A 72,089-nucleotide genomic window follows, 5' to 3' on the forward strand; every position below is an offset into this window, starting at 1 on the left:
ACAAACTGGAATTAGCAAAGCTAATCTTGGGAGTTAGTCCCTTGCTAACCTAGGTAAGAATTTTTAATTATTTCTCAATTTTGATCTGTCTGCCTAAAGGCAGAGTCTTACTGCCAATGGTACTAATGACAGCTCTTTACTGAGAATGAGTGGCATTCCCTTTTTACATGGCATTTCGCTTCATTCCCCAACTCTAAGAGGTAGATGGTGACTCCAGGCTTCCAGAGAATTAAACAGATTCATGGAGGTTAAGCAGTCTGCTCAAATGCACACAGTTAGAAGGGGGAATCAGGTTTCACTTCCAGTCTATCTAACACTACCCCCAGGCTCTTCTGTTTGACTCCCACTGAAGTGACTTCTTCCCCCACCAGAATATCACTTAGAATTGTTCCTCATTTTCTGATGCTTGCTGGCACTGCTGCTGCCCACCAGGCTTAGCTATCTTGATTAATTTTTCTTTTCAGCCCCTTTGATGTGGATTCCAATTTCAAATCTGTGAAACCTACAGTAAGCATCTTTGCTTCCTTCCTTGATTGGGTTTGTAGCACACATCTCTAAATACTCATCTACTTTCTTGTACAAAAATATAACCCTTCCAGGAAGTAAGATAAACCATGTGGAAACTGATCATTGTACCTTTGAAATGAGTCATCTAAGCCCTACCATCATCTCAAACCCTACAGAGAAACAGCCATTTTCTTTCAGCATCAGTCAGCTTTTTAAAAAACTATAAAGTAGGTTTGGACTGAAGCTTTCTCATCTTTCAGCCTCTAAACATTCCTTTGCATACAGAACCCTGAGGACCAAGTTATCATGGCACAAGTTATTATATTCAGTGACTTTTCATGAACATGTGTAATTTTACCAGTTCCTCCTAAATTATGCCAACAGCTGTTTATTCCCACCTTAGATCTGCCACCTTTGACAAATATTCAAATATCTTATCTAAAATTTATGCCTTCTCATTTTTTTTCATAGCCCTAAGCATCAAACAAGCATTCAGACCAGACAGTCTTTCCATGGGAAGTTTCAAAGAGTCTTTTTTTAACATTAAAAAACAAAATCTCTGTAAGCACAAGACAGAAAATTAGAATCCCTCTCTGCTTCCTTTTGTTAAGATAGAAGACCTCATAAACACAGGTCAAGTGACTCTAAAAGCCAACTGAACTGGCCCAGCTCGGGCACTGTTCATGGTGCCAGCTCTGCTGTACAGCAGCTATTGTTCTACTTGGTCTGCAATAGGGCTGCACATTTAGTGGAATGGTCTTCATCTGTCATCACGTAGTGGGGAGAACACTGAAAGACATCATCTCACTCTGTTGGGATTCTTGCCGCCCAACTCTCAAATGTCCCCCGAAGTCTTTTACAAGACTTTCCCAGTAAGTGATGAATGCTGTAAAAAGGGAAAATCCAGAACAATGAGGAGGAGAAATTGGTAAGACTTTGGAGTCAGAATTAAGGGCTGAAAAAAAGAGTAGATAAAGGTGAGAGATAGGCAGGTAGTAGAGAAAACCAAAGAGATGGAGTGAGTTTACCTGGATTCTGCTATTTAAGTGAAGAAATAGGAAGCCCTAATGCTATTCTTATGAAAGGGATGGTTGGCCCAGCAGAAAGGACTGTGTGGCATGCTTGAAACCTGTGGCTCTGCTGTTCTTGGTCAAATGGAGAGAATCCAGCAACATGTCTCCTCCACAGTCCTCCTCCGAGCCTCTCTTCCTGATCCACTTCCCATCCATAAGCACAGTTAGATAAAGAAGACGTTCCACTCAGATAACACTTTTTCCCTTCTTACAGGTCTAAACAGAGAACAATTGACTATTTAAGCATACTCTCTGGGGTTGCTTATTTTAACACTCTCTGGAGAGGAGATTAGTTCTAGATCAGGGCAAGAAGAAGGGTCATCCCATTAACAATTCCTTCTGAGCTCCTCCCTTAAGAGATTGCTCAATGCCTCAACTATTAGATCCTTGTAGACTGGAAAAGAATAAGGACTAATGAAGAAAACCCACTGAACAACCACACTAAATTTCCCTCTCTACTTGCCTTATCCATCCCTATTTCTTCCTCTTTTATGTAAGTAATGGAGATAGTTCTTTAAAAAGACTGAATTTGAAGGATGACTAAAGTTGAAATTATATTCTGTTCTCTTTTACATTCATCACATAATTTATTATAACAATATTAATGTAATCAAACCAAAAATAAAACACAAAAAACAAAAGAAAAGTTACCATAGAACCATAAATGACACCAGTGTTTATGATCCAAAGTTTGGTTAAATAATCTGGGGTTCCATTTGAAGCTATCCCTAACAAAGTTTGAAGAACCTTTTTTGATGAAAGACACTCAAAGTCCTAACCACCAACTGGAATTTTCTCAATGCCACCTGCTTCACCTAAATTACTGTGGCTAGTTTTATTTAAACAAGCTGCATGTGCTCAGAACCATTATGGGAAAACAAAATAATTTACAGAGCTGTGAAGTCAGTATTTGGTTTGGTTCAAAAATAATTTGAAGTCTGTAGTTGATAATATACATGAGAAAACAAGAAATTAACAAATACACATCCCTTTTTAAAAACAACCTTACAAAATCTAACCAGTCAGTTGCTATGTAAGTGGAGAACGATCAAAAAACCAAACAGAAAGTTGAAAATGGGAAAATACCCTAAAAATTCTTATAAAAAATGAGTCAGCCTCACCCAGAATGACTCTTTCGGACAAACTCTTCATCTTGGAATAACAGGCCTGGAGTTATATCAAAGGACAACTGGTAAGCAAACACTGTCTTTTTTTTTTTTTTAATAAAACTAAAATTCATCAAAGGATCATTTGGCAATCCATGGGAACCATTTAAAAATAACACACACCAAAAGAAATATTTATAGTCTTTGTTTTATTAATGATTTGAAACATATGTGGTAATACCAAAATACCAAACTCGAATGTGTCAGCTCCAGATGCATTTCTATCAAGATTAGCTTCGTGAAATTAGACTGTGGATCACGCATGACTTTAGCAGGACAGAAATAGGTACAGAGTAATCTGCTTAAGTCAAATCTATGCAAGTATTAAAAATCAACAATTCATGGTGTTTTGGTAGCCTCTGAACCCCTCTGAAAATCTGAATCTTCTGGAAAAAAATCGGCCTTCACATGCACTACTGCACACAACTCTGAGGGCTGTGGACTCCTGAAGTTACTGTATAAAACGCATGTTAAGAACCCTGAGGCTTAAGGTAAACTTCTAATGGAAAGAAACAGAGGTTAATTAAGTATTTAGATAATATTGCAAAGTGTGAAATTCATCAGCCCAGAACCAACTGAGGGCTTGGTGGCTCCTCTTCTGCACTAGGATTCCAAGAGAGCTGCAGGAAGTCATGATCTAATGGCCCCTGCAAGACTGAGGGTGGCCTGGGTTACTGGTGAGAGTCAAAGGAATGAGATATTTTTTCAGGTGTTCAGAAAACTGACTGATTTAGAGGTTATAGGCAGGTAGTGAAAATTGTCCACTGAGTAGTGACAGTAGGGTGATGGTCATTTTCCCTCCACCTCCCAGCCTCATCCAGGTCTCTTAGAAATAGGTGGCTTACAGTAGTTTATTTTGGACTTGGACAGATGTGGGGCCAGCTTTTTCCAGTTACACATTTGAGAAAGAAGGCAGGAGTAAAATCCCAACTGTGGGAAAGAGAAGTTCTTCATTTTACGTACCTCTTCCATTAATATACTTGGGGTGGATTTTGCCCTCTGCAATAGGCAGGAAGAAATCAAAGAACCTAACCTCCCTCCTCCAGCAGGTGAGAGACAAGACCAGAGATTTCACATAAGGAAGAAGCAACAGCCAGTGGCAGTATTCCCCAGTGTGAGTCTGACCACAGCACACCAGGGGACACGGTGGCAATGTAGCTTCTAGCAGTGTGGCAGGCAGGCAGGCAGGCATCGAAAACAAACAGACACTGCTCTAATTCCTAGGAGAGGGTTGGCACAAAGTAGGTGCATGGCTGGAAGGAAGAGAGGGAAGGAGGGAGTCAGGAAGAGGGGTGGAGGTAGGGAGAAACTGATGAAGTAACAGAGTGAACTACACAGGGAATGAGATCAGAGTGTGTATTCATCGACTAGGGCTGCCATAACAAAGTACCACCGTCTGGGTGGCTTAAACAACAGAAACTTATTTTCTCACAGTTCTGAAGGCTAGAAGGCCAAGATCAAGGTGTCAGCAGGTTTGAGTTCCTCTGAGGCCTCTCTCCTTGGCTGGCCTTCTTGCTGTACCCTCACATGGTCTTTCCTGTGTGTGCACACCTCTGCTGTCTCCCTGTGTCCAAATTTCCTCTTCTTATAAGGGTAACAGTCGGATTGGATTAGGAACAACACTAATGGACTCGTTTTAATCTAATCATCTCTTGACAGCCCCATCTCCATATACAGTTACATTCTGAGGCACTGGGGGTTAGGACTTCAACATATTGATTTAGGGAGAGGCAGAATTCAGCCCACAACAGAGGGGAACATCAGTTTTTCTGAACTCTAGACCCACCCAAAATCTTGACTGGGAGAAGAGATTCCCAGAGATGAGGGACAGAGAACTCAAGCCCTTGGGTGACATGAGCACTGATGGCATGAAGGCCCTCCAGCACTCCCTACAGGATGCCCTACTGACTCAGCGGACAGTCACAACTACCAGGAATGACCATGGGCAATCACAACAAAGAACAGAGAACCAACTTCAGAAGTTCCCCAAGATTTTTTTCTAACACAGGAGTCCCTCCGTGGAAGGGTCAAATGGTTTATTGGTGGCTGAGAATCTCAATATCTTTGGGAGTGTCATTATTCCCCAACCGGAGGAGACAAAATGAGGTAAATTTAATCTCCATTCCGGGATAAAATGAGGAAATTTGTCAGGACCTTGATAATGTGATTGTCTAGACACGCTGGGAAACAAAGCATCTCACACTGCTAGGTGGAGCCTGACTGATGCCATTCTAAAGGCAATGGGAATATGAGACCCTTAAAAAATTCCGCCTTTCTCCCAGAGTTCTTACAGAATATTCGTTTTCATTGTGCTTTTCTACATGAAGACATCTAGTAGGAAATCCCCTATCTTGTGGATTTCAGGGCTTCCTATTTTGGGTTGTGATCTGGCACAGTGTGAAGGGGGTCAGAGTCATGAGTTCCAGCGATGACCCCACCACACTGATGATATTTGTGACCACTGCCAGTCCCTTGACCTTTCGCAGCTTTCATTTCCACATCCATAATTGTGGGCAGTTAATAATCCCCATCCAGAAGATGCCACGCCTTTAATGCAAACAGCAAAAATCTTCCAAAGTGAAGTCATGTAACACAGAACTCAGCAGTCCCCACTTTCCCCACACCCTGGAACGTATTTCTCTCTGGAAATCTTTGACCCTTAGGGACTGTTTGGTATAGTATTTATTTGAAAACTTGCTCACTTCATTTTATGAAAAATTAGTTGAGATTATTACTGTGACTAAAGGATTACTCGTACTTTAGAAGTTTCAGACGAAAAACAAAAAAGGTTTTGTTCTTTATGGTCAACCAGAGACTGCTGCTAGTGAAGACAGAAACAGCAGAAGATAAGAAGGTTCTATTCTGCTACCTCTATTTCTTTCCCAGCTTCCATTCAAAATTTGTAAGGTCTGCTTTACTGTGATAGTTATAGTGGCAATAGTAGTAGTAGTAGTAGTAGTAGTAGTAGTAGTAGTAGTAGTAGTAGTAGTAGTAGTAGTAGTAGTAGTAGTAGTAGTAATAATAATAATAATAATAATAATAATAATAATAATAATAATAATAATAGAAACATATTTCTGGAACTTTACTGGTCTTCTACTTCTTGTAATGCTATTCTTTTCCAGATGAAATTATACTGCCATTAAAGATTTTTAAAATAATCAATTTTTATATCAATATCCAAATATCAACAATGTAGTAAAGAAAGAAAATTATTCCACTAGTTACAGAAAAAAAATTGATAAAATTTTACATCCACTAACGATTTTTTAAAAAATTAAACTATTAGCAAACAAGAAATAGAGAAGTTTATTAATCTGGTACAGAGTGTTGCAAAAAAATCTAAAGCTAACATCATAATTAGTGATGAAATACTAATTTAAATGCTTTTCTTCTAAAATTGGGGAGTTCATAATGATGTACTGGAGTTTATAATTAGTGCAAAAAGGAAATGAATATTAACTAACAAAAAGCATAAATAATGGAAAACAATAAATAAAACTGTCAAAATCCAAAGATAGCATGGTTGTATATGTAGAAAAATTGAAAAATATACAGTAAATCTTATCAATTAATAATCAAAACTTTGAAGGCCAACAGATACAAAGTAAGTCAACTATAATACTACATACCAGCAACAAACACAAAATAATAATTTAAAATAGCATGAAATTATTATGTACCAGGTAATATGTTTAACAAAATAGGTGTAAATCCTTGACCAAATACTAAGTATGTAATTGCCAAATCAAACTCATATAAATCAGAAATTTTTCCCTTTATTAAGCTTTATTAAAAATGTCAAGCATACAAACAATCAAGAGGCACCAGCAAAACTGAAAGAGGTCTGAAATAGTCTATGTAGCTCCCTAAGTCCTTCCTTCCCACATCAGATAAGAGTTCCCCTGTCATAAATAATAGCTTGAGATCTCTAATGAGATCTGTAGGTCATCTCATCCAGTAGGGACATTTTAAGTCATGAAGCATCTCATTTTATAACCTGGGGAGTTTTATAGCTTAGGTGACATTCTCTTAGGAGTCATGCCTCATAAATCCATAAATTATAAGTTTGTTTACAAGAAGCACTCCTAAGCCAGAGACATCCTGCTCAAATCATTCCACAGATAAGGACTCTTCTCCTGGCAATTGCCATTGCTCTGTTTGTCTGGAGATGTAGTTATCATGTCTATAAGAATAGAGCAAGTCGGTAATCAGAGAGAAGTCTGCTTTAAATCTCTCCTTACTAGATTTCTAATCAGAAAACTATAGAACAGTTAAAGACATCAAATAAACAGAGATATGCATTATTTTATGAATAGAATTACTCAAAATTCAAAAATATTGATTATTTTAATTGAATTTATAGGTTGATTGCAATGTTAATCAAATTTCAAACAGTTCTTTTCCACAAAACCTGACAAGCAGATTCTAAAGTTTATATGGAAATGCAGTAACCAAAAATAGCCCAGTCATTCCTGAAGAAGACTAAGGTGGGTGGCTTGGTCTACCAGATATCAGTCTAATTATAAAGCTACAGTCATTAAGACTGTGTGCTCTTGGCCAAAGCCAGGTAATAAGTCTTAGGAAACAGAATACAATATCCACAAATAGCAGTCACACATTTTTGATACTTGATTTATAATAAAGATATTTTTCAGAGTATTAGGGGAAAGGCCATCTTTTCAATAACTACATAAACTGAATATCCATTGGGAAAAAATTAAATTTTGACCCCTTTCTCACACCATACACAAAAATCAGCTTTAAGTGGAATAAATATGGAAAGTTGTACATGTGAATAAAGCCTCTAAAAATCACTATAAGAAAATATCTTTGTGACTTTGGAATAGACAAGTATTTCTGAAATAGGATACAGCACCGTTCCTAAAGGAGACAATTGGTAATATAACTACATTAAATTTTAGAACTTCTGTTCCTGGAAAAACAGCATAAAGAGACTAAAAAGGCAAACTACAGAGTGGGAAGTGATATTTCAATTCAGTAAGTGACAAAGATCTTGTAGCCAGAATATACAAAGGACTATTTCAGTAAGAAAAATAAAGTCATTAAGAAAAATGGGGAAGTGATTCCAATAAGCCTTTCAAAATAAGAGAAATCCAAATGGGTAATAAATACATGAAAATATACTCAAAGAAATGCAAATAATAACCACTTTCAGATACCAAGACATACCTTCCTAAATGATTAAAAACAAAAAGAGCATCAACATCAAATTTTGGCAATGACAAGGAGAAACAGAAATGTCGCTTTTATAGAAGGTGAGAGTGTAAATTGGTACAATCATTTTGAAAAACTGTATGTAACTTTCAGATATTCATTTAAAAATCAATAAATACATAAAACAACATTTTGAAATACAGTAGTTCTCCCTTATCCAAGGGGATATGTTCCAAGACCCCCAGTGGATGCCTGAATCCATAGAGTGTACCAAACCCTATACGTACTGTGTTTTTTCCTATACGATCACGTGGGTAACATGGACAAGCTAGACAAAGGAATGATTTATGTCCTGGGCAGGACGGTGTGGGATTGTACAAGATTTCATCTTGCTACTCAGGTTGATGTGCAATTTAAAACTTAGTTTATTTCTGGAATTTTCCATTTAATATTTTTGGACCACAGCTGACTAGGTAACTGAAACCAAAGAAGACAAACTAAGGGCAAGGGGGGACTATTATATTGTATCTTCAAGATGTAAGAGGAAGAAATGTGACATTTGGTTTTGGTATTCAATATAAAGCAAAATGTAAGAGTCACTGTATTATTATTAAGTTGTGTGACAGCATTTTAATGAATACATTCTTTGTATTAGACCAGAAAGCTGAGATCCTGCATTTTTCACATATTTGTTCAATTTCTATTTTTTGAGGACATACAGAGCAAGCCCAATGTCTCTTTTACATGACAATCTCTCAGAAATTAGAAATGTCCCCCTGAGTCTTCTCTTCCCTGAGTGGTTCCTTCACCTATTTTTATCTCCACCAATCTGATCACTCTCCTATGAATGCAATCCAATTTGGTTCATATTTCTTGAAGTGTTGGGGTCCAGAATTAAGTACATCATTGTATGTATGTTTTGACAAAGCAGATTAGAGTGGGACAAACTGTCCTCTTTACAAGATACTATATTTCCAGTAATGCTAAATCCCGCTGACTTTTTTTTACACTTTAAATATGTGCAATTTATTTTTCAATTGAAGTATAGTTGATTTACAATGTTGTGTTAAGTTTCAGGTGTACAGCAAAGCGATTCATTTATACATACATATTTATATATTCTTTTTCAGATTCTTTTCCATTTTAGGTTATTACAAGATATTCAGTACAGTTACCTGTGCTATAGAGTAGGTCCTTGTTGTTCATTTATTTTGTATATAGTAGTGTGTATATGTTAATCCCAAACTTCTAATGTATCCCTTCTTGTCCCTTTCCCCTTTGGTAACCATAGTTTGTTTTCTATATGAGTCTATTTCTGGTTTGTAAATAAGTTCATTTGTATTCATTTTTTTAGATTCCACATACAAGTGATATCATATATTTTCCTTTAATTCATTCTATGAGACTACTATCACCCTGATATCAAAACCAGACAAAGATATCACAAAAAGAGAAAACCACAGGCCAGTATCACTGATGAACACAGACGCAAAAACCCTCAATAAAATACTAGCAAACCAACTCCTACAATGCATTAAAAAGATCACACACCATGATCAAATGGGATTTATCCTACAGATGCAAGGATTTTTCAATATCCACAAATCAATCAGTGTGATACTCCACATTAACAAATTGAAGAATAAAAACCATACAATCACCTCAATAGATGCAGAAAACCTTCTGATAAAATTCAGCATCCATTTATGACAAAAAAACTCGACAGAAAGTGGGCATAGAGGGAACATACCTCAACAGAATAAAGGCTATATATGACAAGCTCATAGCTAACATCATTGTTAATAGTGAAAAGCTGAAAGGATTTCCTCTAAGATCAGGAACAAGGCAAGGAGGCCACTCGCCACTTTCACTCAACATGGCTTTGGAAATTCTAGCCACAGAAATCGTAGAAGAAAAACAAATAAATGGAATCCAAATTGGAAAAGAAGAAGTAAAACCATCACTGTTTGCAGATGACATGACACTATACACAGAAAATTCTAAAGACTTTACCAGAAAACTACTAGAACTCATCAATGAATTCGGTAAAGTTGCAGGTTATAATGGCCATACTACCATGAAGTCACTTGGTAGTCACTTAAAGTTTTTATACTTTTGAATATACACTGCTTCCAATGAACAGTCTTTCAGTCTTTTCTGCACATACTGTTTGCTATAAAGCCACCCTCTGTTGTGTGTTTAATCCATTTGCATTTAATATTTATGAAGTTTTAAATACATTTGTAAAATTCAGTATAATACTTCAGTCTCTCTCTGGGATTCTATTTTTGCCTTAGAAAATATTCATCAACTGACAAAACAGCATTGCATGATCTCCATGCATTTGGGGGTAGGGTTGGGGAGGGGATTGTAGTGTGTGTGTGTTGTGTGTATGTGTATAGATGGATATAAATAGATAAAGATAAACATAGACATAGACAAGGGCATTGATATTTATTACCATAAAGATATATGTCAAGTATTATCTACAGTCATTTTGAGGTGCTTGGATTATATGTGACTTACATTTTATCATACTTGGTTTTGATATCCTTTTGTAATGTGTATCTAGTGAGGTAGAATTCTCAAAATTAATGACATCTTCAATGCTTGGAGGTGGAGAAGGCACGTCACACTGGTACAAGTTAGCCCCATTTAATACCTGGGTTACAAATGCTTCTGATGAATCTTAAAAATGAACAGGTTGCTCCAGATAAATGAATTACCATCATCAAAGAATACAGATTTGTGGAGGGATTAAATGGAAAGTGTGTCATGGCTTGATCATCAATGACTTTGACATCACATGAAAGAGTTTATTATACAGGTAATTTATTTTGGAGACATTAGGGGAAACTGAATGGTTTTCAGGATGAAAGTAACATAATCTTACCTATACACTGGAAAGAGACTAGAGTTAATAGTGAAAAAGCCAATGTTAGAGAAAAGAGATTGGAGAAGACAGATGTTAAAACATCCACCACAGCAATCTTGAGCAAGATGATTGCATCTGAATAGAAAAATGAACATCTGAAATGCACACAAATATACTAAAGACCTAAGAGGCCTTGCCTTAAAGAAACATGTCAACTTTTTTTAATACATCGTTTTCTGAACTCACTTGATCCCACAGAAAGCCTGTCAAATCTAACAGCATACTAGTATTCCATGCACTCAATTAGGGAAATACAGCATTAGAGGAAGACTGAAAGGCAGAAACAACAAAACACAGTATTTGGTTACCTAAGGAGGAAGCAAGATGAGGAGAATTAAAAGATGTTAAGTTTTTAGTCCCCTGACTCAGAAAACAGTGCTATATGATTACCAGGTTTATGAGAGCTAGTTTGGTTGGGAATTATCAGTGCAATTTTAGATTATTTAGTTACCAGGTATCAGTGTACCAACATTTGAAGAAATTCATGTTAGAATCTATATATCTGGGAATGATATGTCAAAAACAGCATTATAAATTCTGATAACCTATTCATAAAACTTTGCTACCCATCAAAATGCATTGTCTCACAGTGTTCCAGCACAATGACTGCTAAAGAAGTCACAGCAAATGGTTCTCATAAACATGGAAGCAAAAATTACTTCCATGGGATATTCATTTCCTAGATACCGTAACTAATGGATTCAGAGCCTCTTGCCCACTGGCTCGTGAGACTTTGGGAAATACCTTTAATCTGTATTGCCATTTCCTTGAGTTTCCTGTTATTTAAGAGTTTAATTGGTGTGACTGTGCTAAGATAAACTCAAGAAAGTAAAACAAGATGTGAACTGCTGGAGGCCAAAAAATCACAGAGCGTGAAGCAAAGTCTCAGAAAGAGTATTAACATTTAGTAGCTGTCAATATACTTCACACCTGGGAGAGGCAAGATTTACCACCCTTGGCATGCTCAGTCAGACTGAGCTCTGAAATGTGTAAGAAATCAACTTCCTTTCCAAAAGGAGAAAGTGAAAAGGCAAGGACAGTTTGTTCCAATTCCAGGTGTTTTGCTGACCTGCTTTGTGAGCTGAAGCAATTCCAGGAATTCATCTCCTTCAATCCCACATCTGCAGAAGGAAAAGAACAGCAATAGCAATGTACCTTGGCTGTCTGCTCTGCAGGTTTGCTAAAAATTACAGAATGTTTAACAACTATAAGCATGGTGGCTGGAAAAGGCTTTGGGGTTAGAAGGTTTAAATTCCACAACTCTTTTACCAAGTTAAAAAATGGGACTTGGGGCAAATGTTAGCTTTTTGGTCCTCTACTTTTCTCATGTGGAAAATGAGAATAATAATTCTAAAATTATGGGAAATTATAGAATTAAATAATATTTATACATACATTTTTAAATCATCCAATTATAAAAAGCAAAACATAAAACCATAAAAATCAAACTGTGTGCTGAATAAATAACTGTGGTGACTATTGTTATTTATATTATCTATTCTATATATGTAATTGTAATGAAAATACACTTGAGGTTTCTCTGTTCCAGAGTTACCAATACTAAATGTTAAGCCACTTAGTTCCAAGGGTGAATGCCTTTCCTCATGCTTCACTCATAATTTTCAAAAGTAAATTTCATAAATAAAGTACTTATCTATGTTTCCTTAACCCACTTTCTCTGCTTCTAGGTGATATTTTACCATTTTTATTTTCAACCTGTCTTTAGGTCTCATTCATCCAAAGAAGAAATATTTATTCCCTTAAAATGGGTATTTCTTCAGCACTTTCTATTAGATGCAAAGTTGCTCCTAAGGGAAGAGTTCTTTCAAAGACCACTTTGTCCTTTTATAGATCTGGTTAACGAATCTTTAACAAGAACCCTCGGTGTGCAGACTTTTCTTGTTAATCGAATTTTCTAGTTAATAAGAGAATAAATCAGAAACTACTTTGTGCCATCCATTCATGTTTATAATAAGTTGATCTCTCCCTCTTGTAAACATAATTGAATCAGTCTTTACTATGTGAAGCTTTTACCTGAGTCAGGGCTATCATTTCAAATAAAGAGATTTTATCTCCCAGGAGTCAGGGAAGAGCTATAAACTCAGTACATTTTACAGTATTAACCATGTAGATGCAAATTCTTCAAAGCCATAGCAGTGAAAATAGACAAGCTCCAAGATAAAGTGAGAAATTGGTATTTTTTTAATTGAACAAATTTTTTTTTTGAACAAATTTCTTAATAGTTGGTTTTGCTACTATTTTTCACTTCTTTCTAAAAGTGACATACCCAAAGAACTATGTTGCATAGTTAAGGGTTAGTTAGTGCCTTCTCAGATCCAAAATATCTCACAAAAGGATTTTAATTCATCAAATTTTTATTCCCTACCCATGGTGAACAATGCTGTCATGGGGGTCTAATTCCAAGTAAAAAGACTTTCCAAAGTATCTTGTATCTTTTGTAAATTTCTGCCTCTTCCTCACTTCTAGCCTTTCCTAAACTCCTAGCACTATATGCCAACAAAAGTACCTGTGATGCATATTCCCATTTGCTAAGAACAATAAATGGGCAAGAGAAATGGAAGCTTAGGAAGTGCAACTTTTTTTGAAATATAGTTTATTTATAATGTTGTGTTAGTTGTGGATATAAAGCGTAGTAATTCAGTCACCTGGACATATATCTGGAGAAAACTCTAATTCGAAAAGATACATGCACCCCCAATGGTCACCGAGGCACTATTTACAATAGCCAAGATGTGGAAGATACCTAAATGTCCATCAACAGATGACTGGATGAAGAATATGTGATATATATATATATATACACACACACACACACACACACACACACACACACACACGTATATATATACACACACAATGGAATACTACTCAGCCTAAAGAAGAATAAAATAATGTCATTTGCAGCAACATTGATGGACCTTCATTTACATACTAAATGAAGTAGGTCAAAAAAAAGAAGTGCAATTTTAACCCTCTGTCTAGAACCACTAATCAAAACATCCAAGTGACAGGGACAGAAAACCTGGCCACAGATCAACTTCACACTTGTACCACCTACTTCCCTAATGACAAACTGGAACAAAATTGCAGAAATTACTTCCATTCATACATATTTAGAGTCTGTTGCCCCTCAAGTGAGCCTGTAACCAGCTTCAGCCCGGTCAAGACACCCTCTCCCCCAACTAGTGTAGTGGGGATACCTGCTTTAATAAAATATAGAGGTATCATTCTTCCTGCTTCTGTACTACTTTCCATTCTCCTAAAAAAAAAAAAAAGAGGTTGACTTTTTAAACATATTTTTCAATGTACAGTATTGCCCAAAAATAGATGATGATATTGAACAATACATTTCAGCTAATAGGAAAAAGGCAGATATTTATATTCCAGGTTGAGTTTCCAGGAAAGCAGACTGAGATAAAGTTTTGCATGCAAGATGTTTATTTAGGAGTGCCCTTGGGAATCACTATTTGGGGAAGGGAGAAAGTGGTAGCAAAAATGGACAAAACAGAAAGTTGAACTACAGGGACAGCCTGAAAAAGGCTTGGCCAATGCCATAGGGAACTCTGGAGACAGAATGGACCTTCAGAGTTGTTCTGAATTCGATCAAGATAATCAGACTTTAATGCTCCAGCAGACATTGGACATGGGTTATCTGTGAAAGGGTCTGACCTTGGACAAGACAGCTATCTATAACTGAGGTAATCTCTGGATGGTTGACACTGAAGGATGTCTGCTGACAGCACTCCCAACAAGCTCTTCATGAAAGGGGGATTGGAGCTGTGAAGGACAACATCCACTACAAACTGACAGTGCTTATTTAAATGTGGTAAGAGACAGCCCTTTTCAAGTTCATCAGAGCATGACACTATGGGAATGCTGCTAGCTCTGGCCATGGTATCCACATAATAAAATTGAACGTGCTAAAGTTTCTGAAGTACCTATTTTGTGGACTATTTCACGAAGTCTACTGAGCTGCAAAGAACTATCAGGCATCTGAAAGCATGTTTTAATGCCTCCTTCATGGTTTCTGGTGCATCTTTGAAGAAGACTGCAGGAGTACACTGAATTAAGCTGGACATATCAGACAGTTCTCCATAATCCCACAAAGAGGGCCACAGAGAAGACTGGGCACCACCATTTATAACAGTGGTTTAAAAATAGCAGACTCAGCTCAGAAATCTAAACTAGGAAATGTTACTAATCTTGGTCAAAATATACAATTAGTCAAAAATAATTCTCATAAACTAAATAAAGTTAATGCTATTTCAGCAGTTTGCTTTACTTCATAAACTTTCAAGAGCCAGGATGATACTGTGCAGCTGTTACATAGTGTTTACAAAGAACAAGGTCTCTTTAGCTGCTGTGAACTATGTTCAAATCCCAATTATGAAACACATGATCACAAGAAGTATTAATCACATTATTTATGTGAACCCCCACTTAACCTTATAGCTTGAAACCTTTAATAATAAAGCCAATCTAGTTATCTTAAGTCAGAGTCTGGTTGTTTCCCCTTTGATGTTGAAGGGATAATCCCGGACCAGTGTAGCAAGGTGAGAATGTTTCTGGGCTGAGAAATCGTACAAGTTCCTGATATGCCTCCAACCGAGTGACCTTGGGCAATTCAGCTTCACCTGTAAAGGGAGAGGATTAAAATTTTAGGTAGTCTCTAAGGGTCCTTCCAATCTAAAAAAGGGACCATCCTCTTCACCTTTCAGTTAGTAGCTGAGTGGAAACAGATTAAGATTCAATAATACAAGAAACAAAATTTTTTAACTATGTATAGTGACTGATATCAATGAGAACTGTGGTGATCATTTCACAATATATACACAAGATGTCCAATCACTATGTTCTACACATGAAAATAATATAATGTTATATGTCAATTATACCTCAATTAAAAAGATGCAGTAAGAGTAACTGCAAGACTTTCCCTTAGAGAAATGAATTATAAAAGTCCCACACGTGAAATATTCAGGATATGGGCTGATATCATCCCTCTGATCATCCATCAGGAATAAAGATATTTTCTTTCATTATCAAAGGTGGTTAATGAGACAGTCTGAAATTGAGAGACTGTCCTGTGAATTGCATATCGTAATTTTGCATGAGGACCGACCCTCGATTTTCATTGCAACTGAAAAAGATGGTTAATGAACCAGCTTTTCTTTTTCCTATTACAACAGTCTCATTTCAAAGGATTAATACTGCTGTAATATATCTCTCTTACAAATAGTGTCCCAGACAATAGAATCACCCAAGTCAATATTATTCATGTACTGCATATTTAAGAATATCTTTAACAGGAGAATAGTCAGATAAGAGAAGCAGGAAAAAAGAATGAAGTTGAGATGACACGAAGATTTCTGATTTGAATGGTAAAGTAGATTTGGGGGTCTCCAAGACTACTGCCTTCTCTAAAAAAGAGTAATGAGAGATAGTAGCATCATCTCTCACCTAGACCACCGAAATCTCTCCATTGGTTTCCCTGAATCTACTCTCTCCCCCTCCAATTCAGTCTTCAAAAAGTAGCCAGAGTAGTTTTTGAGCATAAATTTTATTATTTCACTACAGTGATTAACAGCTTTTTCATTGATCATAAGAGAGGAAAATACCCAGTACATCTTAGAAGACCCTACGTGGTCATGTCCTTACTTGCCTAGCCTACACCTGCAACTTCTATCACTCCCTCGGATATACCAATCTTCTTTGCAGTCTCTCTGCTATGTTAGGTTCCCCCCATTACCTCACCTCAGAGCCTTTGCAGATGTTGTAATTTCTGCCTGGAAGTCATTCTCTGCCTAGTGAACCACTATTCATTCTTCTGATCCCAGCTGGTTAGCAGTCTGTCAGGGAAACCTTTCTTGCCCTCTCTCTGCCCCTCAAAGAAGGCATCTCTCCTGTTAGATGCTTTCACAGTATACTGTACTTGCTGCTCTTAGCATTTATCCCAGATTGGAATTAATTCTCTACTTGCATAATAATATGATTACTGAGAATATCCCCCCTCTAAATAATAAACTCTATAAATATAGGGATCATGACTGTTCAGTTCAACATTTGATCTTTAGTGCACAGGCAGCGGTCCGGCTCTCAGTGATGCTTGATAAATTCCTTATTGGTTGAATGCATGAATTAATTGCCAAAAGGGAAACAGATTTGTATATTGGCTTTGAGAGGTCTGTGAGATTCAAGGGAAGATGCTCAGCATGTGGTTAAAAGGCAGGTCTCTGTGGTTGAAAAGCACTCACTTTAGGATCAAACTGTCAGGGTTTAAAACCCAGCTAAGTCATTTACTACTTGTGTAACCACAGGCAAATTGTGTTATATGACTAAACTGTAGTTTCCTCCCCTGTAAAATGGAGATGGTGATAGCATCTACCCTACTCGTGGTGGGTTGTAAGACTTAAATGAAATCATGCATGTGAACTTGTTAACCCAGTACGTTGCACATAGTAGGGACACACTGAGTATCACCATCTTTGCTGTTATTTTGGAGGTCTGGACCACAAGGTAATTTGGGGACTAGTTATAGTTTTCAAATTACTCAGGATGGTTGAAGTAATAAGAGTGGTTGAGATTGCCCAGAGAGAGAACACAGAGTGAAAAAAAAAGGCCAAAAGAGAGATTGAAAGAACACCAAAAGATTTAGAGGGAAAGAAAAAAATCTACAATGGGTTAATCAGAGAATCAGAAAAAAGGCCAGGAAATTTGGCATGAAAGACAAGAGATCTGATTCTTTCCTATTCATTGATTGTTTTAAAATAAATCTATTCTGTAGCAGTTAGACCTTAAAATGTCTGGGAGGCAACATCACCATGAGAAGTCACAGCACTTATTGAGTTCTCCAGAAATTATGTACTTTGACTTAACAACATTCTTACCATTTAGAAACCAGGAAGCCAATGTTCTTTTCTCATTATTATATCAGAGAATAGCTTCCTCAGTCCTTAGTTGATCTAAAAAAGACTATATTGAAACAACACATTGACTGAAGAGGGAAATGGCTTAAAGAATTTTCCAACAAGCAATGCACAGCCCTACATCAACCCCGGAGTACTCTGTGAATCAAAGAATTTGCTGCAGGAAACCAAATGACTCTGAGTATATGTTATTTTCTTATGACTGAAATAATGACAAAAAAACAGCAGCATGTTGACATGTTTCATATCCAATTTAATGTATCATATTTTCATTCCAAACTACTTTCGATTATCTCCGACATTTCCAGATTCGGTGGAAAACTAGAAATTGCAAATTTTGATCATGGTATTGTTTACTTTTAGTTCAAGAAAATAAATGACTGTTCAAAAAGATTTCATGAGAAATTCATTTCAAGGGCTGCTACTCTACCAAGTGACCATGCCCTGTTGTAACCACAGTATAACAAGGATGATCTGGCAATCAAGAACACACACACACACAAATCCCATGATTCTTCACAGTGCTTGCTTCCAGAAGATAAACAAAATAATCACATCTCAGAAATAGAATACACTTTTAATTAGATTTTAAAATGGCCCTTCGGTTATGTTATGGCATTTTCTACAAATAAATAACAGTTCTTACAATTTTACAAATAGTAGGTATGACAAAAGCAAAACCAGAGTGGTTCCAATTATCTTACCAGATTGAAAGTGCTGAATCAAACTTCCAAAGTGTGCCTGGCCATCTATTTCCCATGAATAATTCAGAGAACTATGGTTCTATATTAGTCTGATTCAATTATGGCTCAAAATTTAGAGTTGCTAGACAGGACTTCTATGGACTGTTCTCTTGCCTAGCTATTTCTGGAATTTGTATCTTTGTGTATGCAAATTCCAGGAAGAATGTAAGCAATGAGATAAGAAATTTGCACCTATTCATGGAAACTTTCAGGTTCATTAGAGAGACCACATCAACAAACACAGCCTGTATGGCATAGAACATAAAGGTCATGCTCTGTTAATATTCACTGTACTAACTTAAAAGAATTTATCATTCTCCCTCATACCATACACAAAATAAACTCAAAATGGCTCAAAGACTTAAACATAAGACAAGACACTATAAACCTCTTAAAAGAAAACATAGGTAAAACATTTTCTGACATAAATCTTAGCAAATGTTCTCCTAGGGCAGACTACCCAGACAACAGAAATAAAACCAAAAATTAACAAATAGGATCTAATTAAACTTATAAGCTTTTGCACAGCAAAGGAAGCCATAAGCAAAACAAAAAGACAATCTATGGAATGTGAGAAAATATTTACAAAAGATGAGACTGACAAAGGCTTAATTTCCAGAATATATAAACAGCTCATACAACTTAATAATAAAAAAACAAACAAAAAAACCCAATCCAAAAATGGGCAGAAGACCTAAACAAGCAATTCTCCAATAAAGACATACAAATGGCCAAAAGGCACATAAAAAAGAAGGTTCAGTATCACTATCAGAGAAATGCAAATCAAAACTACAATGAGGTATCACCTCACACCAGTCAGAATGGCTGTCATTCAAAAGTCCACATATGATAAATGCTGAAGATGGTGTGGAAAAAAGGGAACCCTCCTACACTGTTGGTAGGAATGTAATTTGGTGTAGCCATTATGAAAAATAGTATAGAGATTCCTCAAAAAACTAAAAATAGATTTACCATATGATCTAGCAATCCCACTCCTGGGCATATATTAAGAGGGAACTTTAATTCAAAAGATACATGCATCCCAATGTTCACAGCAGCACTATTTACAATAGCCAAGATGTGGAACAACCCAAATGTCCATTGACAGATGACTGGATAAAGAAGCTGTGGTGTATTTATAAAATGGAATACTACTCAGCCATAAAAAATAATAAAATAATGCCATTTGCAGCAACATGGTTGGACCTGGAGATTGTCGTTCTAAGTGAAGTAAGCCAGAAGGAGAAAGAAAAATACCATATGATATCATTCGTATGTGGAACCTAAAAAAAAAAAAAAAGACAAACAAACTTATTTATAAAACAGAAACAGACTCACAGACATAGAAAACAAATTTATAGTTACTGAGGAGAAGGGGGTAGGAAGGGATAAACTGGGAGTTTGAGATTTTCAGATACTACTATATATAAAATACACAAACAAGAAGTTTATATGTATAGCACAAAGAAGTATATTCAACATCTTGTAGTAACTATAATTAAAAAAATATGAAAATGAATATGTATGTATATATATGACTGAACTATTATGCTGTACACTAGAAATTGATACATTGCAAACTGACCATATTTTAATTTTTTAAATGTGGAAATTATTATAAAAAAGAATTAATCATTGATATGAATGTCAAAACAATGTCATCAGTCAAAAGTTATTAATTATGTCCAGTGGAAAAGAATCTCCTTTTTGAGCTGGCTTGCATTTTATGGAGTTATTGCAAGAGTCACAGTTGCTCTAGAATATATTTTGAAGTCACCATGGCCAGAAGTACTGGCTCTGATTTGGAAGTTACAACTATTATTTCTCTGGGTTCTCATTTACCTCAGTCACAAGTAGTTTTATTGCTGGAATCAGTTTTATTCATTAGAGTCGCATATATAGCTCAGAATATGAGTGTCAAATACCTTACTTCAGCGTTCAGCAAGCGTATCTATTATACTGTGACCAATGGCTTTAAAATCCTCTGAATGATGGATGGTAGATTAGGAATCTATCTCCAGAGTTACAACATCTCACTTGGGCATATCCAGTGCATCTCACTTTCCACTTAGGAAACATATTCTGGGAAGCAGTAAATGAATTCAGAGAGGACAGAGAGTGGAAAAAAATATAATTCATTTCAGAAATTGCTTATCTTTGATACAGGCTCTTTGTAAGAGCCTGCTACAGACAAGGTGCTGAAGACAGCACTAGAAGTATGCTCTCTGTCTTCCAGAAGCTTAGAGTCTAGACTAGTTAAACTCACGGACTACACTCTCCATATAAATCTGTATCTTACATGATCTCTTATTTCATCATCAGGTAAACTTTTGTTCCTGTGCAGCTTCCTGGAACTATAATCTGAGGACCAATTTATTCCTTCTTAGTATTTTTCTGTTCTCCTCCTTTGAATTCTCAGCAATAATAATCTGATTAGCATGTAGGCCAGGACCAAATATTGATAATTATGATATTTTCTTACACTAGGCAACCAGGGAGTTCTGGCAAAATCCAGTAGAATGGGAAGCAAGAAGACAAGGGTAAAATGCTGGTTTCTAGAAACGACTTAAGCTCTCTGATATCTTCACTGAAGAAGCAAAATCTAATAATAAACATCACAAAGAAAATAGCATAAAGCACTGAGAAGAAGAACAATGAGTATAAGGCCTTAAGAAGAAAAAGTACTTGTTCAAAGTTTACCTGTGGCATGGGGCCTAGTTTATGGAACTTTTCTATACATACTCTTGCAAATATATCTCCTATAACTAAAGCATATTTTCTAAAACAATTTTTTTTCTTCCAGGCATGTAGCAAGTTCACAAAATTTAATTCATGCTACCACTTAGATAAACATAGAAAATTTAATTTCTTAATTTTTCTTTAAATAATGCCTTTCTCTTGAGCCTCATACCTTGGTTAACAGAAAAAAAAGACAGAATGTCTAATTTAACTTAATGCTTAGTTAGATCCAATCATTTACACATCTTTCCCTAAAATGGTGAGCAGATGTTAGTGAAAGAAGTATGTGGCTTACACTTCTTTACTGTGCGAGTTCCCAGGGACGCTCTAGAGCCCATTGGTACCCAAAGGATGCCTCTTGTTCTCCTAGTCAATAGGCAATGCTAAAGTCAGCACCTGGCTATTCATGGTCTACTTTTTGCCTAGAAATTGCTCCCCAGGAGCATCTGCAATTCCCCCTCTTTCTGACTCAGCTCTAAGCTTTTCAGACCCATATAGATCTCTTCCTCATTCCTCACAGCCCTGAGATCCAGCAGATAACTCAGAACTTTGGCTATGGGATCACTCATGCCACTACCATGGCCCTGTGTGAGTGAGTGAGTGAGTGAGTGAGTGAGTGAGTGAGTGAGTGAGTGTGAGTGTGTGTGTGTGTGTGTGTGTGTGTGTGTGTGTGTGTGTGAGTGTGAGTGTGTGTGTTTAATCTGTCCTTCAACAGAGGCTTTTCTGAGAACTCTCCATACAGTTAGCCAAAAAATTAAAAAACACATAACACAGCAGACAGTGTCTTGTACACTAGACATCAACATAACAAGAGTCCCTTCTCATTATTGTAAAAACAAAACAAAACCTAAAAACTTAGTTTTGGTGGTAGACAGGACCTCTGGTTCCTCACCAAATGAACTAAAATAACCCAGGAGAGAATTAAAGCCAAGATATATGGGAGGGAGGAGATGAGATTTTAAAATAACTGCAAAAAACACACACACAAAAAAACAGAGTTATAAAAGACACACAAAAAAACAGAGTTATGAAAGACAGCCAGTGTCTCTGATGATAACTATCACTCTATGTTCTTCCTTTACTTTCCCTGGTCTCCTTAGCACTGATTGGAGGTACCACCATGAAAAGTAGTAGGACAGGGATGCATACAGTATGCTTGTGATTTGTTCCCCCGCCTTGGACCCACCCACTGGCAGGACGATCACCCCTATAGCCTGCTTCTGTTTCAAATAGGAAATCAAGTTCCTGAGGTAGGCCTGGCTCCACAATGGGTATCCACTCATTGCCAGGCCCACCAGGGTCACCTGGTGATTGGGAGCACCACCTGGTGATTGGGAGCACCACCTGGCCCTTGGGGTTTCCCTGCCTGATGCACTGCATGACTTTGCCAAGCCTGGGTTGATCCAGTTGAAGGCACTGAAAAATCTTCAGCTGGGTCAGCTTACTCCCCAGAGTGTGGTCTCTCAGGAGATCATTAATAACTCCCTGGTCTTCCTCTAGGATGTGCACAGATGTCTCAGCAGCAGCTATTTTTCAACACAAGAAGCCCATTTCCGCCCTATGATGGCACTGAGCTCTCAACTCTGTGCCCATGACATGCAGCAACTGAAGAGGTTTAGGAGAGTTCTCTAGACCCAGTGGCACTGCCTTCTCTTCACACTCCACTGGAAGGAAGTGCATACAGTGATCTGCTCCCAAAGCCCCAAGCTGAGGAAACTAACCCAACATGAGGAGCACAAGAGCAGATCACCTAAGCTTAATTTTGAAAGATAAGGATGAGTTAGGCAAAATTGGGTGGCAATGCAGAAACCTGTTCCAGGTGAAGATGGAGACAAGTAAAAGAGCATAGGAGCATACCTGTGACATTTTCAAGGGAGCTGCACATGGTTCAGTAGAAATAGATAACAGAAGTTTATATGAGAATGTCAAACCACCTGGGTGTGTAAGTAAAGCCTGGGTCATTCAGAGTCTTGTATCCATGCTCCGTGTTTAAGATTTGAGGTAGGTATTGAAGGGTTGTAAGTAGAGGACAAAACTGGTATTTTAGAAAGATCACCCTAGAATCATATGAAAATATTAACTGGAGGTGATTTAGAAGACTGCTATAATAATCCAGTTGAGAAATAATAAACAAATAGAAATGCAGTGACATAGAGATAGACTGAGGAGACATTTGAAAATTGTCAACGTGGCAGAATGAAGGTGTTGATACCTAAAGGATTGTGTGCAAGTAAGAGGGAGGGAAAAAAATGAGACATTTCTAGCTTGAGGGAAGAAATATAAGAAGATGAGCATTTGGAGAAGAAGACGATTATTTGTAATTTGTTATTATTTTTTTAATGTGACCAGGGCTTGATTAAAACCAGTCTCAATGAGACAGAGCTTTGACAGGAAGAAAAAGAAGAAAAGAGAAAGTATATTGAAAGGGAGCCAAGAGGGGACAATGCATTTCAAGAGACCCTTAAATCCTCAATTTTACACTCTTATATTACGCATACTCACCGAATCCTATTGATCTTCTCCCAATCAGAACCTCAGAATGCTTTTCAGTCCTCTACATTCCAACTGAGCAGTTTATTCATATCTATTAATATTATAGGCAATAAGTCTTATTCTGTACCCAGAGAAGCTACAGAGCAGCAAAGCATCTTGAACATATTACTCAATTTCCACTCCAAGCTTTCATAAATGTCTTTACAAAATTTACCTTTAAAGAGTTTTATTTTCATCAAGGGCCAGTATGAAAAACCACTGGAAGTGGAATCCATGTGAATTTTTAGTTTAAAAAAAATGCTATCTACTGCATAATTTTGTATTTTAATGAATTTACAGACTTGATGTCCAGCCTGTAGGTTGAGATTCATAATTTTGTTCAATGCTTTCTGTATAAGAACCTCATGATACATTCACCTCAGATGAAAGGGACAGGAAAAAGCTATTTTAAAAAGCTAATATATGGTACATTCTATTGTCAGACAAGAAGAACTACATTATCATCTGGTTTTCCTCTTGCCTGGGCTACTGAGAATCTGAGCATAAAGTTTGGGTTTAATTATTAATAATATTCTCAATCTGAGATTTGTTTTATCTTTGCTTCTCTTCTTCATGCCCCTGTTCCCCAATTTTATTATTTAAAATTTGGCTTTCATTCTGTGTTACTGGTCTCATCCATGTGTACCTTGTTCTCATGATGAGCCAAATTACACCCTTTCAGGAACTCCTGATACTCTTCTACTGGGGATCCCAGAATCCCGCCTGCTACTGAGGGCTTCCCAGGGTTTTCTAGCTATATAAATATTTTGGTGGGATCCTTCTTTTTTCTCTTCAAAAGCAACATCAAATCTCCAGCTGCTGGGAAATGGTGCTTTTCCGTACTGTTGGAATCAATGAGTCAAGGCATATGTCTTTAATGGAGGTTTTGGCAAGCACGGTATTAGAGTTATTACTAGACAGAAGTAAACTGAATGGTTTGTTTTCTGTGCTGCACATACAAATCTATGGTTTAAATCAAACACTACAGTTTATAATATAGAAACATTTACATGGAAAAAAGCACTAATCAATGTACAGCATGAAGAAAATGTGTTTTACACATCCCAGAAGCCAAAATGTTTCACAGAGCACAAGAAAAGTAAAAACAAAGAAAACCCAAAGAAAGTATATAAACCCATGTTAGGAAATGGGCTCTACTCTCAGAGTTTGGCTCAGTTAGCATCTTCTGGTTACAAGGAAAAGGAGGCTCACTTTAGTTATCCCAAGTAATAAAGTGATGTTGGCAACAGTGAGGACGTTGTATGAATACAAATGCACAGGAATGTAGGAGAAGTCACGCAACTAGAGTGGGATCCACAGTAGAGACAGGCTACAGAATCTCCACCGATAGCCTGGACACCAAGTCTATAAATATAGCCAAACACATAATAAATAGTTTATTGGTATTGTGTTTCAATGCGTGATGAGATAATTTTATCTGTTTTCAGAGTTTATGGCTGCCCTGTAGTGATATGTCACTAATATCTCCGCTTGCCCTTTTCTAAACCATCACTGATTTCTTGGTTTCCTCTTTTTATCTTCATACATTTTCTTATGTCTCTCCTTTAATATTTTTTCTTCTAACTCCAGCTTGGCCCTGATTTATGATCTCAACCACATAGCTTAATTCTATGTGTCCTTTGATATGCCTTCCACTCCTCTCTACATTTCCTAATTTGGTCCAAACAAGAAAAAAATCAGATTGGCCTATACATCCTTTTACCCAGGATACAAAACAGGTCATTGTCCAGACTGAATTTGGGTAGGGAAGACTTTATGTGGTCTCCTGGTACTCCTAGACCTTCCGTATGAGCCATGAGCAAAGAAGATTCAGTTAGGAAGGACAAGAGACTCTAGTAGGGAAAAAAAGGTATTTAATTAACTCTTAGCATAGATGATTGATAGATAGATAGATAGATAGATAGATAGATAGATAGATAGATAGATAGATAGATAGGCAGGCAGACAGATAGACAGACAGACAGATCAATTGATCTATATATATCTGTATTCCTGAATGTAGCTTCTGCTAGCCAAAGTTTGATGTTTACTATTTGGTGTTCTCAGATAAAGAGTCCCTGGAGATAGGATCCCTTGCTTCTTTCTGATAATGTAAGATTCTTAAAAAACAGCCGTGAAACCCCTCACACCCCAGGGCAGGACCTGTCCTCCAGCAGGAGTTAGATTCTCATTGCCAACTTGGAGCTGAGTTTGCAGGAATGTCCTTGCTCTGGATCACCTCTCTCATCTTACTTGGCAACCGAGTAATTAGATTTCTAAACTCATCTTCATTCTCTAAACAGGAAGAACAAAAGGCAGAAACACCAAAGACTGTTATGTGTGACTCATTTTCAGTGTTGTGTGAATTATTTGGCAGTCATTGATAAGGACAAAGGCATGATTTTGCTATTAAATATTTACTTTGTTTTTCTCCTTGTACAGCTAAGGATCCAAATGAGAGACTTATTGCTCTGAACAAGTTGCCACCTTCCTCCCAGTGCTTGTTGTTATTAGTTGAAATCACAGAAATGGGCTGATTCACTAAATTGAATCACTCACATAACGGCTAAAATTCTAGAAGATTGTGCCTGGAGGCCCAGGGCCTGGATTCTTTCTGCTTCTGATGTGGACAGCTCTAAAACTAGCTCAGTTGGTAAGGACTGCAGAAACTCTTTAGTCTCTTTCTTTAAATTAAAAATCAATATACCTGTCGACATTACTTGAATTATGGTTCTGAAACTAACTGAGAAACAATAATGTAGTAATAGCTCAATGCTATAGACTGAACATTTGTGTCTCCCACAAAAAAAAAAAAAAAAAAAAAAAATCACATGTTGAAGTCCTAACCTCTTTGGGAGGTAATTAGGTTTAGTGAGGTCATGAAAGTGATGCCCTCATGATGGGACAAGTACCCTCGTAAGAAGAGAAAGAGATTCTCAAAGAAGACATACAGATGGCCAATAGGCACATGAAAAGATGCTCAACACTGCTAATTACTAGAGAAATGCAAGTCAAAACTACCATGGGGTATCACCTCACACTAGTCAGAATGGCCATCATTAAAAAGTTTACAAATAATAAATGATTGGAAGGGTATGGAGAAAAGGGAACCCTCCTGCACTGCTGGTGGGAATGTAAATTGGTAGAGAACAGTATGGTGGGCCCTTAAAAAACAAAAAAGAGTTACCATATGATCCCACCCCTGGGCACTGTAATTCAAAAAGATCTATGCACCTCAATGTTCATAGCAACACTATTTACAATAGCCAAGACATGGAAGCAACCTAAATGTCCACTGACAAATGAATGGATAAATAAGATGTGCCATATATACACACATACACACACACAGTGGAATATTAGTTGGCTATAAAAAAGTGAAATAATGCAAACTGCAGTAACATGGAGGGATCTGGAGACTGTCATACTAAGTGAAGTAAGTCAGACAGAGAAAGATAAATATCATATGGTATCACTTATATGTGAAATCTAAAAAAAAAATGACACAAATGAACTTACTTACAAAACAGAAGCAGACTCACAGACATAGAAAACAAATGTATGGTTACAAAAGGGGAAAGGGGGGAAGGTATAAATTAGGTGTTTTGGAATTAGCGGATACAAACTACTATATATATAATAGATAAACAACAAGGTCCTACAGTATAGCACAAGGTACTATATTCAATATCTTGTAATAACCTATAATGGAAAAGACTCTGAAAAAGAAAAAACATATATATAGATAGATAGAACTGAATCACTCTGTTGTACACCTGAAACTAACAAAATATTGTAAATAAACTATACTTCAATAAGAGAAAGAAGAGGAAGGGACATTAGAGCTCTCTCTTCCTCAGAGTTAAGACAAAGAAGAGGCCACGTGAGCACACAGAGAGATACGCAAACCAGGCCATCTGCAAACCAGGAAGAGGACTCTCACCAAGAAATGAATTTTCCAGCACCTTGATCTTGGACTTCCCAGCACCTGGAACTGTGAGAAATAAATGCTTGTTGTTTAAGCCACTCAGTCTGTGATATTTTGTTATAGCAACTCAAGGAGACTAAGACATACAGGTAAGAAAATTATGATTTCATCAGTTACAAAACTGACAAAAATAGCATTCTCAATTTCTACTTAAAAATCTACCTGAAAACGCCAGCCAAGATGGTAAATTAATTTCATAATCTAATATACCTTTTTCCTTCCAAAGAATAATTGAAAAAAAATCTAAAAGAAGAAAATCTAAGATCTATAACCAGGCTTCAAAACAAAATAAATATCATTAGGAACAGAAATGCAAAGCAGAGCCTATGGCTAAAGGCCAGAATCTGCAGGGTCTGGAGTCTGGAAACAGACAGTCTGGAAACAGTGACTGAGAGTAAGAAGCACTTAATACCCTACAGCAGACATGGAAGAGGATTCAGGCTCCTTGCCTGAAGCCAAGTGCTGGCCGGCAGGGAAGTACTCCCCTCTGCCCATCGCTCCCTCCTCACTGCTCCTGGGGGAAACTGAGAAAACTGCCCAAGACTTCACAAACTGTACACTCTGCAAGGCTGCTTGACAAAGCATAACTGATGCTCAGGACCGGCTTGCAGACTGTATCCGCACTATATCAAACATCACAACAAAGCAGGAGCCCCAAAACATCATAACACCTGATTCCAGACTGGGAGTTCAGAGGGCCAGATGGAGACAGGAGAGAAAACCCCTAGACAAGGAGGAGGTGAGCACAAGAGAAAAAGGGAGAAGACAAAATTATCCCACTCAAAAAACTATCCTGCATACCAGAGGAAGAAAGGAAGCCAACAAAATCCACAATCCACAACCCACAAGGGGAAAAAGAATCCCCTTCAGGTGATTTAATAATCAAAGAATGTTCCACCGAAGAATTATAAAAAGTAATCTGAATGTTCACAGAGATAAAGAAAGGGAGAACATTTGTTCAAAGAGAATTAGAAATTACTATAGAAAAACAGAAGAAAATAATAATAGTTATACATAAAAAATAGAATATTTTTTAAACAACAACAAAAAACTAGATGGACTCAAGATTTGATAAAGAAGGAATTAATAGAAATTTGGTTCTGAGGAAATTCTCATATGCAGCACACAGGGTTTGAGAACAAAAATTTGGCGAGCAGCTAGGTCACAAATGGGAGAGAACAGGAGACCCCAAAATATGTCTAAAAGGGTGGTAAGAATAACAACCAAGTGATATGGCACCTAAGATCTAGAAGACATGCAGGCAGTCATCAAGGTCCAATGAGATGAGGACAAGTCAATTTAAGGGGGAAGCCCCAAGCCTGACTTCACAGTCAGGTCACAGCAGACTCTGCAGCCCATCAGGTAGGCAGCAGCCCCTGGGCAGACCGAGGGCTAGAGGTTATTTCTATCAAGCACCAGTCTCTTAAAGAGTTCTAGAAACCAAAACAGCCTAACCTCTTGAGGGAGATGCCAAGGATCCCCTCAGGCAGAAGCAGGCAAAGGTTATGTCCACATCCGGTTAGTAAATAAATGAGACTACTGACAGACGGCCAAACAGCTTCTCAGTAGTTTCAGGGCCAACGAAGCATGTCTAGGAGTCTGGAGCAAACAGCTGTTATGGCTGCAGGAACTGCTAACACACAGTAACTCGCTGAAAAGCTAGGAACTGGGCAGGGACCGACAAAAACATTTTTTTAATCATTAAAGATTATAAAAACAGAAATGCAAATCAAAGAAAACTGAAAGAATGATGAAGGAAAAGTAATGAATGCCACCCCTCTCTGCTCAAATCCCTCACAATTTTCCATATCACTCAGAATGAAATGTCCAAGTCCTTAAAATCACATTCAAAGCTCTACAAACTCCCCCACTCAATCTCACCTGCCACCTTCCGGACCTCACCCCCTCCTGATCCTTTGCTCCCTATTTTCCAGCCACACTGTCTTCGTTGCTCTTCCTTGGACTTCCCAGGCATGCTCCAGTGTCAGAACTTCTGCATGTGCTGTCCCTCTGTTGGGACATCTCCTCCAGAATGCCACGTGGCCTGTTCCCCTACTACCTTGCCTCCTTCAGCTCTTTGCTCAGGAGGACCCTCCCTGAACAGCCTGTATAAGCTTGCCTCCCCACCCCGGCCCTCACTATCCTTCCGTGCCTCATGGCTCCCCTCAGCATCACCTCACATCCCATACCTTTCTACAGTTACTTGTGTCTGTCTTCCCCACCCCCGCCACTAGGCTGTCAACATCTTAAGGTCAGAAGTGTTTATCTCTCATATTTAGTGCTGGATCTCCAGTGCCAGGAACAGTGTTTGACACACTGTAGGCACTCAATAATGATCTGTTAATTGAATCAATAAATAATCCCAGGCATACAGGAAGCACTCAATAAACGCCAAGTATTGTGATTTAATCACAGTCATCCAACTACCAGTAACTCCCTACTTAGTCTGCTCTGCTAATCACTCAGTAGAGTATTCTTGCGGAGTACCAGGAGGGTCAATCACTCATCAACACAACAATGATAACCATCTGTGATGTGCCAAGTTCTCTTCTGACATATTATATTTCTTCTATCACCTTAACATTCATTCAAAAATGGAGAAATTATTATTCTCTTCTTATTATGATTATGAGACTGAGGTACAACAAAGCTAACTGATTTCCCCACATTACTATACCAGGAGGGTGACAGAGCCAATCTGGAACCTGAGTCTGTCTTCCTCCTAAGACTCTGCTGTCCTCTCAACTGACAGACTGTGCTCTGGCCCAGGACTCTCCATCATCACCCTCTCTCCTCCATGATGCCTTTTATTATAATCATTTTCCATAGTGACTTCAGTGAACATTGCTGTCCATTTCTCCTTGCTAAGCCTAATTTATCGGGATTCTCTCTCTTCTAAAAATAACTTTACACAGCTCTGACACCAGTGGTAAATCTTAATTAATCTATGCTAATCAGAAAGCTAAGGTGACATCGAAAATGGCAGAGTAGAGAAATTCGAGGCTCTGTCTCTTCACAAGAGCAACAAATAAACTGGAAAAACTGTCGGAATCTAAGCCAGTCATGATGATCCATTCTCCTTATCAGTGATTGGCTTAGGAATTGATATTTAGTACAGTTTAATACAATTCCAGGCATAAGGAGAGTAATCTGGGGGGCACTTCTGGGAATAAACTCCTTACTACTAAGTGGAGGAAAGACAGGATAAATGGACTCTTCTTCCTCCATTCCTGTTCATATTTAAGTGAGATGCCTTAATGACTACCACCATCTTTCAATCAACGAGAAGATGAAGCTAACACAGAAAAGAACAGAGTGAACAGAATCTCAGAGAAGTAAAGTCCAATAGAATCTCAGTAAAGACTTTGTGCACGAAGCCTAATGCCTACCATACTCATGGAAGTTGTGAAACTTGTAAAACGTGCTTGTATGATATAAGCAAGGTTGAGTTTGTTTTTCATTACTTTAAATGACAGCATCTGTCCAAAAATAACTAAGATGGATTTTTCTTCAGTTCTACTACTTGAGCATGAATAACCATTTGGGTCTTGTTATTTCTAAGATTGAGTTGGTTACAGGGCTGCCACTATAAATAATTCAGACTCTTTGTCTTCCTGAGCAGTTGAGAGGAGGAGCAGGAGAGCTTAGGCTCCAGGTTAGTCATGGAGGAGCACGAGGTACAAAGAAGTAACCTGGCCAAGTTCGCCAGATTAGTTGACAGGCAAGCTGAGACTATAAGCAAGGCTCCTCAATTTCTGTTAGAAGACATTATCCATACCCAGGTTAACCTAGATGTAGTAATACTTTCAGGTACATTATGTAGCCGATCTCAGGCAAAGAAGGGGCTAAGATTTAATGTATTTCAATTATACCTAGGAGATGCAAATGCGAAATTTTGTCCACCCATGATTATTCTCCATGGTAAAGAAAGAAGCCATCATTTGAGAATATGATTCCACAGAACTACTGAAAGTTAGCTAAGCAAACAATTGAGAGTAAAAGTGCCACAAGCATGGAAATAAGGCTTACTATTTTTCTAGCCCCTAGTAACTAAAAGCAGCTTGACTAAAATAAAATTAATATTAAAGCCTGTAAATAAAATGAATAGTAGAAAAGACACAGCTAAATTTGAACTGGTGAGACTGAGATGAATTTTCTAGAACACACCAGAAAGGGATAAAAATTGCAAAGTATGAAAGAAAAGTGAAGAAATATGAAAGATAAATTCAAAACTTCTAATACCCACCTTCTAGGAACATCAAAAAGGAGAAACAGAAGAGATTTGTAGAGAGGCAACATTCAGAGGAAAAAAAAAGTGGCTCTGGTTATTTTTAAACTTTTTTTTTCACTAATGAGGGAACCATTTTTAGAATTCTTGTATCATTTGTAATTCACCCATCTATTATTTATTCAGACTCAACAATGTGGCAGGTACTATGCAAGGTAATGAGAATCTAATAATAGCAATAAATCCTCTCCCCAGAAAATGCATATATGCACAGATCACAATTTTCCACATTATTTTAGAGGTTAAGAGTTCACTGACCCATAATCGTTCATATTTTTATTACAGTTCACCTGTTTTGACTGGAATGACTTGGCAAAAACAACGCTATTTTTCCCCTATTGAATTGCTGAATTGTTTGACAAAGAGTATCTTAGCAACTAATTGTTTGAAGTCATGAAATCATACAGAGACTCAGTCTATAATAAAACTGGAATTGGTGAACTCACAGTCTGGGAGTTATTTCACCATAGTCATGGAATGGTCATCTTTCATGAGGTAAATTGGAATAATTTTCAAATTCCAAATGAGGTAAACTGAAGTCTTTGAAGAATTATGAACTACACTGAGTATTAAGAAACACCAGCTTCCTACTCAGGGTTAGTATCTCACAGATAAGTCTCACAGATAAGCTCAGCCACAAAGAAAATCAGCAACTAGAAAAGAACACAGTCTCCTTACAGGATATTTGGTGAAGAGAAATTTGTTGTCAACTAGGGAAATTAAAAACAAGGAGTCTGTCTGAGATAATCAGATGTAAATAAAGAGTTGTCTATCGAATTAATTTCCAGAAAACTAAATGTACTTAAGAATATCACAAACTCATATTGGGATATTTGTTGAATCTTAAGTCAGAAGCTGATTGACACAGAGAAAGGCTAAATAAAACTAGGAAAGAGCCACTGGAAAACAGAAGAAAATAGAAAGGACTCTGATAAGAACTGAAGATGGAAGAAGAGCTTTACCAAAAAGTAGAAAACCAACTTGAGGACAAAAAGATGAGTCAGTCAAAAGACTGGATTTGCAACTGACAGAAGGAAATAACATTACACAATGGAGTGTAATTGTGTGATAAAAAAGAAAAAAACTGACTCAACTTTTGTGAGATATGAATGCACATGTGAAGAATTGTAATAGCTGGAATAGAAGTTGATATCTGGCTACATGTCTATCCATGCCTCAACTTCTCTACCCAGTGGTCATGCACATTACCCCAGAGGTGTATTTTCACAGTGTCTTCTGATTGAGTAAGACATACCAGATGAAAGGCACAGTATTTTATCATCAGTTCCAGAGTATACCATGGAAGCAAAGATCATAATCTCTTAAATAATTTTAACCTTAAATAAAATCAGGACAGGTGCTCTGAAATAATAGAATGCCAGATCTATATTTTCAGTTATCAACTCATACTTTCACAAATTCTAGACATTCTTTTTATTCATTGTTTAGCTTTCTTTTTCTCAGGGATCCCTGAGTGTTTTGTTGTTTTTTTCTGAGCTGTTGATAAGTTTTCACAACTCATCATATGTGGTCTGAGCAAAATACTGCAGAGAGCTGCTAAACTGAATTAAATCTGTGTGAAAAGAGTTAACTCACAAAGTTGACCACCAAAGGTAGTAATATTTCATGTACTTAAGGTAGCATGTTCTCAGCTACAGAATTTGTTGATGTTTCAATTGGGTTTTTTGTTTTTTTTTGTTTTTTTTTTTGCAATGACTAACCACACCTTTGTACTCATTCTTTGGCTTCTTTGTTTTATGCAACATTTGATAGCCATTTATCCTCTCTTGCACTGCCACCAAATTGTTTGGTCAGCATAAGCAGCTGAGTGATTTTACTGAAACATGAGATTAACTTCATCAGCTAGAAGTTAACTGTCATGTTGCTTAAATTAATTTTTTAAATCTTATATCTTGTGATAATGTTCAACACTTATATTTTGTTCAGAAATAAATGTTAATTGTTAAAAGTTGGATTTTTAAGGATAACAAAGTGAATCTGATTTTTTAGGAACCAATTTAGGATGAAGATAGTCCTTATCAGAAAAAGGCTAAGAGATCATGAAATCCGGTAACAACCTGGTAAGCTTTGAATGCTAGTATAGACCTCTTCTTCCTGTGATCTATTAGTTTTGCAACAAAATAAGGTTGGGGGCCTTTCCTAAGCAACAATATATTAATTACAACTAATCAGTCAAGTCCCTTACAAACCATGGGAAGGCCAAAACAAGCCTAGAATAAGCAGGAAGAAGATAGGGTGGGCAAGATTGCAAGAATGAATAGTAGGAGGTGGAACAAAATGAACCCCTGCTGCTGTCTGGGCACATCTCTTGCACAAGTGTTGCACTGAGTTCTGCATTTTATTAGAGTTGCACTTATACATACATTTAATTATGGCAAAGCTGCTGCATATATAATTTTAATTGTTATAGGTGATAAAGATTTTATATTCTGTTGAATCCATTTGTATTTTTTTTTTGCACTACTCTTATTATGTGTTATTTACCTATTCTACTAAAAGGGACAAAATAAAGATGAATTTATTTTATATTTTGATGAATTCTAACTTCTTCTAAGCAAATATTTTAAAAATGAATTTATCTGCATACCAACTATCCTATTTCTGATTCTGATTTTTCCACTATTAACACTTTTTCAGAACTAGGGGTTAATATAATTCTAATTAGGATGTTTCTAAGACTTTTTTCCCTTGCTATAAAGCACCAAAAAAAAATTCTCTTTCTTTTTAGCTTTCAATCCATCCATCCATCCATCCATCCATCCATCCATCCATCCATCTACTTATCCGTTTGATTTATGTATTGATCCAGTTTTTCTTGTTTACTTTTGTGGTGATTTGCATCATCCTATGTGCTATAAAGGAGAAATGACTATAAAATAGATTATAGAAATCTATCTACATGGAAACCAGTAAAAACAAAACAAGCAAACTAAAGACTACTCTTGATAATACTACATTGCATATTTGAAAGTTGCTAAGAGTTGATCTTTAAAAAAATAAAGCAAGCAAGCCAAGGGTCTTAGGCATCCATTATACACTGTATAGAGGAAAATAATTTCTAATACAACCCAGGAAAAATATATATCAAAAATCACAAGTAAAAACAAAATGGGTTCAGTTTTGGAATATGGATGACATTTATTATATGAAATTAATTTCAAAAAATAAAATATCCAGTGGAACTATTCATTTCAGTTGGCATTCTTAACAGTAAAATCTCTAGACCTCAGTTTCCTTTTGAAAGATAAACTGGTTATTCATATTAAATAAGATAACATACAGGAAGGCACACTGTAAAAGAGCTATAAAGCAAAGCACAAATATAAGTTTTAAATGTTGTAAAACATTGCACAACCACTGCACAAACTAAATGTCCAATAAATGCCTGAGTTAATGATTGCAGCATTGCAGGTAGTGAAGGGTGAGGCACATGGCCTGGACTGCCACACAAGGACTGTTTCTTTCACTGACAATGCTTTGGCTGAAAGTATATGTTTTTTGTGAATTTTTTGAGCTAAACAGTATTACTCAACATGGCAATCTATCTCATTTACCATTATTTAGTACTGTTTCCAGTATTCAAATTCATTTCAAATAGACAAATACTCATCATAATCGATACCATTCGATGAAAAACACACAAGTCCTGGAAACAAATCCAAGAGTCTAAACCAGTTTTGAGAAAGAGACATCATTAAAAAAAACAAGACATAATATGTGAAGGTGATCACACAAAGGTATCTACTCGGAGTGAAGAATTCTGGGCCTCTGTTCCATTCACTTTTCTACCACCTTAGCAGATACTGAGATGGGGGAGGTACTTCAGAGCATGGGTTCAGAAACCTTTGAACCCTTTTAGATATACCATCTCATAAAGCAAAATCAGGAAACTAAAATGATGTTTCTCAGACTCCCCTGCAGCTAAATTTCCTAATGTGATTTAGACTGAGAGGTGACTTATACTTGGATCACAGAATGAGAGAGAGACCATTTTTCGGCTGCTTCAAATATTTCTGCTGACAAGCCTGGTGGTGGAGGTGTTTGGATTTCTACAACAGTAGCAGTTGTAGTGACTGACTGGTTGCTTGCTTTAAGGCTGTTAAGAGAGTGAATCCATTTTGTTGGCATGGACGACAGGAGGTGTGATTTTAGAACCACCAATTGTGTTGGTTTGCTGAACTACTGACTGCTGCTGAGGCAGTGTGTATGGTGGTAGGGAGGTAGGCTGCTGCTTTCTGATTCCCAAGCTGAAGGAGAAGTCCCCACATGCTGGTCAGAGAAGAGGGTGCAACCCCCTCAGCAAGCCAATTCTATGGTGTTTATGGGAGACTCATTCCTAGAAGCTTGGCCCAGAGCCTGTATTCCAGCTCTTCTAATAAAATTGAAAGCACCCAGTTCCCCATGTCAAATATTTTTCTATTTAAACTAGCTTCGATGGTTTCTGCTTTCTGCAACCAAAACAACAAATACAAGAGTCAGGGTTCATGTATATCCAGGCAGAATTGCTCTGATTTTAGGAGGAATCACAGGCACATTCCCTGAACACACCATATTTAGATCTGTGGTTTGGTGGAAATGCAGTTACCCACTTTCAACACTTTGGAGACAACTATTTGTTAGGTTCTCTGCCAAGCCCGACCTAACTTCCAAAGCCGATTTCCCACTTTCTTGTCTTGCCTCCCACAGCACACATGTACATACCTTCACTATAAAAATTATTACACTGTATTCCGTTTCTCTGTCTATCTCCTAAAGAGACTTTTAGAAAAGCATTGCTTCTTGTAACCTCTGTATTCCCTACCCCTATGAGTATATATGTTCAATAGTACTGGTAGCAAAAAGAAAAGAAAAGAAGGATCTGGAATCAAAATAGCTGGATTGAATCCTGGCCTTTCTACTCACCATTTAGGCAACCTGGGGCAACTGAATAAGTTCTCTGTACTTCAATGCCCTGATTTTTTAAATGGTGATAATAAGGTATCTACTTCATTCAGCTGACATATTTAACTATCCTATTTAATCCTATACTTAATTAATACATATAAAGTGAGCCATTAGAAAAACATCTGGTATATAGCACTGTGCAATAAATGTTGGCTTTAATTATTGATAACAAGTAATTAAGTTTTAATAGATACATAGAATTAAGACAACCCCTTTTCATTATGAGCATTATAATATGCCTTAAATAAATGATAAAAGATCACTTTTCTAAAAATATAAATCATTAATTAGGGGGGAACCCTACAATATCTAAATTTAAAATATATTATTTAAAAAATCATCTCAGAATGAAAGCAATCTAAGTGATCATTGATAGGTGAAGGGATAAAGATACAGTGTATGTCTCATGGATGGATCTAAAGGGTATTATGCTAAGTGAAATAAGTCCAGACAGAGAAAGATAAATGTCATATAATTTTATTTACATATGGACTCTAAAAAATGAAAAAAACAAGTGAAATAAAACACAAAAAGACTCATAGACACAGAGAAAAAACTGGTAATCATCAGAGTGAGGAGGGGGAATGAGTGAAATAAGTAAGGGACATGAAGAGGTATACACTTCCAGCTATAAAATAAGTAAGTCCCAGGGTGCAATGTACAGCATAGGGAATATAGTCAATAATATTGTAATAACTCTATGTGGTGACAGATGGTAACTACATTTACCATGGTGAGCATTTCGTAATTAAAAAATCACTATGCTGTACACCTGAAACTAATGTAATACTGTTTCAATTATAATTAAATGAAAAGCAAAAATGAATAAAAAATTCTCTCAGGAACAACCGGAGACTAACAAATCATAATCACCACATTTTATAAGATATGGTCTACCCACTGTCCACAAAATTGTGGCAAATTTTCACCTTTTATTTTTTTCTTCCAAAGAGACTTCTCTTAGGGGTTACTGGAAAATAAAATTCCAGCATTTTCTCTCATCATTTCCAATGCTAACTTTCAGGAGTATTACTTACGTTTCCAATATATCACATTGCAAAAGAAGTTTTCTGTATTGGACATAAAATTAACTTCTACATCTAACAATGATTTTTTAAAGCTTATATTTTAACTCAATAAATTTTACAGATACAAACAGAGCAGAATTTGAATAAGAAAATTGGGTGTATAATTTGTTTATTACATCACAGCTTTGAAAAAACTCTTAAGGATAAACTATTTTTTTAAAAAAACAAATGGAGGTTTTAGAACTAAAATATACAACCAAAACAAAAACTCATTGGATGGACTTCATAGAGAATGGCAATGATAGAGGAAGAAAAGTAATAAACTTGAAGATGGATCAATAAAAGTTATCTAAATAATACAGAATTTTTTAAAATTAGTGAACATATGCTCAAGAACTGATGGCACAATATCAAGAAAAGCTAATGTTGGTGTCATCAGAATCCCAGATGGAAAAGAAGAGTTTGGTGCAGAAAAAATATTTACAGAGATAATGGATGAAACCTTCCCAAACTGGGTAAAAGACATAAATACACAAATTCAAGGTAACTTGTAAGTTAAATAAATAGGGAGTGATTGATTAAATTATCACATATCGATCTGATGAAGTGAAATGTGGCCATTATAAAATAGTGTGCAATTATGTGTGTAAATATGGAGTTGGTTTTTAAATGTAAATAGGAAATTCATTTTATTAGAATAGTGAGACCATAGATACTATTCAGGAGGTAATCTTTCTTCAATGTTGTGACATTATTTTTACAATGAAAAAAGAGAAAGGAATATGCCAGTACGTTGGCACTTACTTACTGAGGTATCACATCAGACTCCATCAAACTATTCTGTTTCCCACACTATATAGAAAAATTAAAAGATCAGTTAATTACTGGAGGAACATAGCTTCTACATTCAACTGTACATCTGTATGGCTAGTATCACTGGCCCAATGACACCCAGATTGTGGTGAAACAGAGCCTGTAACAACCAGACATTATAGGATTATGACAAAATACCCCTCAGATTTTCCAAAATAATTTTAAGAGCATTGACAGATTTACTGGAAAATAGGTTTCTTTAAGATGAATAGTCATGAAGCTAACCAACCCCAGATTACTGTCATTTATTACCCAAATTAAACATCTGCTTTCTCTTTATTGATAGCTTTCTTTCTACTTTCATGGAAAAGGGAAAATGGTATGTTTAGACTTTGCCTAAATAGTTTAGAAGATGGGTAAGTGTTGAACATTACATTAATAACCAGGAACATTTCAATAGATAAAATTATTCAAATTCCATACTGTACCCCTTTTCACTAACTGTACTCCCAGAAGGCTTGTGTAATTAAAGGTAGCTTCAAGCCAAGTCCTAATGTCTACAAAATCACAGAACAGTTGTCCAAGACTCTTCCTCTTAAAGTTTTATTTTCTGATTTGGAAAATATGACTTACTGAGTCAACCTTTCATTAAATACTAAATTCTTCTCAGCCAACTCCCAGAGGGGAGGTAATTTTATTGCAGTATATGAATAGCAATACATGTATTTCACAGATATTTGTGGGCAAGCCTCACAACTACCTCATGGTTCACTATACCAATTTTTTTTTAACCTCGTGAGCCAAATTTATATATTCCTCCACTTCCAGGCTAGAGTTCCCCTCTAGAGGCTGATGGAAAAAAAAGGAAGAAATATTGCATAGCACACCTAAACCTAAAAACTCAAAGAGTGTTAAAACAGATTTTATTTTTTACAGCATGAATAGACAGCAATTTACTATAAGTAGATCAGAAACTAGCTCATGCCTCCAGTTTTCAAAATTCAATCACAATGAAACATTCCTACCAGAGCAAACTAGTATTTCATCTATAGACCTCACATTCATATTTAATTACTAATTTATCCATTCAACACTGTATTGAGTGCTGCCTATGAGTAGAGCACCCCCCTGTACAATGGAGATATATTGCTGAACCAAAAGAAGATGGTCCCTAGCCTTGCAGAGTTCAATACAGACATTAAACACCCAACTACACAATTATGCATATCAATACATGTTGTGAAGAAGACTGTGGAGAAGCCTTCTTCTATGAAGAAGACTAACTCTATGGAGTGTTAATAGCATATAACAGAGGAAGTTTTGAAGGACAAATAAGCATTAGCAAAGCCAAATTGGGAATGAGGAGATAGAGAAAGGGGAACAAAGGGCATTTCAGACAAGAGAACAGCATGTGCAAAGGATCTGAGAGAGTAAAGTGAAAAATGGTCAGAGTTGCCTGACTGGACCAAGAATGAGCACAGAATATGAAATGAGGCTTTATGAATGGGCAGAGGCAGACTTAGTCATGACTTATAGGTCTTAGTAGGATTTGGCTTTTATTCTAAGAGCCATGCAAAGACACTGAGGTTTTGGAAGCAGAGGAATGATATAAATAGATTTGCAGGTTACTTTTTTTTTAATCACTGTAGCAACAGATAAAGAATGGTTTCAAATGAATCACATATGGAGACCAGTTAGCCTATAAAAGTTCAAGGAAGAAATGATGGTGACTTGGACAAAGCAGCAGTTCTCAAATGAGGGCAAGTTTACACGACTCTTCCTCCCCTGCCCAAGAGCACATGCTGCAATGTCTACAGACATATTTGGTTGTTATAAGTAGGGACAGTGGTACTACTGGCATATCGTGGGTAGAGACCAAGGACACTGTCAACACCCTACAGTGCACAAGACAGCCCCCCCAAAAGCAAAGAATTACCCAGTCTCCCTAATGTCAACAGTGCCAAAGTTGAGAACCTTGGACTAGAGTGATGGCAATAAAAATAAAGAGAAATAGGCACATATTTAGAAAGTAGAAGTGACAAGTCTACAATGATTGAACACAGGAGAAGAGCAATAAAAGGGATTAAAAAAAATGACAAGAATAAACCCCAGTTTCCAGCTTGTGCAACTGGGTGAATTATGAGTCATTTACTGGAGACCCTTCAAGTTTGGAGGAAGATAACCAAGAATCTGGGTTTAGATGAATTGAGTTTGAGATGCCTTAAAGGTACCAAGTTCAGTAAGCACTCATACATACTGATTTGAATTTCGAAGAAGCAGCAGGCACAGAACATGCCATTTGGCAAGGCAGTTTGTTGGAGGTGAGGTCAGAAAAAGATTGGCAAGTGTAGGTGTGACTAAGAGTTAAGAAAATGGTAACAGTGAATGCAATAACTTCTGAAAGCTTGACTATGAGAATGAGGCAATGACTAAGAGAAATATGATGCAAAAGAGAGTCCTTTTTTAGAATTTTTTCATGTTTGTAAACTGGGAAAGTCCTGAGAATGTTTAAAAGGCTGATAAGGAAAGATCCAAAATAAAGTGAGTTGAAGATACAAGTAGAAGAAAGAAAAAGAAAATGACAAGATTTATCTTCTCTAAAATCTAAATTCTTCTTGACACATGCATTTGGGTATCTCAAAAAGAATTTCAAATGCAGTAAAAACTGAGTTATGCTCTCTTCCCTGTAGTGGTTTCCTACTCAAAAGAAACCACCATCCAACCATTCAGACAACCCAGTAACAGAGGAGTCAGGCTGGACAACTCTCTCTCAGCCACCCCTATACTCAATCCATCCATCATGAGAATCTCTCAAATTATCTCATTTCTCCCCATAACCCTACGATACCCTAGTCAAGGCAGTCACTTATTCATCCAGATGATACAACATCCCCCTAACTGTTACCTTGCCCTTTATGAGCTATAGCCACAAAATCTGATTGTCATCCCGCATCTTAAAGCCCTTCAGTGCCTTTTCATTACTTGAGGATTAAGCCCTTTTTCTGTTTTGAGTCTCAACTGATAGCAAGTTGCTCTCCTCATTCTCTCTGCTGTAGCCTCACTGGTCTTCTTTCAGTCCTATCTCTGTCTGGCCTTAGTACCTGCTGTTCCCTCTACTGGGACCTCTCTTCATTCCTCACACTCTCTGCCTTCAAATTAAAGCTCAAAATCCATTTCCTCAATGAAGCATTATAAAACTGGACAAGTCAATCTAGCCCCAGAACCGTATTTTTTGCCTTTGCAAAACCTCCCAAGCAGTGATTCTATGTGTATTCTTGGGTGTTTCTGAGTGTTGCCTGTCTCTCAAGCTCTATGAGAGCACAGATCCAGCCTGATTTTGCTTCCTGTCACGTGGAGAGTGTCCAGCATGGTGCCTGACACTTAGGAGACACTCCATAACCATCTGTTAAATAAATGAGTTTATCTTGATAATAACTCTGTGAAATGAGTTGAGTTGGTTTTTTGCTGTTATTGTTGTGTCTTTGTTTCTTACTGATGGTAAATCTAAGGCTTAAAGATTTAAGTAACTTGCACAAGGATAGCAGTCCTCACTGGTGGACCAATACTTGGATCCATCTCTCTTCAGTTCCTGAACTAATGCCTTTCCCATACTGCCACAATGCCTCCTAAATTCAGGAAATTTCCAATAAAATGTACAGATCAAATGACTCTTTAGGCTAATTCAAAGTTTGAGTATGCCTCTTTCAGGATTCCACCTGGATTTTGTTCTCTATCACCAAGTTAACTCATGATAAAGCTTCAAGTGATGCCACAAGAGATGAAGTAGGTCATTCATATTAAAATTTTTTTAAAAAACTTACCCCTGAGAACTGTCAGGTTTTTCTGTCAGAGCTTTCCAATAGCACTTACAGCGAAACATTTTGCTATAACTTGGTAATTTCTGTTCCCTTAAATCCTAATTATCAACAGTGCAGTATCAATTTGTAAAAGATTCAGAAGTAACTTGTTTTGAGAATTAATAAGTTTCAATTAGAGATTATCTTTAGCAAAACTGTCAATTCACATTTACCATGTCACACTCAGTCTGATAAATTCTACATGTACCAAAAAAAAGATAAATCAGTCTTAGCCAGAAACTTCTGAGAAAGCAATTTAGAATATGCCTAAATTGAAACATAAATAAACTGTCATTTGACCACTTTAACTACACAAAGCACTCAGTATACTGAAAGGCCACATATTCTGGTACCACAACATTTGGCATATTTATTATTTACAACTTACCACTTTTCAAGGATGTAAAGTAATCTAAAATACACTAAACATTAAAGCTATAATAAATACCTTTCCTCACAATATTAGCTCCGCCAAAATGCCAGGTCATGTCTCATTATAAACTGACTATGGCATCCCACTGACCTCTCCTTGGTCAGGGATCCCCCTGCTTTTCCGGTCTGCACTAGACATTAGGCACTTAAGCAATTTCTACCCTGTCTTATTCATGGCTGTATGTCATTTTGTTGAAATTTCCAACACTGTCTTGAACTCAGAGTCAAGGGAAAAGGGGAACCTTACTACTGAGTACATATTCACAGTTGTGAGCATTGTGTAGAGATTTTAAATATATTCTTTTATTTAATCCTCACAAGAGCCAAGGGTTTCAGTATCTCTGTATTACAGGAGACACAGAGTCAGGAACAATCCCTGTTCAGCAGGAGTTCAAATGTACTGATTTCTAGTAAATAAAAGGTTTGGGTATTTTTCCAATATTAGTGCAGAGGTGTTCAAACCCTGCAGACATGACAGGTATGGCTTCTTCCAGGTCACAAAAAATATGGTCCAGCTCTTGGTCAGTGCCATTTGATGTAAAGAGCAGTTTGACCCTCTTTATCAGTTTTATATTGCTTCTTACAAAGTCTCACTTTCTGGGGGATTTAGGAAAGAGAAAGAAATAATAATACTCGGATTTGTGTAGGAAAATGGTACCACAAGACAAATTTTAGTTCAGCAAGTAGTCACTAGTCTCTATTTTTTATAGTAAAATCATCAACAAATGTCTATTTGCAAGGAAAAACACCCAGGGACTATCTGACTTTCAGGCATTCTTTAGGAACATGATTTTAACACACATGCGAAGCAGACAGACCAGCGCTTGCCTGTCTATTGTTAACCTTTTCATAATAAAATCAACTAGGGCTATTAACTCAACCCTTGCAGGGCTTGTCCATGATCTGAGACATGGACAGACATATCATTAGCCCAGCTGATCTCAGAAATCTTCAATTCTATCTTGTAATGCAAATCTTCTGGTTGAATTTGTTTGTGTGTTTGTTGGCTTGTTTGCTTTAAATCTACGGTTCATTTTATAATGACAGCCCAAGTATGTGCTTTAGCTTAGGTTTGTAGTGAATTAATAGACAAAATTCAGAGCGCCATTGTGGCTGAAATTAGGAAACAATTTGCCTTTGCTGTACTTGAAACAGAGGAAGTAGTTTTGTTTTAAGATGCAAGTGCCGTGTTCTCTCAAAAAGAACAAGCAGAAAATGATGTTCAACCTAGAGAGGCTTCTGTGAATTTCTATGATGTTTCATTGGGATTTAAGAAAGATTGTATTTCCTGATTTAATAATACATATGATTGAGATGGGAAGGTCAGTATTTTAATATTACACTGAATCTGAATCTAACATGTAATTCTGAAGAAGGAAGGAAGAAAGGCTATATCACTCAAATTTGTGATTATAATACTGTATGGGTTTAAAATTACAGATTTTAAAGTAACTAACAGGGAGATGCACACTGTATATGCCCTTACTTTTAGTCTGACACCAATGATGCAATAATAATCGTAGTCACTACCATTTACTGAGTTCTAGCCGGGGGTTGGGCATTGTGGTAGGCACCATTCATTCATCATTATGTCATCTGGTCCTCACCACACTCCAAGAGACGGGTATGATTATGACACACGTTTTGGAGATGAGGAAACTGCAGCTTAAAGAGAGTTATAGATCTTGAGGAAGACAGCAAAACTGGAACTACAGAGCAAGAAGCCCCACCAGGTCTGATTCCAGAGTTGGTGTCCATTTCATGCTTGTCCACTCATTTTATTTTTTCATTCTTTATTTTGTTATTCTATTTTAGAAAGAGGTACACATTTAAAAGTGCTTCTTAGAAGAAAATCATCCTTTGTTTCAAACCCTAAGCCTCCAGAGATGAAATAATCAGGGACTACAGAAACCATTCAAATCTGTTTAAAACACACACACACACACACACAGCATTTCTTCCTGCACATCCTCACAAATCAGATCAAACGTTGTAAGAGACGAGTCATGCTACGATAATAAGAATCTGGATTTCACTCGTGCATGAGTTTACTGATCCAAGTTGCCCATGTCTCCCAGAATGCTATGACATCTTAGGAAGTAAAGGAATAGGTCATCGGAGGGAATGTAAATCAGCTGTCACCTAGGGTTTTAAGAAGTTTTACTATACTCTTTATATTAAACTATATTTGGTAAAACATCTTATTGTCTTCAAAATGCTACTAACAAAATGAAACATAAATCTCAAAGAGATAATTTTTGCAAAGAAAAAAGAAATCCAGTGTGCAATTTCACGAGACTAGCACCTAATTTCAAATCAATGTCTTGAACTATGCCAAACTATAAATAAACATATAACCTAAAAGCCAAATCACTATATTCCACAATTCTTTCTAGGACTTTTTAGCATGTCATTTCTGAAAGGATCCATATTACTTCTTTTTCCTACCTATGTCATCACTTTACACACAGTGAAATGTTATCACTTTTTATTTGTTTAAGTTATACATACTAGACTTGGGTCTTACACCATGACAGAATACACCGAAGTGGACACACATTTTTGCATCAAGTACATAAAAAAGGGGCAACACCACCATCCCATTTTAATTTTTCAATATGAAAAAGAAAGGAAATGCCAAGTCCATACAAAGAGAGAAACAAAGCTCTCCCCATGCCAAGGCAGCATTTGTGAGGGAGAAGTGCAGAGCTGGTACAGACTAATAAGGCTGTAGGTTAGCCCCAGGCGGGGACAGACATAGGATGCAATGGGCACTGGCACTGCTCCACCCACATTCCTTTGGATTCTTTATCACCATACTACCCTGTGAACTTTCTCTCTCTTTTTTTTTTTTAACTTTTTAAAAAGTTTTTATTATTTTTGGGGGGGAAGTTAATTAAGTTTATTTATTTCTTTTAATGGAGGTACTAGGGATTGAACCCAGAACCTTGTATATGCTAGCCAGGCACTCTACCACTGAGCTATAGCCACCCCAACCCCCTCACATCCCCACCCATGTACTTTCAGTAGAACAACCAGCACCTGCGTTTTTTTCTTTTTTTTTAAGGAGTTGGCCCTAGGCTGCTATAATTCCTTTGACAGAGCTCAAGTAGAAAACTTCCAGAAACTTACATCCTTCTGGGGAAGCCTTTAACTAATGACTGGCTTAGAAATACCCTAGCTCCACCCCATCTGATAAGGGTGGGGCTCTAAGGTGTAAACTTTAAATCTGCCTTTCAGACCTGAGACCAAGTTTCCTGGGTGGGACTTGGCTTTATAACCATGACTTTGGTTGGCCAAATTCCCTATCCAGTTCCATTTCCCGAAACCCTTATTTTTTCTGTAAACACTCACTAATAAATTATTTTTTTTAGATTCAGAGATAGAATAAACTAGTGATTATTAGTGTGGAGAGGGAAGTGGGGAGAAGCAATACAGGGATAGGGATTAAGAGGTACAAACTATTAGTTATAAAGTAAGCTACAAGGATACATGGTACAGCAGAGGGAATATAGCTATTATTTTATAATAACTACAAATGGAGTATAACCTTTAAAAACTATGAATCACAATATTGTACACCTGGAACATATAATATTATATATCAACTATACTTCAATTAAAAAATTAAAAAATTAATAAACAACATATATCCTCATCTCAGAGAATGCTTCTGGGAAAGTCAACCTAAAATACAAGGTGTTGAGTCCTTTCAGATAGAAACTGGAACTGGCTATTCTGCCCAAAGCCAGGAGCCTGGAAGAACAGCCCTTTCCGTGCAAGAAGCACCACCAGCCTAGTCAAACCACAAGGCAGCTCTCTGCATGGGAAGAATATAAAGATCCATGCCTCCAAAACACACACATGCGGAATCAGAATTGACATGATTTATGAGATTCAGGAAGCCTCGAGCTAACATAAACTAGTCTGGAGCAGGTGAAATGCAGATGGAAATGCAAAACTATTCTAGAGCAACATTTCTGCCATGAACAAAGCAGGCAACTCCCAGAGGAGTAGGGGTGGAGAGGAGTTGTATCAGATGATGAGAAAGATTCACAGTCTAAAAAAGTATAAACCACACAGAAAAATAGTTTCATCTTGATAAAGTTTCAATTCAGCAACTGGAGGATTTCTACAATGTGAAAAATGAGAAAATCAGCATGTTTGAAACAACTGAAGAAAATAATAAGAAATGGAAAATTGATGAAATCACTATAAAAAATAGATCTGAAGAAGAATGTAATAAAGCATCTATATAAAGTTTATGTTGGCAGATTGAACACATGCATATAATTTCTACTCACTCCTACCAAATATAGGGGAAAAAGTGTTTAATCCACAAAAATGAAGAGAGCAGCAGGGGAGACAACAGTGACAGAATTTTGAAAGCTGAAAAGCAGGACCAATGTATATGACTTAGGAGATGCAAGAAACAGCAATACAAAATTGGCAGTCAGAAAAACTAATAATCAAGTCCATTCTACCACAGAACCCTAAAAGATTCTGGAGCTACCAATACTCAGCAACTATACGCCAGTCAGAATTGAGGGTCTGTATGGGATGTGTACCAAGAAGAGCACAGTTAAGTGACCATGTGAATACCTGATACTGAATGGCATGGCTCCCAGAACACAGAGCTTTCCCATCTAGTAGGATAACAGAACAGACTTGTCCTGAGTAGCTCATCCATGAGACAAAACCTAGAGATACTGATCGCCCTACAGTGATGTTCAAAGCCTCATTCACACACTCAGATCTTCCAATCAGCTTCTAAATCCCTGGCTCTTAATTATGAATAGTCCATCAATACACTAAAAGAGCCACATGCAAAACAATCACTTTGGAAGAAACCAACACTATACAGGGAGAAGAAAACTTTAAAAATGAATGAATAAATAAAATCATCATTAATATCCTCAGAGAGAGAATAACATTTGGGAATCCATGTAAAAGAATAGACGCTATAAAAATAAAACAGACAACAAAAAAGAAGTGAGCTTTTGTTATTTTTTCTATTTTTTAATTGAAGTACAGTTCATTTACAATATCATATTAATTTCTGGTGTACAACATAGTAATTCAATATTTTTACAGATTTAATTTAGTTATTACAAGATAGAGCTATATTTGTCTGTGTTGTACACTATATATCCTTTTTGCTTATTTATTTTATACACGGTAGTTTGTATCTCTTAATCCCATACCCCTGTCTTGACCTTCCCCACTTCCATCTCCCCATTGGTAACCACTAGTCGTTCTCTATGAGTCTGTTTTTGTTTTGTTATATACATTAATTTGTTTTATTTTTTAGAGTCCACATATAAGGGATAATATAGAGTATTTGTCTTTCACTATCTTTTCTCTATCTGATTTACTTCACTAAGCATAATATCCTTCAGGTCCATCCATGTTGTTGCAAATGGAAGAATTTCATTCTTTTTCATGTCTCAGTAATATTCTCTCTCTTTTGATAGATACATAGAGATATCTCACATCTTCTTTATCCATTTGTCTGTATGTGGACACCATAGGTTGCTTCCATGTCTTGGTTATTATAAATAGTGCTGCTATGAAAATTGGGATGCATCTATCATTTCAAATTAATGTTTTCATTTTCTTCAGGTATATTCCCAGGAGTGGAATTGCTAGATCATATCATAGTTCTATTTTTAGTTTTTTGAGGAAATTCCATACTGTATTCCATAGTGGCTGCACCAATTTACATTTCCACCAACGTTGTTACTAAGATTCCTTTTTCTCCACATCCTCCCCAATATTTGCTATTTGTGGTCTTTTTGATGATACCCATTCTGTGAGGGTGTGAGGTAATATTCTGGGCTTGATTTACATTTCTCTTATGATTATCAATATTGAGGATTTTTTCATGTGCCAAGAAGAGAGCTTTTGGAAATCTTTTTTTTTTATTATTATAATGAAAATGAAACACTCAGTGATAGAGTTGGTAGATAAAGTTAAGAAAATCTTCCAGAAAGTAGAACAAAAAGAGATGAAAAAAGAGAAAAGATAAGAAAATTAGAAAACCGGACAGACGGAGAAGATCGCGGAGTAGAAAGACGCTCGCAGGTCACCTTCTCCCACAAATACACCAAGACCCACATCTACAGACCCACTCAGCCAACCAGAGCACCTGTGGAACTCCGACAGAACATCGCCCTCTTCAAAAGATAAAGACGCCAAAAATCTGGTAGGAGAAAAGGAAAAAAGAAAGAACAAAAGGCAAAGCAGCTCGGGACGGGTCCCGCGGGGAGGGAGCGGCAAAGGAGGACTGGCGCTCGCTTGCTCGGTCTCCCCTCTCCAACTGACAGGCCAGCGGGATGGAGGGGGAGCCTCCGAGGCTCGGATCTGCACAGAGCAGCCCCTGACTAACAGAACTAAGTTAAACGGGCACAGAGCGTCCCCCCGAAACCCAGCCTGAGACGCGGGCCAGCAGCCGAGGGCAGGGCCAGGCTGCACAAGCTGGGAGGAGGACGGAAGTGGCTGCACGGAGGTAGCCCCAGGGGAACGCAAGGGGCTACGCGCCATGGCTGTGGGTGCACAGGGCAGAACAACCTGGGCCCTCCATAAAACAGCAAGGTTGATGTGCTCTCGGGGGAAGGGTGCACACCCCCATCTCTGAAAACCCGCGGAAAGTTTTGGGGGGAAGAGAGGCGGGGCTCAGGCACAGCCGCCATATCCTCCGCGCTGAGCACTCAGGCGGGGGCGGGGGCATAACCTGCATCCGCACCGAAGGGCTTAGCAGCCTCAAAGGCCAGACTGAGACTGGCCTGCAGCCTGGGGCAGATAGGATCCTTCCATCCTGGTCCCTCAGAGAACTTGCTCCACAAAGACAAACAAGGAGCTGGGTTTTGGCTCGGAGCAGGGACAGGGCTGTCTCTCGGTCTTCCCCGAGCCCACCCCGCGGAGCGCCAACCAGGGCGGAGCGCCGACCAGGGCGGAGTGCGCGGCCGCACAGAGCAGCAGAGCTACCGGCGGTGGCGCAGGTAGAGCGAGGGTGGCCCCCCGCCTTTCGGGCAGGAACACAGCCCCTGACCGAGGTGCTGGGAGGGGGCACGACCCGCCCTCCTACCCGCCAGTCTGCAACATCTGACTGCAGCATCCTGAGGGGCAGCGACCCGCCCGCCCACAGCAGAGAGCTGCACCTGACCCAGTGTTAGGAGGAGGCGCGATCTGCTTGCCGACAGGTGCTCGGAGCAGCACAGAAGAGGGCGCCAACGGAGGGCCTCTGAAAACAGCAAGCTGAGCTTCCAGAACAAGACGAAGACAGAAAGACTTCACATTAAAAACACACAGACTCCAGGAGAACACCGACAACCCCCCCCTTTTTTTTAAGTCTGTTTTTACCTGTTCTATTTTCCATTACTCTCTTAATCTTTACTTCTTAATTCATTTCTATTTCTCTTGGGTTTTGATGTCCTGCTATTGATTAGACACAGGTTTCAAATAAATCTATTCATCTCCCCCCCCCTTTTTTGTGAAGGTTTCAAAAGGATGTATCAACCCGATTAATACTCTGCTTCAACTCACTCTTCTATTATTCATTATACACTGTTTTCAAACCCTCTTTCTCCCTTCTTTTAAAATTCTTTCTCTCTCTTATTTTTTTTTTCTTTTTTTCCTAAGTTCTATTCCTAAATAGGCATCAGATAGATAAAATCCTTAAGGACCAAAATAAACAACTGATACTCCATAAACCACAGTGCCAAAGAGGTATGAGCAAGGTGAAGAAGCAGAAAAACCTTTCCCAATTAAAAGAAGAAGAGAAATCCCCTGAAAGAAAGATCAACGAAATAGACATCGATAGCCTACTAGATCAAGATTTCAAAAAAGGAGTGATCAAAGTACTGAATGAACTAAAAGAGATAGTGTTTAGAGATATAAAATATGTCAAAAATGAAATTGAAGCTATAAAGAAGAGCCAAGTAGAATGGGTAAACTCATTGACAGAGATGAGGAATGATCTAATAGCTGTGCAAAGCCGACTAGATAATGCAGAGGAACGAATTAGTGATCTAGAAGACAGGGCAATAGAAAGCACCCATTCAGAAGAACTACAAGAGAAGCAAATAAAAAATAATGAAAATAGCATAAGGGACCTATGGGATAATATAAAGCATCCCAATCTTCGCATAATAGGGGTTCCAGAAGGAGAAGAAAGATCAAAGGGGACTGAAAAGGTTTTTGAAGAAATCATGACTGAAAACTTCCCAAACTTAAAGAAGGAATCAGATATCCAAGTACAGGAAGCTCAGAGGGTCCCAAACAGGAAGAACCCAAATAGACCCACACCAAGACATATCATAATCAAGATGGCCAGAGTCAAGGATAAAGAAATGATTCTAAAGGCAGCAAGAGAAAAGCAAAGAGTGAGTTACAAGGGAACCCCCATAAGGCTCTCAGCTGATTTCTCTACACAAACACTACAGGCCAGAAGGGAGTGGCAAGATATATTCAAAGCCCTGAATGAAAAAAAGATGCAGCCTAGGATCCTTTATCCAGCAAGGCTATCCTTGAGGGTAGAAGGAGAAATAAGAGTTTCACAGACAAAAAAAAAGCTGCAGGAGTTTAGCAACACTAAACCCACGCTAAAAGAAATATTGAAAGGGCTATTCTAAATAGAAAAGCAGCAGGATGCTACAGAAATGAGAAACACACAACTGGAAAGGTGATAACTCATGAATTACAAATAAAGTAAACATGAAATTATAAAAGAAGACATACAAATCACTGAGAGTGGGAGAGGGAGGCAGGGAAATATAGAATATTTTTTCTTTCTTTTTAAAATTTTTTTAACAGTACGATTCGTTTGAGATCATGTTACTATCAGTTTAATAAAAACAGTTATAGTAATGGGTTGATAGATTTACAAAAAAGGGTAACCACAAGCCAAAAATTTACAAAGGAGTCACAAAAAGTAAATAAAATCCATGATAATACAAAGGAAAATTACCAAACCACAAAAGGAAGAAGAAAGGAACAAAGAGGAAATACCAATTCAACTGCAAAGATAAGTTCAAAATGGCAATAAACACACATCTATCATTAATTATTGTAAATGTTAATGGACTAAATGCTCCAGTCAAAAGACACAGAGTGGCAGACTGGATAATAAAGCAAGAACCTTCAATATGCTGCATACAAGAGACCCACTTTAGGGAGAAGGACACATATAGATTGAGAGTGAAAGGATGGAAAAGGATATTCCATGCAAATGGAAAAGCCAAAAAAGCAGGTGTTGCAGTACTGATTTCAGACAAAATAGACTTTAAAACAAAGGCCATAAAGAAAGATAAAGAAGGACATTTTATAATGATTAAAGGACTGATACAAGATGAGGATATTACACTCGTTAATATATATGCACCCAATATAGGAGCACCTAAGTACATACAAGAATTACTAACAGAGATAAAGGGGGATATTGATGGGAATACAATCATAGTTGGAGATTTTAACACTGCATTAACATCACTAGACAGATCTTCCAGACAGAAAATAAACAAGGCAACAGAGAAATTAAATACAATAGAAAAACTAGATTTGGTGGATATTTTCAGAGCATTACACCCCCCAAAACTAGGATATACATTCTTTTCAAGTGCACATGGAACATTTTCCAGGATCGATCATGTACTTGGGCACAAAAGAAACCTCAACAATTTTAAGAAGATAGAAATTATCTCAAGCATCTTTACTGACCACAATGCCATGAAACTGGAAATCAACAACAGAGAAACAAAGGAGAAAAAAAGGAAAGCATGGAGATTAAACAATATGTTATTGAAAAACCAATGGGTCAATGAGGAAATCAAAGCTGAAATTAAAAAATACCTTGAGACAAATGATAATGAAAGCACAACCACTCAAAACCTATGGGACACAGCAAAGGCAGTGCTAAGAGGGAAGTTTATAGCGATACAGGCCTTCCTCAAAAAAGAAGAACAATCTCAAATAAACAATTTAACCCACCACCTGAATGAATTAGAAAAAGAAGAACAAAAAGCCCCAAAAAGCAGCAGAAGGAAGGAAATAATAAAGATCAGAGAGGAATTAAATGCAATAGAGATTAACAAGACCATAGAAAAAATCAACCAAACCAAAAGCTGGTTTTTTGAAAAAGTAAATAAAATCGACACACCTCTAGCCAAACTCACAAAGAAGAAAAAAGAGAGCACAAATTAGCAAAATAAGAAAGGAAAATGGAGAAATTGCAACAAACAAAATAGAAATACAGAATATCATACGAGAATATTATGAGAAACTATATGGAACCAAACTGGATAACCTAGAGGAGATGGACAAGTTTCTGGAAACATACAGTCCACCAAGATTGAATCAAGAAGAATCTGAACACTTGAACAATCCGATCACTAGAAAGGAAATAGAAATAGCAATTAAAAACCTCCCTACAAATAAAAGTCCAGGACCGGACGGCTTCACCGGGGAATTCTACCAAACATACAAAGAATAACTCATACCAGTCCTTCTCAAACTCTTCCAGACGATTGAAAAGGAGGGAATACTCCAAACTCATTCTATGAAGCCACCATCACCCTGATACCAAAACCAGGCAAAGACACTACAAAAAAAGAAAATTATAGGCCAATATCACTGATGAACATAGACGCCAAAATCCTCACCAAAATTTTAGCAAATAGAATCCAACAACACATAAAAAAGATTATACATCATGACCAAGTGGGGTTCATCCCAGGGACACAAGGCTGGTTCAACATACGCAAATCAGTCAATGTAATACATCACATCAACAAGAGAAAGGACAAAAACCACATGATCATCTCAATCGATGCAGAAAAAGCATTTGATAAAATTCAACACCCATTTATGATAAAAACTCTCGCCAAAGTGGGTATAGAGGGAACATATCTCAACATAATAAAAGCTATATATGACAAATCTACAGCCAGCATAGTACTCAACGGTGAAAAACTCAAAAGCTTCCCACTAAAATCTGGGACAAGACAAGGATGCCCACTATCACCACTCCTATTCAACATAGTCCTGGAAGTCCTAGCCACAGCAGTCAGGCAAGAGAAAGAAATAAAAGGGATCCAAACTGGAAAAGAAGAGGTAGAAGTGTCATTATATGCTGATGACATGTTACTATATATAGAAAACCCTCAAAGGTCCACACAAAAGCTACTAGAGCTGATTGAAGAATTCAGCAAGGTAGCAGGTTACAAAATTAACGTTCAAAAATCAGTTGCATTTCTTTACACTAACGATAAATCAACAGAAGAAGAAAGTAAGGAAACAATCCCCTTTAAAATAGCACCCAAAGTAATAAAATATCTGGGAATAAATCTAACCAAGGAGGTGAAAGAATTATACACAGAAAACTATCAACCACTGATGAAGGAAATTAAAGAAGACTTTAAAAAATGGAAAGATATCCCATGCTCTTGGATTGGAAGAATCAATATTGTTAAAATGGTCACACTGCCCAAGGCAATCTACAGGTTTAATGCAATCCCTATCCAATTACCCAGGACATATTTCACAGAACTAGAAAAAATCATAATAAAATTCATATGGAACCATCAAAGACCTCGAATTGCCAAAGCATTACTGAAGAGAAAGAAAGAGGCTGGAGGAATAACTCTCCCAGACTTCAGACAATACTGTAGAGCTACAGTCATCAAGACAGCATGGTATTGGTACCAAAACAGACATATAGACCAATGGAACAGAATAGAGAGCCCAGAAATGAACCCACAAACTTTTGGTCAACTGATCTTTGACAAAGGAGGCAAGAATATACATTGGACTAAAGATAGTCTCTTCAGCAAATGGTGTTGGGAAAACTGGACGGCAGCATGTAAAACAGTAAAGCTAGAACACTCCCTTACACCATATACAAAAATCAACTCAAAATGGATTAAAGACTTAAACATAAGACAAGATACAATAAACCTCCTAGAAGAAAACATAGGCAAAACATTATCTGACATACATCTCAAAAATGTTCTCCTAGAAGAAATAAAAGCAAGAATAAACAAATGGGACCTAATGAAACTTACAAGCTTCTGCACAGCAAAGGAAACCAGAAATAAAACAAGAAGAAAACCTACGGAATGGGAGAAAATGTTTGCAAGTGAAACCGACAAAGGCTTGATCTCCAGAATATATAAGCAGCTCATACGACTGAATAAGAAAAAAATAAACAACCCAATCCAAAAATGGGCAGAAGACCTAAACAAGCAATTCTCCAAGGAAGACATACAAATGATCAAAAAGCACATGAAAAAATGCTCAATATCACTAATTATCAGAGAAATGCAAATCAAAACTACCATGAGGTATCACCTCACACCAGTCAGAATGGCCGTCATTCAAAAATCCACAAATGACAAATGCTGGAGAGGCTGTGGAGAAAGGGGAACCCTCCTACACTGCTGGTGGGAATGCAGTTTGGTGCAGCCACTATGGAAAACAGTGTGGAGATTCCTCAAAAGACTAGGAATAGACTTACCATGTGACCCAGGAATCCCACTCCTGGGCTTGTATCCAGAAGGAAATCTACTTCAGGATGACACCTGCACCCCAATGTTCATAGCAGCACTATTTACAATAGCCAAAACATGGAAACAGCCTAAATGTCCATCAACAGGTGACTGGATAAAGAAGAAGTGGTATATTTATACAATGGAATACTACTCAGCCATAAAAACCGACAACATAATGCCATTTGCAGCAACATGGATGCTCCTGGAGAATGTCATTCTAAGTGAAGTAAGCCAGAAAGAGAAAGAAAAATACCATATGAGATCGCTCATATGTGGAATCTAAAAAACAAAAACAAAAACAAACAAACAAACAAAAACAAAGCGTAAATAAAGCACAGAAATAGACTCACAGACAGAGAATACAGACTTGTGGTTACCAGGGGGGTGGAGGGTGGGAAGGGATAGACTGGGATTTCAAAATTGTAGAATAGACTACACTGTATAGCACAGGGAAATATACACAAAATGTTATGATAACTCACAGAGAAAAAAATGTGACAATGAGTGTGTATATGTCCATGAATAACTGAAAAATTGTGCTGAACACTGGAATTTGACACAACATTGTAAAATGATTATAAATCAATAAAAAATGTTAAAAAAAAAAAGAAAATTAGAAAACCATCTCATAGATCTAAGATCAAGGAATAGAAAATACAGAAAGAGTGAAAACATGGAAGTTGAAGGAATGAAATCTTTAATGAATTACTGCAAGAAATATTGCCCCAAAATGAAGGATATACATTTCCAGATTGAAAGGAGCCCAAGATTCTCACCAACATACAATACAGCAACAATTTAGAGCACAAGATACAAACAAACAAAAAGATTCTACAAACATCTAAATATAAAAAAAAGGTCATATATACTGTGAATAAAGTGATCATATAATCAATCTGTCATCCTAACCAGGACACTTTAAAACTAGATAATTTCTATAAATTTCTTTCCTGACAAGTTGGTTTTTTTCATTGACAGTTCTATTCGAAAACTAGCTTCAAAAATAAAATTGCTCCTAAGAAAAATAACATGTTTATCAAGATTATACGGTATAGCACAGGGAAATATATACAAGATCTTGTGGAAGCTCACAGTGAAAAATAAATGTGACAATGAATATATGTATGTTCATGTATAACTGAAAAATAGTGCCCTACACTGGAATTTGACACAACATTGTAAAATGACTATAACTCAATAAAAAAAGTTTGAAAAATAAGATGCTTATTACAGTAAAGCAAAACAACTTTTCATATCAATTTTCTGAACAACAAATAATAAGCAGAACTATTACTTTTGGTATATATTTATTTATGTTAGTTTTTTTTTAGCCATCTCTGTCTCTAATAATGTGTCATCTGTATTTTTATGAAGAATGTTTCTTTTGTTATGGTCATGTAGTTTTAATTGTTTTCATAAAATTGACTTCAATTGTCTACACTGAAAATTAATAAATTGGAAAATGTTGACACCTGTTGTTGGCTTTTTCTCTATAGGCTGAATTTTTAATTAAGAAAACTACTTTCCCTATAGAGTCTGAAGTACCTGGTAACTTCAGAGTAATAATTTCTCCTTATTGCATTATTCAGCCCAAATATTTTCAGAGTAACTTACTTAACAAATATTTTTACCAAATAAAATTCATTAAGTAAATTGAAATTTAAATGCTAGAAAACTGAAATTCTTCTCAATATGTCCCATTCTGGCACAGAAATTGAATTTATCAAATTAAAACTAGGAACTCCATCAAAAGGATCTCAAGATGATCAAAATCAAAATTACAGATTTAAAAAATTAAAACATTTGAGTCCTCATCATTTACTTTGTTCAATGCATCACTTGGTTTTGTAGGATAAAGGTCACTGCTTTCTTATTTTCAAGCTTTATTTTAATAATTGCAATTGATTAAACAATTTCAAACTAAGTTTTGTGCTCCATTCATTGAATATCTTGATCAAAAATTTCCACAGGCCTTAAAGGAATGCAAGCACAAGGTAAAGGACTTACTTCCCAAAAATGTTTATGCTGTTGCAGGAAACTTAGGATGACTTATAAATTAATACTTCAAATGCTCAAACTGTTCTGAAATGGAATTGATGAAGAACAGCAAGAAAAGAGAGCTATGCTTTTCATACTAACACACTACATATAAAGGCACAATCAAATATGAGGGTATAATAAAAATTATAGCATCTCAATTTTTCCCATACATTCATTCTCCAAAGCTACTAAAGGCTGTATCCAACAAAGAGCGAGAGTGAGAAAGAAAGAAAGAAAGAAAGAAAGAAAGAAAGAAAGAAAGAAAGAAAGGAAGGAAGGAAGGAAGGAAGGAAGGAAGGAAGGAAGGAAGGAAGGAAGGAAGGAAGGAAGGAAGAAAGAAAGGAGAAAAGACAAGACAAAGGAAAAGAAAAGAGAAGAGAAAAGAAAAGAGAAGAGAAAAGAAAAGAAGAGAAGGAAGGAAGAAAGAGGAAGATAATGTGTGGCAGGATGAAAAAAATGCCCCAACTCACAAAAGAATATTCACTTCCTAACCCTTGGAACCTGAAAATATTACCCATAGGAAAAAGCATCTTTGCAGATGTGATTTTGAGGTGCTTTATCCTGGATTACCCAGATGAACCCTAAATACAATCATATGTGTCCTTACAAGAGGAAGGCAGATGGATATTTAACACAGAGAAGACAATATAGACACACACAGAGGAGAAGACCATCATGCTGGGAGATTTGAAGATGCTGGCCTTAAATATTGGATTGATGTGGCCACAAGCCAAGGAAGGCTGGCAGCTTCTAGATGCTGGAAAAGCAAGGAACAGATTCTTTCCTTAGCCTCTACAGAGAACATGATCCTGTTGACATCTTGACTTCAGTTCAGTGACCCTGAAACTGGACTCTGGCCTCCAGAACTGTAAGAAGATGCATTTTGTTTGTTTGTTTTAAGCTACCAAAGCTGTGGCAATTTGTTACAGCAGTCACAGGAAACTAATACTAATGGCATACAAGAAGTAGGAACAGGAAATCCAAAAAGGGAAAAGTGATGAGAATCCAAAGGAGGACAGAGAATGATGACCCGAGAATGACAGCTATACAAAAGATAAGCAAATGCACCAGTTTGAATTGGAACAGAATTCAAGACAAACATACCTACTGCCACCATGCTATCCTTCTATTCTGAAGAAGAATGCTTGGGTGAGCTCAGCTTCATTTAATTCTATTTAACTTATCTTGACCATATTCTGATAAAGTTCCTTCTCTCCTCTCCATGTACAGGTATTTGGGTCAGCTGAGGATAGCCATTTCATTTCACGAAATTATTTTGTTTTTATATACTGCTGAGCAGTCAAAGTAAGCCGTGGTGAATTTAGAAGCAAAAAATTCAAAATACCCTACTCCCTCTGATAATATCCCTATTAACAGTTCAGTACCTGGGCCACAGTATAGCCCTGCCAGATGCTTTTTGCCTCCTAAGATCCAACCAGGACTTGAGCCAGGTTATAGACCCAAACCCCTTCAATGAAGCAGAGGCTGGGTCCCTTTGAGGAAGGACCCTGGTACACTACAAAAATTTATACCGTTAATCTTTCTCCCACCTTTTCCTAGAGGGACCTATGGTTTTTCACCAAAGTGACTACACATCAGACCTTTTAGGGACTACTAGACACTGGCTCTGAACTACACTAATTCCCAAATTTTGGGTTTTGGAGACTCAAAACATCACTGTGGTCCACTTGTCAGAGTAAGGACTGATGAAGGTCAGGTGATCAATGGAGTTTTAGTTTAAGACCATCTCACAGTGGACCCGGTGGGTCTCCTAACCCATCCTGTGGTTATTTTCCCAGATCTGGAATCCACAGTTAGAATAAATATACTCAACAGCTGGTAAAATCCCTACACTGGTTCCCTGACCTGTAGAGTAAGGACTATTCTGGTGAGAAAGGCCAAGTGCCAGCCACTATAACTGCCTCTACCTAGAAAGATAATAAACCAAAAGCAATACCATATTCCTGGAGAGGTATAGAGATTAGTGCCACCATCATAAACTTGAAAGATGCAAGGGTGGTGATTCTCACCACATCTCCATTCACTCACCTGTTTGGCCTGTGCAGATGACAGGTGGGTCTTGGGAAATGACAGTGGATAACCATAAGCCTAACAAGACAGTGACTCCAGTTTCAGCCATCACAACAGGTGTGGTTTCATTACTTGAGCAAATTAACACATCACTTGGTGCCTGTAATGCAGCTAATGAAATAGCAAATACTTTCTCCTTATTTTCTTTTAATAAAGACGCCCAGAAGCAGTTTTCTTTCAGCTGGTAAGGCCAAGAATTTACTTTCACTGCCCTACGCCTGGGGTAAATTGACTTTTCAGTCCTATGTTATCACTTTGTTCAAAGAGATCTTGATTGCCTTTACTTTGTACAAGTCTCACACTGTTCCGTTACATTGATGACATTATGCTGATAGGACCTATGCTGATAGTGAGCAAAAAGTAGCAATTATTCCAGACTTATTGGTAAGAAATTTGTATGTCAGAGGGTGAGAAATAAATCTGATAAAAATTCAAGGGCTTTCTATCTCAGTGATATTTCTAGGGGCGAAATGGTATAGTGCATGTTGAGAAAACCCTTCTAAGGTAAAGGATAAGTTGTTTCATTTCATTTGACCATTCTTATAACAAGAGAGAACAAGAGAGAGAGAGACACGATGCCTAGTGGGTCTCTTTGGATTTTGGACACAATACATTCCTCATTCAGGTGCGCTAACTGGCCCAGTTACTAAGTGACCCAAAAGTTGCTAGTTTTGAGTCGGGCTCAGAACAAGAGAAGGCTCTACAACAGATCCAGGCTGCTATGCAAGCTGCTTTGCCCCTTCAGCCATGTGATCCAATAGCTCCAAGGGTACTTTAAGTGGCAGTGGCAGATAGGGATGCTGGTTGGAGCCTGCTGCATGCCTCTATAAGTGAATCTCATTACATTTAGGATTTTGAAGCAAAGCCCTGCCCTACTCTGAGATAACTACTCCCCTTTTAAGAAGCAGCTCTTGATCTGCTACTAGGCTTTAGTGGAGACTAAACACTTAACCATGGGCCAAGAAGTTACCATGTGACCTGAGCTGCCTACCATGATCTGGGTGTTACCTGACTCATCAAGACATAAAGTTGTGTGTGCTAAGCAGCACTCCGTCACCAAATTGAAGTGGTATATATGAGACTGAGCCAAAGCAGGCCCTGAAGGCACAAGGAAATTACACGGAGTGGCCCAAATGCCTGTAGTCCCTACTGCTGCTGCACTACCTTGTCTCACCCAGGCTGCACCTACGGCCTCACAGGGAGATCCTTACAATCAGTTGACTGAGGAGAATATATGGACCTGGTTTACAGATGGCTTTCTCCAATATGAAGGCACCACCCAAAAGTGACAGCTGCAGCAATGCAGCTCTCTAGGGCATCCATGAGGGACAGTGGTGAAGGGAAGTCCTCCCAGTGTGTAGTGTACCTGGTGGTTCATTCTGCTTGGAAGGAGAAATGGCAATATATGTGTTTACATACCAATTCATGGGCTGTGGCCAATGGTTTGGCTGGATAGTCAGGGACTTGGAAGGAATATAACTGAAAAATTGATGAAAAGGAAGTCTGGGTAAGAACTATATAATTAAACCTCTATGAATGGGCAAAAAAAAATGTGATATTTGTGTCCCATCTAAATACTCACCGAAAGATGAACTTAGAATAAGATTTTAATAACCAAGGGGATAGTATGATCTGTTCTGCGCGTACCTGTCAGCCTCTTTTACCAGTCACCCCTGTCATCACCCAATGGGCTCATGAACAAATTGTCCAAGGTGGCAGGAATGAACATTACGAATGGACTCAGCAGCATGGATTTCTATTATCCAAAGAAGACCTGACCAGAGCCACTGCTGAGCACTCAATCAGCCAGCAGCAGAAATCAACACTAAGTCTATGGTATGGCACCATTCCCTGGGTTTATCAGCCAGCTACCTGGTGGCAGGTTTATTTTATTGAGCCACTCCCATCATGGAAAGGACAGCATTTTGTTCTTACTGGGATAGACAATCTAGAGAAAACATAAGACAGTTTTATCATGTTAGGTATAATTATGACCTTGATACTGTTTTATGTGGAGATTAAGTATAGCTGAAGGAGATGTGTATGGATGCCAAGCTGACAAGGGGTGGACTTGTGATGCTTACTTTTATGTGTGAATTTGGGTGGGCCATAGTGTCCACATATTTTATCAGACATTATTCTGAATATTTCTTTGAGGATATTTTTGGATGCAATTAACTTTTAAATCAATGGGCTTTTAGTGACAGAGAATGCCTTCCATAATGTGGACAGGCCTCATTCAATCAGTTGAAAGCCTGAACAGATCAAATGACTGACCTCTTGTGAGTGAGAAGGAACCCTGCCAGCAGACTTACTTTGGACTTAAACAGCAATTCTTCCCTGGGTCACCACCCTAATAGCTTTTAGACTTGAACTGCAAAATAGGTTATTCCCTGGGTATCTGACCTGCTGGCCTATGCTGCAGTTTCTGGACTTGTCAGCCTCTATAATCACATAAGCCAATTCTTTTCACATACACATTATATTGGTTCTGTTTCTCTGGAGAATCCTGACTAATACAAATAATTAACAAAAAGTCAGGACAATGATTACCTACCTAGTGGTGGGTGGTATGATTGGAGATAGACACACAAGAGTCTAAGGTATTAATAGTATTCTACTTTGCTACCTAAGTAGAGAGTACATGCATTTTATATTACTACTATGTATATTTGACATATTTTTCTGTGTGAATAATGCATATCACATACATATACACACAAAAAAATTTAATTTAGGACAGGTAAAACAGCCGACTTTCAGTTGAAGATAGAAATAGCAAACTAGAAGATACATGTAAGAAAATGATCAAAAATATACCTGAAATAGCAAAATGTGAAACACGAGAGAGATTAAGAAACAGAAACAAGAGAGTGAGAAACTCAAGCTCAAGTGAGAATTTTATAAGGACAGTATATATAGATACTGGTGAAGAAAAAATATTCAAAGATATCATGGCTGATAAATTTTCATTTAAAAGAAGCAGGATTGATAAAATAAATATAAATAAATATGCATAAAATATCAAATACTAAAAGAAACTGTAGAAAGAAATCAAAGGTTTTCAAAAAGAAAAGGGAAGCAATCAGATTCACAAGAGATTTCACATCAACAAAAGGTCAAAGAGATAACTATTAAAGTATGCTAAAAGAAGAACAACTGTCCATGTCAAACTCTATTCCCAGCTAAATAATCATTCAAAAGTTGAAAAACAGAAACCGGACGATACAAGGGGGGAAAAAACAAGCTTACTCTTTCAGACTCTGGCTACAAGAATCAGTGGAAGAACACTTCTGCAAAAAGGAAATTGAACCTCTAATAAAGGAGTAATCTACAAAAAGCAACAGCGAGCAAATAAAATTAAAATTTGAAAAACAGAGTAAGTCTTAATAAAAAATGATGGTAAAAATTATTAATTTGTAAGAGAAGGACTAAAAAACAAATTGGAAGTAAAATACTAGATAAGTATGACACACACCATAGGAGAATAGATAGAGATCATCATCTAAAATCTTTGTATTATTTTGGATAAAGGCAAATATACTAATTAATTTCAAACTCTGGTTAAGTATACATACTAAATATTTAAGAGAAGCACTGAAGTATTAGACTGTGCAATTTCCCAAAGCGTGGAAGATGAAGCAGAAACAAGACACAAGAAAACAAAAAGGGATAAAGCAACAAAAAAAGGATGATCATAAGGAAAAAAATGATGGTAGGAATATATCCAAGTACTTCAGTAAAAACAGTACAGGATAAATACAAACAGTTTTAACTGACAGATAACAAAACAAGTGGTATAATTTAGCATTAGAAGCTCTAACTCTTAGAAACTGAATAGATCAAACACTCAAAAAGTTAAAATTGCCTGAGATTGAACACCACAGTTTAGAAATTTCATAGAATGGATATAGGTGGTCCATTCTATGAGTGCATAGAATATCTGCAACCAACAATTAGAGGTTAAGCATCTTTTTCAAGCACACAGAGAACACATAAAACATGCCCATCTACACAGATAATTTGGCAAAGTACGGCAGACACTGTCTCTTGCCTGCTCAATATGTTATTAACAGAACCTGCTTTTGTGTTCAGATAGAAAAAAGAGCTCCCTTAACCTGCATTAAGGGTTGCTTCTCTACAGCTCCAGGGAGTGAATAACGACCAACTCAAACAAGTTATTTTACAAGTGCACATTGTCAGTATATAGTTATGCAAATTATTTTCTTATATAAATCCAGCAATTATATTTTTAAAGAAACTCTTGAGATTTTTAATGTGGACAATCATGTTATGCAAATTATTGTTCATTTCTTTTCAGTCCTTTTGCATCTTATTTCTTTTCCTTCCTTGTGCACAGGCTAAGACTTATGGTATATAGCTGAAACCATACATTATTAGCAAACAGTATTACCTTAGTCCTAATTTGCAAGGGAATGCTTCCAGTAGGTCACCGGGAATAATAATGTTTTTAGAAGACTTTTAGTAGATTCGCTTTCATGGATAAGGAAGTTTCCTTCTCTTCTTAGTCTTCTAAGAGCTTGGTTTTCTCATAAATGGTTATCAAATGCTAACGCTTTTTTTCTCCTACTGAACTGGTCATAAGCTTTTTTGTCTCCTTTGATCTACTATTGTGCTAATTATATTAACATAAATTATTTTAGTATTTTGGGTTAATCTAACTTGGTCAAGATGCATTGGTTTAAGTACATATTATTTTATATTTACATAAAATATATGTGTGTTAACATTTATATACACGTACATAATGTATAACATACATATTCCTGTATTTGATTTACTAATATTTTGTTCAGGATTTAAAATCTATGTTCATGAATGAGGCTGATCTATAAATTTCCTCTTTCATACTTTCTTTGTCTATTTTTTGTATCTAAATCTTATTAGGTTTAAAAAATTAGATGTTCCAATCTTCGTATGTTCTCTAATTTTCGTTATACTGTCTACCAGATCTGAGAGACATTTCTGAAAATCTTGTCAATTTTTCCTTGAAATTTTGTTGATTTTTGTTTTATATATTTTAACTCTGTTATAAGATGCCTACAAGTTTAGAATTGCTGTATCTTTCTGTTGAAATATATATTTCATCATTATGAAGTAACCACTTTAATCCCTAGTGATGCTTTTACCTTAAAATTTATCTGAAAATATTACAGATTTATAACTGACACTAGCTTTATTTAATACTTTCCTGATATATATATTTCATCCTTTAATTTTCAATGTTCCTTTGTGCTTATGTCATATGTATGTTTCTTTTAATTATACATACTTTTTATAATCAAGCCTGACAATCTTCATTAGTTAACTACTGGATTTAGTACATTTATATTTATCACCATTACTGATGTGACAGGAATTATTTCTACCACCTTATTCTGTATTTTAATTCTTTCAACTTTTGTAAGTTTTTGCCCCTCTCTTTCTTTTCAAATATTACATCTCCTTCATTCCAAATTATAGTTTCCTGATATATATATATATAAAGATATATATATATATCTTTCCTCCATGTTCCTTAACTTCTCTTTCAGAAGAGATTGAAAGAGAGACAATACTGTTAAATTCTTTGTCTTACAGGAGTATGTTTTTCATAATTTCTTCAGATTCTATCTTCTTATGAGTTCAGCCACACGTTTTAAAGAGTGATTGTTGTATTACATCCAGCATTTCTGGGTGTTTGAAGTGGAGAGGTTTTCAGTATATCTAGTCTGCAGTTTTCCCAGACAGTTAAGAAGCATTATTGAGAGATTTGCACTCTAGCCCTAGCTTTTCCCTGTGGAGCTGTAGAGCAAGTCACTCACCCTCTCTTAGTTTTCTCCTCTACAAAGTTACAAGGCTGAAGAAGGTGAGCTCACGCAGTTCTGAGTTTCTTTAACAAATGATCATATGACTTTGACTCATTTTCAACTGATAGATTACTCTGTCAGGTTGAATGACCTTTTTTCTGTTTTCCATAGTTTTATTAAATGCTAAAAATATTTATCCACCCTCTTTTAAGGTCTAGAGTTGCCTGAATATTGGGGAAGTCAGGAAATAGGCTGTTTCTAAAGCTGGGCCAAATTATTGAATTTGACCAAGTTGGTTAAAACTTATTTACCTGTACTTCCTTCCCATAGCTCTAGAAGTTATTGCTTTAAAAGGGCATATAAATAGCACTGGACTGAAACATGAGAATCCAGTCTGCTTGTGAGTAGAAAGTGAGAACCTTGAAAGACTAGGAAGGAAACAGGTGCTCCTGTCTTCCTACTGCTTCTGGTGACTCCTTCTATCTATTCCTCTTATTGAATTTTAGATAAAAGTAAAGAACAGAAGAGGAAAAAAAAAAACAGTATTTTGGCTCTATCAGTGACCTTGAGTCATATATGCACAGAAAAAAATCAACAAGATTCTAAGTTGCAAGGAGCAACTTCAGCAATTGTGTGGACAGTACCTAACCTCTGAGGCAGCGGGCTCTGCTAGGATCAGCTTGAAAACTGGCTCTCTACAACAGAAATAGGAAGGTTGAGGTAGAAGCATATGGGTAGGGAGCATTCCTTTCACTGTTTCTCAGTAGATCTTTGCCACGATGGTTTCAAACCCATCCCATTTAAGTGAGGTCTGTAACGTCTGCCCACACCCTGACCCCACTTCTGCAGTAGTTCCTCTCCATGTTTAAACAGTGATGAAGTCTCAGCTGGAGCCTAGCTTCAGCCTGATCCCACAGTAAGTGCAGGAGCCTGAGTAGTTCACAGAGTTATCCCACCTTTGGGCAAGAAGACTGGCTTTAAGAATCCCTGCTGCAGTCCATCCTTGGCTAAGGTATGATCCGTGGGGCTTGGGCTATAACCTCCTATGACATGGTTTCTGTTTGACTGAGGGCACTTCTCCAGAGTAGCAGGTAGCAGCAAGCCCTAGCTGCAACTCAAGAACCCAGAGTGGAAGTGGGGAGTGCACCAGCTGGTAACACGGTCTAGATGGGGCATCTAAAGAATTCACTACAGTTTTCAAGACTTCATATTCCTATAGCAAAGTCTGCTTGCAAGGTGAAAGTGGCCTTGTGAGGGGTGTTTTAAAAGGAACAATTAGGCTTTCCCACTCTCCTAATACTTTTTCTTTTAGCTGCCCTGCATAGTTTGCTGTTAACTTCTCAACAGTCGGTACCTCTCTATAGTTTGAAAATATTATATTTATTCTGGAAAGAGTGACTAGAGAAGAAGGATGTTCCTAAAACTTTTTTCACAACTGCAATTCCACCGTGGTATTTTGCTGCCTTATTTCAGGGACAACTTTTTGAAACTCATTAAAAAACCAGAGCTCATTTCAGGCTTCCTATGTCTTGCAAAGGGCAGAATATTCTTTGTAAGGAAAATATATTTGCATCAGGGTGCACATGTACCCAGTCAATTTAATTAAGCACAGAAAGTTCTCTGTCATCTGAGCCTAACCGTATTGAACTGCCACATAAATTCAATATACAACAAGGTAATGTTTGGCAGAAATACTAGAACCATAAAATATGTCCTACAGAGCTGCAGACTAGATGGAAGATAAATTTTAGATATGATCTTAGAAAAATTACAATAAACATACATGTATCAAAGCAGCAGGACCTTAGGTCTTTATGAAAAACAATAATAATCCTTTTTATCAGTACAGGTGGGAAATTCAGATTTGAAAACACTGTTTAGAGCAATTGAGGGGGGAATGACTTTTTGCTTGTGCTTGCAGATGCATCAGTTCTCTCTGGCAGGATAGTCAAGAATCTGGTGACACTGGTTACCTGTAGGAGGAAAACTTTCTGGTTGAAAAAGATAAGTTATACAAAGGCTCTCAGCCATTTTATATAAGGAATTAGAATATCTGCTGATTTTAGTATCTGCAGGGGTTCTAAAACCAGTCCCCTATGAATATTAAAGCATGACTATATATATAAAATGATTTTACACCAATTCAGGTAGAGGTGGGGATAAACTTTCATTGAGGAGTAAGTATAATGATGTTATAATTCATCAATTGCCTGTTATATGCTAGCTATTTTGCTAAGATATTTAAGTACCTTCTTACTAATTTTTAACCACAAGTTTAGGGTAGGTGATGTTATTTTCCCCATTGTACAAATGAGGGGATTAGGGTTATAATGAATAACCCTATAATGAAGCCACTTGCTTCTCTGAGATCTCACAGCTAGTAAGTTAGCAGTCAAACTCTATGGCCTTCTAACTAAAAACAAGTTAGTAGACATTTACCAGTCTGAGTCCTTCTTTTTTTTAAATTCTTTGAAAGATTCTAGTTAATATTTTTTAATCACTCATTCCCCTTCATGTTAGCATTAGGAAAAGTAGTGTCAGTGACTGCAGTCCTGCTGGGACATCTCTAAATCAGACTTGGAAGATATAGGCCTCCAAGAGGTACTTCTCAGGTTAACCTTTCAAGCCAGAGGATGGCCTAACCTTGAGAAGAACACGTTCTTCCCAGTTCTATGTTTTATCTAAAATTACTTATTTGATCAGTGGACCTCAAAGCCACCTAACAAAAGGACATTTAAGTTTTTCATAAGCCATTGGGATTTTCTGAAACACATGGTGTAAAACAATCATTGCCTGATCCAATTCATCTCATTATTGTATATTTTTCAGAAACTTGCCTAATCCATGGCCCTACTTCCATAACTATGTGGATATACTGTCAGCACTAACCCATGGATACTGGAAGGGGAAGCAGAGACTTCCAAGACAGCACTCATCTGTGTGCTTCTTTATTCTAATTCTGGAATTGGAAATTGCTCCAGCAGACGCACCCACTGGGCTCTTGCCTTACCCAGCCCAAGTGAGAATGATCTGCTCAACCCTACCCATGGATTTCAGACACAAGTCCTAGCCACAGACCTAATCCTGAAGAAAATGTATAGAGTCTGTGTTGTTTCCTTGGGAAATCAGTTAGGAATAACAAAAAAGGAAACCTTTGGAATAATCCAGGTGAATACAATAGAACCTGATGTAGGACAATGGCTATAGAGATGGAGAGAGGAGATGTACTGCAGGTTGTTTAGGGGTGAAAGCTATTGGCCTTGCATAGTCATAGATGTAAAGACTGAGGGAGGAAAAAGAGTCCAAAAAGATGGGCAGATTTCTTAGTTGAATAACTCAGTAGGTGATCAATGCCATCTATGGAGACTCAGAGAGACAAGCTGAGGTTTGGGGATGTTGTTTTTGCCTTTCATTTGATTTCCCCTGTGCCTGTTTGCTTTTGATTTTGGTGAGTTAGAAGGTGGCTGCAATGAGATGATTGATTTCATTTCGACTACAACAAGCCCTAAATAACTAGGGCTTCTTGTTTCCCTTTCTTTGGTTTCTATCCTAGTCTTTGTGGTTTTTAAAAGGACACAAAGGGACCCAAAAGACCCAGGAGACAGATGTTCATATTCCCACTTGATACTACCAACTGGAGCTGATCCTTCAAACAAGACATTTGCTTTTCATGACATCACTGTTTGCTCCACCTCAGTTTCAGTTTGTCCATCACCTGCTGGCTTCCCTAGGCAATTTATAGTCAATTTCTTGCCTTCCGCCAAAAGCCCTGAGTAGCTTTGAAACTCCTTCCCCACTCTAAACATTCTCCCTCACCCCAGGTTTGTGATAATTGCCCCTAAGGACCAACCAAAGTAAAGGAAGAAAAATATTTTCTTAATAACAGATTGGTCATTATTCTACCTCTAACCGCTAGATTCTGGGTAGGTATGAAAACTATTGTGTGCTCCCATGGTAATACTAACCCCAAACCCTCTCACCACCGTTAAACACTACTAGGTCTTTAGTTAACCCCAAAAGAGACGTGGCTGAGAGAGAAAGATGTAGAACAAGAACTGCCTAGGTGTTAAGTGCCTGGATCCCTGGATTTGAACCAGTCCTCACTTTAATGGGACTTTTTATTATCTGCTCTTTCCTACCCAATGCTGATTTCCTAGACACCTAGATCTAACCTTCCAAATTAGATATTTGAATCTATCTACCCATTTCAAACATCTGATTTTAAACTCGGGATGTCCTCTTGGTACCTATTGTCTCTCGGTGCCCTCCTGTCCCACTCAAAACACCAGACATTGACCCTACCATTTGTCTTAGTGAGTCCAGAAAGAAAGAAGGGGTATGGGTTATAGCAGAGTGACACAGTTGAAGAAATCCCAATGAAAATATGTTAGCCATTTTTAGAGCTGGAAATGTGTCTGTCTAATCTTTTGTGTGGTTTGGGACAGAAAAAGTAGTCAGAATCCCTGGCACACATGGCCCTTTTAGGTGACTCTGCCCTTTCTCTTTGACCATTCACATATCTAAATACCAAATCCTTCTCTGTGAATTTCCCATCATGCCACTACTGTCTGGTTCCTATGTTCAACATCTACTTCTTTCTTAACTACAGCCCTGGAAAGCTGCTTAATACCTGTCTTCTATTCATTCTGCTTTGGATGTATGAGAACACATAAGTCAGATGAAATCTAAAACATCTGCATGTAGATCTGAACAACTAATTTTGCCTCAGGCAAGTTTTCTTATTACTCATTCAACATGAATTAAACATTCAATATGTGCCAGGTGACAGGAGTGCAGAAATGAATACGATATGATGACTAACCTGGAAGAATAGGCAAATATTAATTATGCAATTTAATGTGGTAAGTGTTCTAACAGAGCCATGATCACAGTTTTATACTATATAAGGAGGCACAAATGAGGAGCACCTAACTTCTATAATAGCCTTTCTCAAACTTTATTGTGCTTCCAATGCATCAGAAATCTCGTTAAAATGAAGACTCTGGGTCAGCAGGTCTTGAGTGGGTCTTAGAATCTGCATTTCTAACAAGTTCCCAAGTGATGCTGATGATGCTGGTCCATCGACCAGACCTTGAGTAGCAATATCCTACCGGACCAGGGAATACTTTGAGGAAGAGTTGGTGCTTGAATTGACGTATTAAGGAATAAATAGGACTTACCCAGTAGCATAGAATAAAAGTGGTCCAGCCAAAGAAATAGCATGTTTTGAATATTATAAAAGGCTCTTCTAGTGACTTGAAAACTAGCATGAAGAATATTAGAATTGGGCTTCCTTAATCGTGAAATTAATAGCATTCAAGACATGTGAACTGGCTAAAATATTTTAGAGATACTCTCCACCTTTGCCTTAGTAGAGTATAAGAATCCACTGAGACCTCTACCCCAAGTTTCATAGGGATAGCACCTGAGCCACAGTCACAAATCAGTCAGTGTCCAGCCAGTAGTTTAGAAGGGCACAAAATCCAACCCCTGAATGTTGCTCTGTGTGCTTCAAGTGTACTTTTCTTATGAAATGTGGTTAAAGAGCCTCAAAAAATAGTGACAGATCATGCACTACATTTTCATCAGACTTAACAGCCCCATTTTGTGCCTACTTCTTTAACAAACGTCTAGCAGTATATGTTGCAGGTTATTATCTGAAATGGCTTTCATCACAAATGAGGAAGTAGTTAACCAACCTTCATCACTCCAAAATGTTTAAGTGCTATTGTTATCAACCAAAACTTTAAGACTTGTTGGCTTAGTTAAGTAAGTTGACGATATCATATCTGTAAAGTAGTATTTTGCCCTGTCGATCTTACAGAATAAACTAAGATAGATGTACTTGAAAAATTACAATGATGTATGTCAATTATTTCTCAAAGAAACTAAAGAAACCACAGAAAGGAGAAAAAACAAATGAGCAAAGTAAAAAAAATCAAAATGTGATGAAAGTGTCGGCTGTAATTATACAGAGCCTAGAAGCTTCTTATAGTTTCCATCAAGGTAGAAGTTCCCAACTTGCACAATCAGAAGAATAATCTAAGGTTCTTGTTTAAAAACACACATCCCCAAGCCCTACCATTGGAAATTCCAATTCTGTTGTCTGCGGGGAGACTCACATATGTAATAAGTACCCCAGATGATCCTTACAATCAGTTTAGGAAACTCCACACTATGCAATGAAATTTGGGGGACACAAGAGAGAATACTCAAACTAACCCCCATCACCAATTTCATCATACAGAAAAGCACATCTGTACCATTATCATTATTACAAATGACTCATGTCATATGTTTCCCGGACATGTAGCTTCCTTCCTCCCAGAAGTCTGTGTAAAACATGAGACTGAGTTGATGCTATGTGCAATATAATCTATAAAATTATTTGAGATGCAAACATTTGAGATTT

At 37.2% G+C, this 72,089-nt stretch overlaps 1 pseudogene; it reads right to left on the reverse strand.

Moving 5' to 3' along the window:
- Positions 1–22,313: 22,313 nt before the first annotated feature.
- Positions 22,314–29,783, reverse strand: LOC105084314 (putative RNA-binding protein 15B; annotated as a pseudogene).
- Positions 29,784–72,089: the final 42,306 nt, after the last annotated feature.

Source organism: Camelus dromedarius, chromosome 3, assembly GCF_036321535.1.
Source record: "Camelus dromedarius isolate mCamDro1 chromosome 3, mCamDro1.pat, whole genome shotgun sequence".
Taxonomy (NCBI): Eukaryota; Metazoa; Chordata; class Mammalia; order Artiodactyla; family Camelidae; genus Camelus; species Camelus dromedarius.